Consider the following 72,089-nt stretch of genomic DNA (forward strand, 5'->3'; position numbering starts at 1 on the left):
GTCCTGGACAAAATGAGTTGCACAGAGAGTGAAGTTTATCCTGCTCAATCTTGATGAAGTGCCGTATTACACTTTGTGTATCTTTTATTTGGTTAAAGATAATTGACTCGTATTCACAGGATGTATACATGGTGGGATTGGTAATGGCCACAGAAAAAATCAATGCTGTGCGTTTTATATTAAAAAAAGATCTCATCATCTCTAGCCGCTTTATCCTTCTACAGGGTCGCAGGCGAGCTGGATCCTATCCCAGCTGACTACGGGCGAAAGGCGGGGTTCACCCTGGACAAGTCGCCAGGTCATCACAGGGCTGACACATAGACTCAGACAACCATTCACACTCACATTCACACCTACGCTCAATTTAGAGTCACCAGTTAACCTAACCTGCATGTCTTTGGACTGTGGGGGAAACCGGAGCACCCGGAGGAAACCCACGCGGACACGGGGAGAACATGCAAACTCCGCACAGAAAGGCCCTCGCCGGCCCCGGGGCTCGAACCCGGACCTTCTTGCTGTGAGGCGACAGCGCTAACCACTACACCACCGTGCCGCCCGGATCAGAAACTGAAGGGGAAAAAAATCACAGTGAAGGGGCGCGCTATGAAGACATGTAAGGAATATGGGTAAAGTTGAGAAAATAAAAGGAGATAATGAAAGGAAAAGAAAGTCAGGAGATACTTTTCTTGGGGCAAATTTGAGTGGATATGATGGTTTAACACAAGCCAAATACATGTTATGTGAGTGGTAAGATGGCAGCCAGATGGCTTCACTCATCTGTACAGTGGGGAACAGGCACTGAGCTCAATATAAAATCTGGAGAGCTCATAGCCCATTCCCCGCTGTAGAGACAAGTGAAGCCATCTGGCTGCCATCTTACCACTCACATCACGTGTATTTGGCTTGTGTTAAACCATCGTATCCGATCAAACACATACACACACACACACACACACAGTTATTGCCTGGGATTCCCCACTGAGGCTGAGTGCAGTGTGTTAGCACGAGCATGTAGCCTATGGGAAATGAATAGTGTGTTGGATTAGCACTAATCCCATGTTTTGGAAAATTGTAAATGTTGTCTTGGGCTCCTCTGGGGTGTCACCAATCCATGTGCAAAGTCTGGAGTATGTGCATCCAGCTGTGTTGAGTTGAACAGGTTTTAAATTGTCCCTAAGGGACAAATAAAGTGTTTTGATTTGAATTTGTTGGAAATTCCATACAGTTGCTTTAGTAGTGTGTATATAGAGATATATGAGTGACAGAGAGAGACTCCTCCCCCCAGTTCTGTATCGCTACGGAGACACTAATTGGTGTATATATTTGAACAAAGATCTAATTCTCTCTCATTAGTAGGATTTTCACTGCAACTGCAGGTGGTCTATCGGTTCCTTGGAGTGATTTTATTCGGATAAGTCTCAGTTTTCTTCTTCTTTCACCACAACTCTCTTCCTGAACACTCTTTCTCAGCTAGGTAGGGTCTCCATTGGCTCATGTCATGTGAAAAATGTTTTTTTTTTCAGTTTTGTGAACTAGTGCTCTATCAAATAGTCTGAAAAACCACCTCATCTGAGTGTAAAAACTTGAGTTTTTTTTTAAATTCATGTTTCTGTTACTCGTATTTTTAGTTTGCAATTTCAAATTTAATGGAAACACGGCTACTGATTAATAATACTGCCATGTTCTCTCTCTTTCTCCTCAGTTTGTGTGTATAGCGCAACAGGCCTACTGCTGCATCCTTAACCAAGTCGAGAACAAGATGGAGAAGGACAAGGAGGAAAGAAAAGTCATCATGGTTAAAGAATATCGCCAGCTCGATCACACCGACAACAGAAAAGGATGCATTGTCACCAGGGTGAGCTCAACAACAGCAAAAAAAAATCTTGTTAATGGTTCAACATGTCAGTTGTTCTTACACCTTATTCAGACAGGATTTACGCTCACTGGGTGACATCTGGACATTGGGAGACATTTTCCAGGAGCCTTACTAATTAAATTAATGCAGAATGAGCTCGTTTATACAATACAGCTTTTCTTACAAACCAGAGTTTTTGTGTCATGTGCTTCCAAGTTTTACATTCAGTTGCAGTTAGTTCATTTCTAGAAGATGAAAAGTGACCTGATATTGAGGCACAGTGGCTTTAAGACACAAATACACTACCGTTCAAAAGTTTGGGGTCACTTTGAAATGCCCTTATTTTTGAAAGAAAAGCACTGTTCTTTTCAATGAAGATCACTTTAAACTAATCAGAAATCCACTCTATACATTGCTAATGTGCTAAATGACTATTCTAGCTGCAAATGTGTGGTTTTTGGTGCAATATCTCCATAGGTGTATAGAGGCCCATTTCCAGCAACTCTCACTCCAGTGTTCTAATGGTACAATGTGTTTGCTCATTGCCTCAGAAGGCTAATGGATGATTAGAAAACCCTTGTACAATCATGTTAGCACAGCTGAAAACAGTTGAGCTCTTTAGAGAAGCTATAAAACTGACCTTCCTTTGAGCAGATTGAGTTTCTGGAGCATCACATTTGTGGGGTCGATTAAATGCTCAAAATGGCCAGAAAAATGTTTTGACTATATTTTCTATTCATTTTACAACTTATGGTGGGAAATAAAAGTGTGACTTTTCATGGAAAACACAAAATTGTCTGGGTGACCCCTTGAACGGTAGTGTATACTTTTCACCATGCGCACTTGTGCTTGTGTAACTGCTACAAAAGCAGTTGAGATGCTGCCATGTTTTACTGTAAGTTGTCCCTAGGGGACAAATAAAGTGTTTTGATTTGAATTAAATTGGTTGGAAATTCCAGAAACTCTCAGGTGGTCATGTGATTTGCTGCTAGCACTTTGATTTCTATGTTGCCCAACTTCAAAAGGAAAGCGTCGAAGCACAATTGCCCAGCAACATTTCCCAAAAAGTTGCCCTGTGTATCGTCACCTTAAGAGGTTAATTCTCAACAATCTAGAAGAATACAAAAGTGTGTGATTTGAGACACGTCAATCCAGATTCGACTAAAATTACCCCCCCCCCCCCACACACACACACACACACATACAGTGGGGCAAAAAAGTATTTAGTCAGTCACCAATTGTGCAAGTTCTCCCACTTAAAAAGATGAGAGAGGCCTGTAATTTTCATCATAGGTACACTTCAACTATGAGAGACAGAATGAGAGAAAAAAAGTCCAGAAAATCACATTGTCTGATTTTTAAAGAATTTATTTGCAAATTATGGTGGAAAATAAGTATTTGGTCAATAACAAAAGTTCATCTCAATACTTTGTTATATACCCTTTGTTGGCAATGACAGAGGTCAAACGTTTTCTGTAAGTCTTCACAAGGTTTTCACACACTGTTGCTGGTATTTTGGCCCATTCCTCCATGCAGATCTCCTCTAGAGCAGTGATGTTTTGGGGCTGTCGCTGGGCAACACGGACTTTCAACTCCCTCCAAAGATTTTCTATGGGGTTGAGATCTGGAGACTGGCTAGGCCACTCCAGGACCTTGAAATGCTTCTTACGAAGCCACTCCATTGCCCGGGCGGTGTGTTTGGGATCACTGTCATGCTGAAAGACCCAGCCACGTTTCATCTTCAATGCCCTTGCTGATGGAAGGAGGTTTTCACTCAAAATCTCATGATACATGGCCCCATTCATTCTTTCCTTTACACAGATCAGTCGTCCTGGTCCCTTTGCAGAAAAACAGCCCCAAAGCATGATGTTTCCACCCCCATGCTTCACAGTAGGTATGGTGTTCTTTGGATGCAACTCAGCATTCTTTCTCCTCCAAACACAACAAGTTGAGTTTTTACCAAAAAGTTTTATTTTGGTTTCATCTGACCATATGACATTCTCCCAATCCTCTTCTGGATCATCCAAATGCTCTCTAGCAAACTTCAGACGGGCCTGGACATGTACTGGCTTAAGCAGGGGGACACGTCTGGCACTGCAGGATTTGAGTCCCTGGCGGCGTAGTGTGTTACGATGGTAGCCTTTGTTACTTTGGTCCCAGCTCTCTGCAGGTCATTCACTAGGTCCCCCCGTGTGGTTCTGGGATTTTTGCTCACCGTTCTTGTGATCATTTTGACCCCACGGGGTGAGATCTTGCGTGGAGCCCCAGATCGAGGGAGATTATCAGTGGTCTTGTATGTCTTCCATTTTCTAATAATTGCTCCCACAGTTGATTTCTTCACACCAAGCTGCTTACCTATTGCAGATTCAGTCTTCCCAGCCTGGTGCAGGTCTACAATTTTGTTTCTGGTGTCCTTTGACAGCTCTTTGGTCTTGGCCATAGTGGAGTTTGGAGTGTGACTGTTTGAGGTTGTGGACAGGTGTCTTTTATACTGATAAAGAGTTCAAACAGGTGCCATTAATACAGGTAACGAGTGGAGGACAGAGGAGCCTCTTAAAGAAGTTGTTACAGGTCTGTGAGAGCCAGAAATCTTGCTTGTTTGTAGGTGACCAAATACTTATTTTACCGAGGAATTTACCAATTAATTCATTAAAAATCCTACAATGTGATTTCCTGGATTCTTTCCCCCCATTTTGTCTCTCATAGTTGAAGTGTACCTATGATGAAAATTACAGGCCTCTCTCATCTTTTTAAGTGGGAGAACTTGCACAATTGGTGGCTGGCTAAATAGTTTTTTGCCCCACTGTATATATAATTTGGTCTCCAATTTCCTCAGAGGAAACAAAGTGAACCAAAAATAAGATGGAATTTCCTCAGGAGCCGTTCGAACCCTGTGTGAACAGAGCCTTTGACTTTTTATCAACTTTGCTTTAAATGATACTGGGAGTGTTATTCGTCTTCACGTGGCAGATTTGTTAAGCTGAAGGATTCAGTGCTGAATCATACGATCGACAGTTTAGACTGAATTCCATAGATGTGTATCGAGCACATGCTGCAGTTGATTCTAGAGCATTAAAAATAATTTAAAAAATAATAATCGGCTGAACAGAGCACAGTGATGTCCGAGTCAGTCTGCAAACCAAACGCGTGAAGCCACTTGGCTGACTGCAGGAACAAGGAAAGGTCACTGAAACTAGCCACTTAAAATATCTTGACTCAGTAACAAAGCCAGATCTAATGGTTGTTCCATCCCACAGGGCACAACCGAGCGTCTCATCATGTACCTGGTGGAAAAGCACTCGGCGGTGGACCCCACCTATATTGAGGACTTCCTGCTCACCTACCGCACCTTCCTGCCCAGCCCCATGGTGGTGGGCAGGAAACTGTTGAAGTGGTTTCATGACCCCAGCCTCAGAGACAAGGTAAATATCAAGATGTCTTGTAGGCTCTTTGCAGCAAGAGGTCTTGTGCTTGGATACCACATAGCAACGCCATACTGGAGAGCAAGCTTTCTTTCAGGTAAATAAAACCCTCGAAAAGGTCAGGAACAAAAGTTTCAGCAGTTTATAGCACTTCATATCTTCCCCTTTCTTGAAGGATCGGCAAAATAATTTTCCAAGTTTAATTTAGGCTCATTTTTACAGGAAACATTTATTTTTATCATGAAGACATTGACTTTCAACGGACGGTGTTTGGATCTTTGTGGCTAAACGACATGGCCACTTCGCAAGGTATATATGCACCAAAAAACACCTTGTAAAAGCACTTCTTTGAATTCTAACAGCTCAAATTGCTCCATAATAAAAGTTTTCTAGGTATATAGTTGTTTGTGTGAGGTTTGGCGACATCCTGAAGACATAAATGAACAATTTCCAGCGATGCTAACACGAAGCTCGGCTTCCCTCCTCCTCTCAGCTCTTTTTGTGTTTGTGTGACAGATAAAGGCTCTAATTTGAAAAAAATCTCATCAGAAATTTTCTGTAACCATGTGATTTTTACTGGCAACAAAATCCCCCAATCAACAGACTTCACTTTTATGAAGTTTAAATCTCACTTGGCTAGCTAGACGAGGATACTAGTAAACAATCCCGTTGCCATAGCAATGCGATTCCTGCCGTTGAAAAAGACCGCTTTTTCTCAGTGAATAAAAACAAACAAAACAAAAGCGTGCCACATAAAATGATCACTGAGCCACTGATGCGCTGTAATAAATACGCGTTTTCATCACACCAAATTGTTGGTTTCAAGATGTCACCAAACCTTACAAAAACAACTATATACCTAGAAAACTTATTATGGAGCTGCGCTGAGCAGCTTGAATTAAAATAAGTGCTTTTACAAGGTTTTATATATATATATCAGGGCTCGAAATTCTTTTTTTTTCACCAGCCAGCCGGACTCGTTCCCTTCCAAAGTAACTCGCCAAACAGAAAATCAACTCGCCAAAATTTGTTCATGTATGAATTTTACTTCTGTCAAAAATAATGCAAAAGAGAGTCGTTCCCATTGTTCATGACTAATGTGCATTTATTTCAAGACCCGAGTATTTTGATACTGTTGTTAAATACATAAATGAGAAAAACACAGAGCACCATAATATAATATCAACAAATAATAATATATTGGAAAACTTGGCAACTTGGTGTGTGAGTATTGAAAACAAATATACTGACTATCATGACTATAGCACCCAAAATATGTCCAACATGCTTTCTGTATTTAACCATTTATGAGGGAGAAAGCATGAGGAGCTTCATATTGACTAGGAATCAACTTGAAAAAAATTAATCATTCCATAAAAATCATATCACAGCCGAGGCCGACCCTGCTCTCACGTTTGCTTATAAGTCCTTTGGCGTTTCTCCTCTTCAGACCGAGGTCGCTTTGTCCCCGTCTCTGGCGGTTTCTGTACACCTTTCAGAAAATTCCACATCGCAACGTAGCTTTGGCAGATGTAGATGTAAACAACAACAAAAACATGTGCTTAAATGGGCGATAATGTGGCCACATCTATTATAATGTGATGTGGCAGCGGGGGCGTGGCCAAGCGTCGGTCTGTGAATGGAGGGCGGAGTCAGGGAAGGTAAGTGGTGGAATCGTTGCACCTGATGGGGATTAACCTGTGTTTGTGTGTCTTCCCCAGTGACCGCGCCCTTTAAAAGGAGAGGAGAGCAGAGAAAGGGAGCTCTCTCTCCCCAACCAGAACACGTGTGTGTGTGTGTGTGTGTGTGTGTGTGTGTGTGTGTGTGTGTGTGTGTGTGTGCGCGCGCAGCTGGGAAGCGATAAAAGGCTGAAAAGCTAGTAATAAATAGTTGATTGAGAACTCAGTTCTGGCCTGCCGTGCTTCTGTGCTCCACCCACCTGGTCCAATGCTACACGTGATTACCGCGATATTCAGCGAGATGTGTTATACGCATGCGCAGTAGTGAAAAAACCGACAGCCTGACTCGTACACGATATGATTCGGAATTCTTCGGTAGTTTCCGTCCTGCCGATAAACACATTGATTAACACAGACACGGCACACACTTAATATGTGGCGGCTTTAGTTGACGGTGTGTCTGAATCTTCGCTTCATATATATTTTTTATTTTCAACTAGCCAGCCGGGCTGCCTAGTGACAGGAACTACCCGCCAAATGAAAAATTAAGTTGCCTTGGGTGACCGGACCACCGCGAATTTCGAGCCCTGTATATATATATATATATATATATACATACACCTTGCGAAGTCAGCATGTTGTTCAGCCATTAAGATCCAAACACCGTCCGTTAAAAGTCCATGTCTTTGTGATAAAATTATTTTTTTTCCTGTAAAAATGAGGCCAAATTTAACTTGGGAAACTACTTTGACAATTCTTCTCAAAGAGGAGAGAGATTAAGCGCTATAAACTGCTGAAATGTTTGTACTTGACCTTGTCAAGGGTTTTGTTTACCTGAACGCTTGCTCTGCAGTATGGCATAGCGATGTGGTATTCAAGCACGTGACCTCTAGCTGCGACGAGCCGATTGAATTTTATTCCAAAAACAGTTTCCATTTGAATAATAACAACGATAGTCAGGGTTCCCCCGGGTTCTGAAAAATATTCTCCACTTTTTTATTGAAAAATCAAGTCAAAGAAGTATTCTTCACTTTTTCTTATTTTTTTCTTCGCTTAGTCTGTAATTTTTCTTAGTTACTGACTTATCAAAGTGGACTTAATACAGGTTTATACCAATCAAACTGACACAATTCAAATATTTGTACAGATACAGCTCGGCCTCTCCATTACATATCAAATCTGGGCTTCACTCCAGCCTCTAATAAGAAAGAGTTGATTTTGGGCGCGCTGTGCACCATCAAGCTCGAATAAACCTCTTTAGTTTGAGCTTATTGAAGATTATTTTAAAGGGAATTATTCAAAAGAGGTATTAGGACTCCCCTTAGCCTTTAACTTCAACACAAAACTTGATTTACAGTTGAACAGAGTCGAGAAGGATCTTGGAACAACCAACAGTGAAGGAATCCAATTTTCCCGTTGATTTATAAACTGAACACAGAATGACACCACGTTTTTCATCATACGTTTGCCAGGGGGACTCAACATGCCATGGCCCTGAAACACAGCTCCCTTCAGTTGCTTGCTGTCGGACAGCACCTTCACTTTTTTTTTTTTTTTTAACCATCTCCTGTATTATTAACACTGTCCCATGTGCTTGGGGACGGTCGGGGCTCTGAGTGAGCCTCCGCTGTGGCTGTTTCAGCCCTTAAATCATCTTCATTGTTTGAATAAGACCGTCCGAAAAACTTCATCAGCTTAGACTGCGCCATTGTTTGGTTCACACAGAGACAATTACGCCACCGCACCAGGCTGATTAAGATGCGCTGCGATTGGTCAAAGCTTGGTGCTCATTTCCATTAAGTGTAGTTGATTTTTATTGGTCACAAGGTCATTTTTATACTCTGGCTTTTCTAGAGAAGATGACTTATGATAATGATAAATACCTTTGTCACTGTGATGACTGCTAGTAAATTTCTCTTCATTACGGATGGAGGATGTTCGTCAATGACGAGTGTGACGAGCACCAGTGGGAACCCTGGATAGTGGACTTTTAAATTCCACTATATATTCTAACTTTGGGATGAATGCTCGTGTTCACAGGTTACACAGGTAGTCTTGCTGTGGGTCAACAAACACTTCAGTGACTTTGAGGGTGATCCTGAGATGATGCACTTTCTCACAGAATTTAAGAACAATCTAGAGAGACAGGTGAGTGCTGTTTATTTATTTATTTTTTTTTTTAATGTACCTGTCAGTACAAATGATTTTTTTTAAACAATGCTGTCCCTAACCCACTATAATCTCTTTGCTCTTGTGTGATGAAACAGAAAATGCTTGGCCACTTAACACTGTTAAACAGAGCTTGTGCTGCCAAAGCCAAGCTGCGCGTGGTGACTCTGACGAAGCCGTCACGCGAGACTCCTCTGGCCTTCAGTCTGCTCGGTGGCTCAGGGAAAGGCTGTCGCATCTTCATTGAGAATGTGGAGTCGGGTAGCAAAGCTGCAGAAGCAGGCCTCAGACGTGGAGATCAGGTACTTCTGATGATATCTTGCTTTGGCATGGTTAGGTGGAGCTATAAAGGTGGAACTGGTTCAAGGCAAGACGTCCATGGATCTGATCACCTTTACACATTTTGCATAGGAGTATGCTGTTATGAGTTATTATTCAGAAATATGCCAAAATAATCTCCTCCCCATAAAAAAAATAATAATCAGCATTGGTAGCTTAGTGGTGAAGACTGTTGACTCTTTGGAAAACATGATGATCCATATCTCTGTACGTTTTCTCTGTGTTCCTCTTAGATCCTGGAGGTGAATGGGCAGAACTTTAAGAACGTACAGCTGTCCAAAGCAAATGAGATCCTGCGCAACAATACGCACCTCTCGATTACTGTGACAACAAATCTCTTGGGTAAGTTACACATCAAGCAAGCGCATCTACTGAGAAAGAAATTAGAAGATTGGAAAAAACCCAAAGGTTAAAACAGTCAGATTTATGGCTGACGGATCTCAGCCTGAGAATTAGTCCAAGATATGCGACTTCTAATTCAGGATTCTTTTATAGCCATCCAACAGTGTTGATGGGAATCTGCTTCATCTTTTTCTGGGATTCAACTTGACTAAAGCCAAAATTCAACATTAATAATCCATAATCAGTAAACTTTCATGCTTCATTAGGTTGTCATTCGGGCGAAAACTGCTCCGAGATCAGCACTCTAAGTATGAGTAATAATGAACGTATCTTGTATGATCAAACATAATTATTATGTAATTTTCTCTCAGTGTTTAAGGAGCTTCTGGCTCAATCTGACCATGAGGAAGAGCTGGACAGGAGGAATGGGGCTCCACACATTCTCAAGAAGGCAAGCCATTGCTCTTTCCCAGATCCAGCTGTGGAGCAGGTGATGGATCTGGATCTGGACAAAGTGAGCAAGAAAGCCATGGCCAACACAGTGGGCGGGAGGAACAAGCTCAAGAAGATCTTTGGCAAGACAGTGACCAGTATTCTACCGCCCAAGCTGTACAAGTCAGTGTGGATATATATTCACGATATAATTAACAGTTATTCCACGAAATCGAGTTGACTATAAGCTATGTACAAGACTGAGTGGAATAACTGTTTTCTTCGATCCACATTCACTGGATTTTGAGAAAGAGAGCATTTTTATTTTTTGCGAAGTGGATAAATAAAACTTTTATCTGAAACGTCCGACAAAATCATTTCCGCTTAGAATGTAAACATACCGGCGAAATGACAGTAGCAATTTGTGAAAAATGCTAATAATAATCATTCTTGAAAAAAAAAAGATTTGTTCTTACCATGAAATGCTTTTATTCCATATTTTCTTGCTTTTTTGCGTTTTGGGGGTTTTGTTTTTGAGTAGTTTTTATTTTGTCCTCGGTTGGTTCAGCAACACGCACCGCCATTTTGTTTTTCTCTACTCACAGTATATGAGTTGATATCCTAGTAGTAGAGTAGCCAATCAGAGCACACGATTGCTCATATCCAGTGAATGTGGATAAAATAAAAGTGCACTCGTAACATAATGCACCATCACCGAGCTAAATGTCTAACCACGGTCTGTGCTGTGTTCTGCAGTGATGATGGTGTAGGTCAATCCCAGGACAACAGCATTGTCGAAATGACACGGTCAAAACAGGGAGGGGAGGTCGTGACTCAGGCCGTCCAGGAGTTTGCTTTGACCGCCGCACCTGAAGCTTATTCACCATGTGAGGTGTCTGTCACATCTGGGGGTGTAATCAAACAGCAGCAGCAGCTTCCTGAACAGCTCTCCAAACCGGCAGACAGACTCCAGCTCAGTGGCAGGTATGAGCTCAGATTAAACACACTCGCATGCAAAATGCTCAGCAGTTATGCATTTAATCTCTGTGTAACTAATATGTCCAATTTTGAACTATTTTATACCGCTGCACTGTTGAATCCTCAACTGATTTGTCAGAAGATGTCGATTAATTTTCTAACAGCAGACAACAGATTGAATATATTTATTATTACTTATTATTTTCCTATAACGGATCATCCCAAAGCAGAATGCACTATAAATAATGACATGAGGTGATATACTGACCTGGCAATCATAGACCTCTACCTTACGGCTGTATCTACCTCCAAATTTGCAGGTACTACCTGAAGAGCAACATGGAGACGGAGACATTGTGCTCAGACAAGGACACCCAGGAGCTTGAGAGAGTGAGTCAGATCAGCTTGCTGCAACTCAGCACTGTGGAAGTGGCCACACAGCTCTCCATGCGTGCCTTCGAGTTATTCTCTGCCATCGAGCCCACTGAGTACATCGATGACCTCTTCAAGTTGCGGTCACACCTCCCCGTACCTTCCAGCCTCAAGCTCTTCGAAGAGTCCATAAACCGAGAGACCTTCTGGGTGGCCACTGAGGTGCTGAGGGAGCCCGACCAGATGACGCGCATGAAGATCATTAAACACTTCATTAAGATCGCTCTGCACTGCCGCGAGTGCAAGAACTTCAACTCCATGTTTGCCATCATCAGGTGAGGAAAGAAGGATGAAAGCTTGCTATGCTCAATTCCCACATACCCCAGCATTTAAGATCCAAAGATTACCAATTGTTGTAAAGGCTATGTTTACAGATGTTAGTACAGGTTGGAGATCTGAGATGACCCATCAGTAGACTTTACACACCAGCTTCATCCATCCATTCGTGTTTTTCAGTGGTCTAAATCTGGCACCCGTGTCTAGACTGCGAGGAACTTGGGGGAAACTTCCTACTAAGTACGATAAGCTGTTTAATGACCTGCTGGATCTGTTCGACCCATCCAGAAACATGGCCAAGTACAGAAACGCTCTCAACAGCCAGAACCTGCAGCCGCCAATCATCCCGCTCTTCCCAGTTATCAAAAAAGACCTCACCTTCCTCCATGAGGGTAAGACAGAATGGATTCATTAGCAGATGTACTTCTACTATATTCTTCTGCTGTGAAATATTATGGACCGATCTGCAAAACCAAAACCGCAATTTAGATTTTTCTCAATTTATTCATTTAAAATATTATGAGGATGCAGTCCAGGTACAAGATGCAGAAAAGGATGGGATCTGATTCTAAGTTTCTTCAGAGTAAACTGATATCAATCCCAATATTTATGTAAAAATGCGCCATAATACAACTTCCTGTTTCACACTGCTTGATGGTAAGAAGTATCGCTTGAGCTTGAAACCTTCTAACCTCTCTTTAGGTAACAGTTCAAAAGTGGACGGCCTGGTGAACTTTGAGAAGCTGCGTATGATCGCTAAAGAGATCAGACACGTGGGTCAGATGGCCGCCGTCAACACGGACCCAGCGCTGATGTTCCGCACCAGGTGAGTGAGTTTGTTTAAACCTGAGTCAGGATAAAGTGTCTGGTTCTGTCCTCACTTTAGGCTGCACTTCACTGGAGAGTTTCTAGTGCACTTAGAGCACACTCGTATGTATGCCGGATGCAGAGAGTCATGCATTCACACACTAAAGGTTTCTGATTGGCTGCTGATGTTTTGTTGTATCATGCCCGAATAAATGTTCTTGTGTCTCTGTGGGCCTCTGGTGCTGCTCACCTTGGTACTCTTTCTCGTCATCTAAGCATATCTCCATCTCTTTGTCCCCCCAGTCTATTCATTTCTCTCTTCTCCTCTGTCTCCCATATCACTATTCACAGCTGTCCCTTACAGGAAGAAGAAGTGGAGGAGTTTGGGATAAATCTGGTGAGCTCTTGGTGACCCTTGGCCCCATGCCTACTCGCTCTCATGCACTCCTCCCTTCTCATCTTTAATTTCAGCTGCTTCCTCACCGTTTCTGCTTGTTCATATCTTATATAAATATTTATTTTCTTTTTTTTTTTTTTGGGGGGGGGACTCTATTTGAATGTGTCTCCTGCTCTGACGAGGTCGTCCTGGAGTGTGATGCAGTCACTTTTGCTAATCCGGGTCACTGATACAAACTCGCACATTCTTTAAGCATGAACTAATTCTGCACCAGCATGACTACATCATTCTGCATGATTAGATCAGATTATTTTTCAATCATCTGTTACAGAATAATAATCTGCCAGTGAGTTCATGATTCATCTCAGCAAAAGCGACAGGTTCGAACACGTTTAACCTCCAGCTGCACTACTCACCGGAGCCGCATGTTTTACCAGGTTTTATTTTCAGTGCTGTGTGAGTTTGCCGGTTTGTTTTAAGTTCACATTTTTGCGTGACTTGGACAAACTGTGTCTTGAAGGTGAAACCCACAGTAATTTATAAAACTGTAGGATGGATTATAAGTTTTAATGTGTATCATAGTATAAGTTGCAGGACCATTTTGAAGTGAAATGTACAGTCCTGTGCATCTCTCTTCCCGACATCAATGAACAGATACAGTAAATCAGGAGTTTCAATACGATAAGTTTCGGAGCCGTCTTGTTTATTATGGAATTAAATTTTAGTCGGTCTTGTGCGCTTTGAATAGAATGGGTGGCGCATACAGCTTTCTATGGCCCAGAAGCCATGCCTCCTTCTGTCGGACTGACGAGCACACAGGCCGTGCCTCCTTTAATAAGACTGGCAAAGAGGACAAGCCCGTTTTATTGGGACTGACAAGCGAAATGGCGACGCCTCCTTTTACATGAAAGACAAGTACAGAGGCCACGCCTCATTCACTGTGACTGACTGAGACAGGTGCAGATGCTACACCTGCTTCAGTAAGTCTGATGGACAGAAGCCACACCTCCTTCACTGAGTCCAATAAACATGGGCCACGCCTCTTTCACCTTAGTCTGATAGTCAGAGGCCACACCTCTGAAGGTGGTGACTGAAGACACAAGAAAGTGTATGGAGGGCAAAAAAAGGGACCCTATGTCAGGATTGATGCCCTATTCCCTATTTGCTACAAATGGCAATGCATTATGGGATTGCATGAGCACCTGTTCACCACTGCAAAAATGCAAAACGTCCACAATAGTGCAGTGTTGGTGTGGTGAAGAGGGTGCTGTTTTAGACACAAGTGTTAAAGCAAATTGATTTCATAAATGTCCTAAATATTAAAGCAGTAGTAATAGCAAGAAGAGATTTCTTGATTTTGTTGTTACTGAATTCCAAAAATTAGCTTGAAAAAGGCAGGTCTTTAGAATGATTCCTCTAACGGGGGGGGGGACCCTTTGCTCTTCTCTCCCCCGCGAGTGGCTGAGATGCAAAATTATATGTTAAAGATGCAAGGAATTTGACTTTCTGCATGTCTGTGTCGATAGCAGTGTGGACTAAATGCCCCAACACAGTGATCCTCACGCCTGTGTATGTGTTTAGGTTAATGAGCCAGGGCAGTGCCAATGCAGCTGTACAGACGGACGGGCATAAGAAGCATGCAAAGAGGTATTCCTTCTGCAATGCCAAGGTATACAAGGATGCCCAGATGGAACACAAGGTCAAAACCTACCTGTCTCATCTCACACTGGAGCCCGATGAATTGAGCCTGCAGATACTGTCTGTCCAACACGAACCCCCCAGAAGTGCAGGTATGCCTCTGTTTGTATATTAAACCCATGACAGCTTGACCACCACACCGTGTTGATGCACTATACAGTCACATGAACATCTGCATCAGCTTGTAGGGCCAGTCTAGCTAACCTCGTGTTCCTCTAACAATGCCCAAAAGCTCAGGGGACAGGAAGAGGCCGGACACATCACCTATAGTGGCGTGAGCCGCGAAGCACCCACGCCAGTAATATAGTAATATTGCCGCTAGTGTGTGATCACTGGATTGAAAGAAAGTGTATTAAATAATAATTAATTAATTAATTAATAATAGCAACATAATCCACTGTCAAGAGCATAGACATTGCTTTGCTGAAGAAAATAATGATAAATGGCATTAGGCTTAAATATGTATGGTGGCACATACAGCGATGCTAATTTAGCCATAACATGCAAACAAGCTATTCTCAAATGTGGCTAATGAGTTGTTTATTGAATATGTTTTCTTTTATCTTTTCACTAGCAGATGAAGAGTGCAAGCCACTGAGGGACACGTGCAGAAAACTGAGGAGGAAGTTCTTCCCTTTCCTGCGAGTTCGAAATATGTTTGAGGGTTGGAGAAGACCAAGATCAGAGAGAACCAGCCAGCCTGAGAACAAGCCAGCCTGAGAGTCAATTTACTGTTTAGTCAATTTACTGTTTGTTTATTGTTTATTATACATCCCTTATTATACAAATATTGTACATAGTTTTCCATGGAATAAAAACATGCATTCTATTCCCTTCTAGCAGATTTCATTCATTTGGTTCGTTAGCATGCAATATTGTTAGCATATCGCTTATGTATTTCGTCACTCTACCCAATCGAGAATAAGCGTTGAATATGGTTTACGATACTGCATGGTTGTCAAGACAACATGACGTCACACATCGGAGCTGATGGGAATAATCCATGAGAAACTTTTATGCTGCGAATGCACAAAAGCATTTCTTTGTTTGCTGGGAAAGAGAGAGACACGTTGAACACATGAAAGCCCACCAAAACTTCATTAAATATTCTTCACACATATTTACAAGAGAAAAACGTACCAACAAACATCGAAAACCTGGAAAAGAGAGTGTGTGTATGTCAGTGGTGAACCGTTACTATTAGAGCTGGGACTTCAGCTCAGCCAAAACTTAGCCAAACACCAAAAAAGCAACAGGACAAAGGATTTTGTAAGGGATTAGCGGCAGGCTACCAGGTCGCTCTGTTGTGTGTAGTTGTAAATGTTGATTTTAAAAGTAACTAAGTAAATTACAGGGGCGGCACGGAGGTGTCGTGGTTAGTACGGTCGCCTCACAGCAAGAAGGTTCTGGGTTTGACCCCAGCGGCCGGCGAGTGGCCTTTCTGTGCGGAGTTTGCATGTTCTCCCCGTGTCCGCGTGGGTTTCCTCCGGGTGCTCCGGTTTCCCCCACAGTCCAAAGACATGCAGGTTAGGTTAACTGGTGACTCTAAATTGAGCGTAGGTGTGAATGTGAGTGTGAATGGTTGTCTGTGTCTATGTGTCAGCCCTGTGATGACCTGGCGACTTGTCCAGGGTGTACCCCGCCTTTCACCCGTAGTCAGCTGGGATAGGATCCAGCTCGCCTGCGACCCTGTAGAACAGGATAAAGCGGCTACAGATAATGGATGGATGGATGAAGTAAATTATAGGGGGAAATGAATCCTTGAATACAGTATGAGTGATAAATACTGTAGCAAACATGTGTGGAAGAAGAGTCTGGAGACAGAAATCTTAGTTTCTCGGTCGTTAATCTGTGCTACTTGCTCTAGATAGCACTGGCTTGACCATTTTATTAGCATTAGTTAACACTACTGATGAACGCTACACCGGCTGGAAGATGACACCACTGCCGTGCTGATGGCGTTGACTCGTGGTTAAGCTTGTGTTGGCCTTTGAGAATGCCAAGGGTGATACATTTTTGATCCCTCCCACTATAAATCAAAATCTGATTGGTTAATTCATCTGTCACTTCCTACATAACCATACACTGCCATGGCCTTCTGTCCCGGCAATGAAGTCCTAACCAGTGAGTGAGCAGCTCTAAACTCTTCTCAGCCTAGAGACAACAAACAAAACAATCTCACTGGAGAACTCTGTTTTAATGTTTTCAGAACAGTAACCCTTTCATTTCTGAAGCAAATTTAATAGACAATGAGGCCAAATTAAAATTAAAAGAGAATAATTATCATGAAATTATTAAAGAAATTAAAGAATGAAAGAGAACATTTGAAATGCTGATATGTTTGGGCCTTCTCTGAAGGCCTAGAAGGCCCTGACAGTTCTCCTCTGCTGGGCCCTGTACTACGAACGGAGGTTAACCTACCCAGAAGCAACCCAGGGTTCCCCCGCTAAACCGGGGTTGACAAAACCTGGTTATCTTGTTTGGGGTTAAACGGAACTACGACGCCAGTTATGAAGTTGATTTGTTGAACCTGTGTTAACCTAATCAGGGTTAATGCGCGTTCACGTTAAAGGGGAGGTTATCAGCGCAAATCCCCACTGTTCACAATGGCACGGTCGCCGTACTTCACGGAGGAAGAATGCGCTGTCATAATGCAAAGCTACGAGGAGTTCAAAACAACATTAAGAGCAAAATCTAACACAGCGGCTGCCAATAAGGAGCGGCAAGCATGTTGGCAACAAATTGCCGATCGGGTAAATGCGTAAGTCCATTCTCCCCTCTACATGTTCCAGAACAGAAGTATAGGATGAGAGAAGCTTCATGATCAATCACAAGTCACAGAAAATGGTCCTTCGACGTGGCCCCAGTCATATATAGCTTGTTTAATGCCCGAAAAATCCTGAATAAAATTTGGTATGGTAAATTCATGGAGTCGCTACTTAAGCTGATCTGTGCACAGAGTCACATGAATTAGGATGACTGACTGTTCAGCCCCTTTGACTAAGTTGGTGTCGGTCCTGTGAACATTTCAGAGGCAGCAGCAGCCAAACGCACCTGGCAACAGGTGAAAATGAAATATAAAAACATCATTCATAATGGGGTGTGTGTGTGTGTGTGTGTGTGTGTGCGCACGCGTGCAAGCATTCATTTGCCTTTTATTTATTCAAGTTTTATCTGTTTGCCTAATAGTTCAAATTGTTTTGTATATAGTTTATAATGTAGTTGTGTGATATTAATGATAATATTGTGGGAAAACTACTTTGCACGGACGTTCATTTAATTTATTCTATCGTCATTTTGTTTGTTCTATTTTTGTGTATTTTATTTATTTATCTGTTTGTCTAGTTGTATCTATTTTTCTAATAATATATTTTTTGCATTAATAGTTTGTTTTTTCCTATTAAAATAATCTTGTGTTCTTGTTATAACTTTATCTATTTATCTGACTGTTTAGTTGTATCTATTTTTGTTACAATTTCAATATTTTTAATATAGAAAGTTTGTTTTTTTCTATTAAAATGTTCTTGTGTGATAACTAGTTCTTGTGTTATATTTATTGTAGTTGTATCTATTTTGTATCTCAGACTTAAATATTTTTGTAAAACAAGTGTTTTTTATAAAATATTCTTGCGTTCTTGATAACTATGTTCTTGAGTGGGTTCATTTTTTTTTTTTTTTTACAGAAAAGCCGTTCTGCATGGACATTCATTGAAGCCCTCGTTGTTTTTTAATGGTTATTTATGAGCGTTTAGGGGTTACAATAATGTAAGTCTAGGTTGCTTTATATAAAAGGTATGTCCAGAAATATTGATGTCACTGTCTAAGCAGAGGGATCTGGCTTCTTTAGACGCTGTATTCTTTAAACTGAATAAATATTTAAAAAGAGCCGAATGAGCCAGTCTTTTGAACGGCTCTTTTCAAAGAACGGATCACAAAGATGCGGATCCCATCAAAGAGCCATAAATCCCATCTCTAATCTGCGCTCCGATATCGCACGGGTCATCCAGGTACGCTGGCATTGTCTCTAGAGGAAATGTCGGTGGAGAGGTGGTGTTTAAAAAGGGTGTGGTTAATCGGAAACCTCGGGTTAACCAAGAACATAACCTGAGACGAGCAGGTTTGAGATGCAGCATAAGTTGCCATGGCAGCATACCTCGGTTTGAACATAGCCAACTTTCGTAGTATGGGTTAATCGGGAAGTTACGCTGCACGTGATCAAGTTACTCTCGAAGTTACCCTGGTAAGCCAGAAAACCCGCTTCGTAGTACAGGGCCCAGGTGTAATAATAATAATAATAATAATAGCTTTTTGTAGAACATCAGATATCTTCCATTCAGCTACTCGTCTTCGACTCGTTCAATATCATGCTAGCTGAAGGGAATATATCTGATATACCACTCAACGCGGGGCGGCACGGTGGTGTAGTGGTTAGCGCTGTCGCCTCACAGCAAGAAGGTCCGGGTTTGAGCCCCGTGGCCGGCGAGGGCCTTTCTGTGTGGAGTTTGCATGTTCTCCCCGTGTCCGCGTGGGTTTCCTCCGGGTGCTCCGGTTTCCCCCACAGTCCAAAGACATGCAGGTTAGGGTAACTGGTGACTCTAAATTGAGCGTAGGTGTGAATGTGAGTGTGAATGGTTGTCTGTGTCTATGTGTCAGCCCTGTGATGACCTGGCGACTTGTCCAGGGTGAACCCCGCCTTTCACCCGTAGTCAGCTGGGATAGGCTCCAGCTCGCCTGCGACCCTGTAGAAGGATAAAGCGGCTAGAGATGATGAGATGAGTCTTAAAAAGAGTGCCTCTTCCTTAAGTACTTTTCCCCCAAGCACTACCAAAACATCTTCTGAACCAAAAGTTGATCAACTTATTTTATTAATTTTTACTAATTGTTACTACTTTTAATCCACAGTTGCTTCACCTCTTCTCTACTCTGGTTATTACTTCGAAATATATTCAACTATGATCTCACAACTTATTTCTTAAGTTTTTTATTACTTCTGAATATGCTCAAGTATGATCTCAGGACTTATTTCCTATTCCTTGGCAATGTTTAAGTACATGTAGTTATGCCAGGAAAGCTGACACAGAGAGAGAGAAAGAGAGAGAGAGGGTGTGGACAGACACTCATTGAACACAGAGGTGGATAAAGTACCCAACTTCATGACTTAAGTCGAAGTACAGATACCGCTGGTCAAATGTTACTCCGATACAAGTCATACAGTCAAATATTTACTCAAGTTAAAGTACTGGAGTTTACCCTTCCACATTTCTCTCTGTGGCAGCGGGGGCGTGGTCAAGCGCCGGTCTGTGACAGGAGGGCGGAGTCAGGGAAGGTAAGTGGCAGAATCACTACACCTGACTGCAATTAACCTGTTTGTGTGTGTCTTCCCAGTGACCGCGCCCTATTTAGGGAGGGAGAGCAGAGAGCAGGGGCCTCATGTACAAAGCTTGCGCACGCACAAAAAAGCGACGTACGTCACTTTCTGCGCAAACATTCGTATGTACAAAGATTGACTTGGCGTGGAAAAGTGCGGTACTCTACGCAAACCTCATGGCTGGCGTACGCACATTTCTGGTGCATCTTGGTACTTGGTGACACTTAGAGGCAGAGCAACGCAACTACATTTAGGCCTACTCGGTCAAGAGTCATGACATGGCGATAAGAGGCATCCAAAAATGCATCGGAACATCAGGATGCGTGAATTGAAATGTATGTCAGTCATACGACATTGTCGAGACACATAATATGAGACTGTTGGGTAAATGCCAACCGATCCATCAACCATCCCTTCCATATTGTAATTACGGGAAATGAGAAACCCCAGCAATATCATTTCGATATTATTCCCATTGACTATTGGTTAATTAATTAAATTAAAGAATGCACATGCAGGACCATGCATTTCAGCTAGCTTAATAGATCTTCCTCGCGCATTTGCCGCGAGGTGTCAGACTGAAATATTATGAGTTGATGTTGCGTGGGGTAGCCTTATCACATAATTACCAAGATCAATATATGAAACGATTTCCAAGTGCGTACAAATCAGACACAACCGCGGTGTGTGGCGTGTTACACAATGTGGCGCAGCGGCACGGCGTGCCAATAATGGAGCGAGACCTGGCGGAGGACCCAGACCCTGGGCCTCACAACGAGGTGCCACAGCGACATGGCATACAAACCCAGCAGCGCTTAATAGCCACAATGTGAAAAGGTAAGGACAGACGGGACACCATTCATTTTTTAAGATATTCTTTTAATGTGTTATTCAGTTCCTTCAATTCCTTGCGGATTCCCTTGAGGTTGTCGTTAATCGCCTCTATCCCCTTTAAAATTTCCCCCTGTGACTCAGGGACCGCGCGCGTCAGCACCCGGCCTGTGGACCCGGCGACAGGGGCAGGCGGTGGAGAAGGGGGGCAGGTGACAGTGACGCTGGATCCGCTCGGCTGAATTGGCTAGGAATATTGGGCCTACTAAGAGAGGAAGACATTTCCACAAATACAGGGTGTCCCCGAAAAAATGTACACATTAGAGCACTAAAGGTGTTTTTTTTGTTTTCAAAACCCATGTAACTCAAATAGACACTCATTGTGGCGCAGGCACTGCGGACGATGCGAATCATACCGTTATCTTGGTATAGGCTACATTCACATTCAGTGGCATACAATCAGTGACCGCTGCATGTCTCATAGCATACACTTTGAACATCACTTTAATTGGAGGTGACAGAACAATTAAGTGATGTATGTGAATTCTATTACACTGTGCTAAAGGCAGGGATTAACGCAAATAAATGTTAATGTTAAATGTTAATAATAAATGTTAAATGTTAATTTGATTAACGCGAGATGTCTAACATTTAATTAACATTAACGCGTTAGTAAAAGTTGCCATGTCTTTTACCTAACGCGGGCCTTACTGCAGGTCTATTTATACTAATTAACATATTCAGTGTGGAATAATTGAGGGAGGAGACGGGGCGGGGAACGGGGCTCGTGCATGTGCGCCGAATTCCACGTTGATTGGGATGTACAACAGGAGAGTGCGTGGAAACCTTCGTACGCACTGATTGATACATCCGGATTTTTTTGGTCGTACGCAAATTTCCCGATTTTGACGTGCGCACATATTTAGTGGGAAATCCACGCAGGTCTTTGTACATGAGGCCCCAGGAGAGCTCTTCCTGAACCAGACGCTGAGTGTGTGTGTGTCTGAAAAGTGCATACCTAATTGTTATGCTGAAAAGTGTGGCAATAAAACGTTCTGTCAAACCTGATCTCTGTCCTGCCGTCCTCTGTGCTCCACCCACGAACACTGAACTGTTACACTCTCTCTTACACCATATCTGCCCATCACGTTCTCATCTCCTCTGTTTCCCTCGCCAACATGTCCGTTGAAATGTGCTCCTATCAGCACGCCCTCCTCCCTCGGTATACTTTCTACCACTTCATCCATCTTTTCCCAGAAAAACTCTTTCTCTTCATTCTCACATCCAACCTGTGGGGCACACACAACATTGATTACCACTCCTTGAAAATCCAACTTCATGCCTATCACTCTATCTGACTCCCTCTTCACATCGATCACACTCAGTGGTGTAGTCTACTTTTTTGCTGTGGGTATACTCAGTGCTTGCCATGCAACGCCCCCCGGAAAAAAATTTATACTCACACACACACACACACACACACACACACACTGGGTGCGATTTGCTGGGGGGGATGGGGGGGATCATCCCCTCCTCTGGTTTTTATCTCTGCTGAAAAAAAATCCTCGGGGACAACCCCGTCAATAAAACAAACAAACCAAAAAAAAAGTTGACATGACAGGCATGTTGTGACACAGTTTTCTATGGTCTACATTGCACTCACTTTCAAAATGACCCGAAGTGGCAGCTTTGATGTTCACGAACGTCCCCAGCAAATAGATACATTGTAGATAATAACAATATCTTTGCGTTCTCATAGAACGCATCAATGTATCAATGTATCTGCAGGGATGCAAACAGCGCGCCTTTTGGCGGATGCCGCCTTTTTCACGGCCGATTTTTTTTTTTTTTTTTTTTTAGGGGAGCGTTGGAGTGTCTGATTATAATTTCAAAGTAAATTCTGTATTAAAATTACTAAATAAGCAAATCCGTTACAGTCCATGAAACAGGAAGTATAAGGATGAGAAAAAAACAGTTTAAATCGGAAAGCTGCGCACAATGTGAACTGCGCCATCAGAGCAAACTGTTCATTTAGTATTCTTTTAGTGATTATCGAGTCACTGTCCGTTTAATCCGGAGGGAGAGAAACATCACAGCAACACGACAAGCAATGCAAACTTTGTTGTGTTAGTGTTCGTGTATTTAGTCAGAGAGATAGGAAGATGAATTTACTGTACTATCTCTGGTTTAGTGTTCGTTTTCAGTTAGTGTTATTCATTTGATATCATCGGATGTTATTGAGCTGTTAGCCTATTGTTACCTTAATTTTGTGACCTTTCATGATTTAAAAAAAAAAACATCCCCCCTTCTGGTTTTTTGACAAATCGCACCCTGCATATACATGTATATATATATATATATATATATATATATATATATATACACACACACACACACACACACACACGTGTGTGTTGTGGCTGTTGTACTCATCCATCTTGTAACTGTCCGATAACCTGAAAGCAGCACCTCATGAGCACCATCACTGCCTAATGCTAGTAATATGCATCTTGAAACTGGTTTTGTGTACAGATCTACTGTATGCAAAACAAATGTGCTTTAAATGTACAAAATTTATAAAATTTTGATTCACCGTTCAACTTAAGATAAGTGGGCTTTTCCATCATTGTTTTTTTTATTTTTCATGTATCAAGAAAATTGGACATATTGACAAGTAAATTAAACACATATCACACAATAATATATTTTAACATATTAAATGCATTTCTTATTTCTTATCTATTCAGCACATCAGCTTAAATGAACAAGAAAACATCCTAGATGTGCTAAAACAGATGTTTGCTTCAAAGAAGAAAAAATTAATTTAATTAACAAATACGCAATGCCCTTCAGTGTGTTAGTCCACAAGCCCTGCAAAAGAGGTCTACAGGACTTTCCCGGTGTTTTATATTCTGGCATTTGAGGTCTGCATTGCCTCCTTGGTTGTGCTGCAGAGTGATGGCTGAGGACACTTCTGAAAACACTGAAATAGTGTCGTTTGTTTTCGTTTCATGATTTCGCAAGCTTGATTGAATGCTAGATAATGCCGCGCTGGCTTGACTGACATAGCAACAGTTGCTATGGGGGGCGGAGCTCCCGGAAGGGTCAATTCTCTGCTCTTGGATCAACTCGCTCTGTCAGCGTCTAATAAATGAAGCCCATAGGATTGGAATTGAATCGGCGCTTGTAGCGCTAAAGCGCGTTTGGTGGACACAGGCATCTAGGAATGGAACTGTGGAACATTCATCTGACAATGTTGACGTTGGTTTGGCCAGTTCAAATAACGAATATATCTTTCGGTAGGCATATGCGCATGCGCAAATCACTGAGCTCTTCAGTGAGTATACGGAAATCGCTGAGCTTTTCCAGTGGGCATGCGCATCACATAGACTACACCACTGATTATAATATAATACTTTTATTCATTTTCATCTATTCTAAAAACACCATCAATATGAGAGTTCGTCAGTAATGATTTAGACAACAAAAAATAAGCTAAAGTGAATTACACCCATCAATTTAAAAAAAAAAACATTTTCATTGGAATTATCACTGAATGCGCATGCGCTGCGAGAATGCGTGACGTCACACAGCATCATCATACGTTTAATGTTAACGTTAATGGACTTCAGCTCGAGAAATTGGCGCCACTGTTTTCTATCAGTCCGTCATACTTTATATTTTATGAGGATTTGTGTCGTACGAAGTTGTAACTATCTGCTAAACACGATGCCTTAGCAAAGTAGACAGAGGAAAGTCATGGTTCTTTTGTTTATTTTGTCTTTAGCTGAGAAACTTTCTCAGGTAAAATATACTCGTGCAGCAGATGACATCAGTAGCGTTAGCTAACACTGACGGACAGGATGCTAGTCGAAAAATTCACGCCTCCATTTGCTGAAGTTCAGATTTTTTTGTCTGTAGTTCTGTCATATTTTATCTTCATTTACTAAGTTGTAGCTGTTTTCTGTGTTTTTAGCTTTTAGGTAAATATCAGAAAATTGAGTTAGCTAATTTAATGGATGCCTTAAATGGTCGACCTGAACTGCTGGCGACACGGATTTCTCTTGGCTGCATCGTTCTGAGGCCCACTTTACACGGGGACGGTATAAAACAAAAACGCAAAAGTCCGTTTTCGTTCTCACTTTTTTCCGCGTCTACACGACCGTTTTCAAGGAGGAAATCTGCGTCTATACGGTGACGCATAAATGTCTCCGCTATGTCTGCACGCATGCGCAACGTCTTCTGTCTTGTCTGATCTGCACATCTGCGCTGCTGTTCTGTCAAGTTATCCTACCAAGCCTACTACGCATGTGTGAAATCCAGGAGGGTAGGAAAATTCAACAGTAGTTTTGTCCCACCGATCAGCTGGGCTGATAGAAAATCGGTGAGAATTTCACGCATTTGCCGATTTTTATGTTTTGTGCGTATTGGTCGAGTCTTTGGCCGAGTCAAATAATTTGTAATGACTTGTTTTGAATAATAAAACGGTCTGTATGAGAACTTGCTAGGATAACTTTACAGAACACCAGTCCGGCTGAGGTACTGTAGTGCTCGAGGGAGGAGCAGGAGCAAACCGAAACTCTTTTAATCTGCCTTTATTAAGTAACACTCACTCTTGTTTCGGTGAAGAGAAAAGGCAGTGTCCATCTCAGCAAAATAAACCCGTTCGGCTGCTAGTTTTGTTTTCAGTCTCGGGTTTATGGTTTCACGAGCGGCTTGAATAGGCGGCGCGCGTGTGCACGTGTGTGTGTGTGTGTAACTTGGCGACACCAAACTGAGGAGCTCCAGCCGGGCGGGTGAGCAGGAAAACACATCTACTGCATTAAAACACAGGGCAGCTTGAAGGTCCGTTGGATCGATGTAATCAGACATGCTCTTACTTTATTACTTACTTTCTTACTTCCCGGGCTGGCATGTGCAGTATATGACATATGTATGACGTAAACGCGTACCTGACGTGAGCAGATCCGAGCAGAGTTTCGCGTATTGGGTAGTTTAGACGGATATGCAACGGGGGCCGTTTTTAACTTATCCACTCTGGAAGGCGTTTTCAATTTTATCCGTTTTTCAGCCTCGGAAACGCCGTCCTCGTGTAAACGAAAGGCACTTCACAGCGTCCTCGTGTAAACGGGCCCTGAAAGTGCTTGTTTCATGAAAGATGCATCAGAAAATACCTGGTTTTCTGTGTGTGCTGTGCTCAAATACACTGTAACGTTGGCAGATAAATAAAAAAAATGCTTCTTTGCATCTGAATAATGTTCCAAAAATTACTAAAAGCTTGTCCGCCATTATTAGATCGCAGCGACTGATGGGTAGGCGGATTTCACTCGGCTGCATCGTTCTTAAAGTGCTAGTCTAATGAAAGTTACGTCAGAAAACCCCCAGTTTTCTGTGTGTGCTGTGCTCAATTACACTGTAAATTTGGCGAATAAATAAAAAATTGGTTTGGAAAATGCTTTTTTGCATCTGAATCCTGTTCCAAAAATCACTAAAAACTTGCCCGCCATTATTAGATCGCAGCGATTTACAGCTTGGCGGCGCTGCACGCTTGACGTTATTTGCACCAGGACCTTCTTTTGTTTCCACACGGACTCTATAATATTCTCCTCAGTGGCGTGAATTCTTGATACCGATTCTTTTGAAGACGACACAAAAGCTCTTCAGATTCGTCCTCAATCTTTGTCTTTTTGTTTGAGGATGATTTGGAGCCGATAGCCAAGCAAGCAGACTCAAAAGAGAACCCATCCTCATCTGGGTCACACCAGATAGTGAGATTATAAAGAAGTTCCCGTCTATAACTTTGTGCCACATTGTCAAAATTTGCAACAGACCCCTTGCACTGACGCCACACTTACATTAACAACCGTTACTGCCATTATCCTGGGGGACACGCGAACTTTGTTTATATACTGAAGGCAAGCGATATTGAAGATGTCAGATGTCTGCAGTTCGAAGAAAGCTACCACTAGAAAAGCTGTCCTACCAGATTGCTTGGATAATCTAAGTCAGACAGAAGTTAGCTTATTTATGGTTATGATGTGTGCAAAATTGCTCGAAATTATTGGAGTGACGATGTCCATTTTTGGCCGAGGTTTACCAACATGGATGTTGGAATGTACCTTCTCACTGCATTTTCTCTGTTCTAATAATTTTTTTTAAAAAACTTATCGTTTACTGAAAGAGAAGAGCAGGGAGGATCGAGAATCCATCAGCTGTGGTTTGTTTCACCCGATACTAAAACTGGTAGCGTCCTTGCCAACAAAAATAAGATTCAGAGACAGTTTCACTAACTCTTTACAGGGATCGGGCTGAGAGGCTGCGCGAGAGCGGACTGAGAGGTAGCGCGGGAACAGGCCGCGTAACAACAACCAACGCAACGCCCCCGAAGAAAGCTCCTACGGTCGAGGAGATAGACGATATTAAAAAATCCCTCGACTTTCTGGGTGAAGAAATCTCTGCTGTCAGGATGCAGCAGAAGACCATCCTGGACCTGGTAGAAGAGGTCAAAGCTCTGAGGCTGCAGAACATGGAGAAGGCAAAGAGGATCGCCATTCTCGAGAACCGAGTGGAGGAGCTGGAGCAGTACACCCGGATAAATGACATCATTGTGACCGGACTGCAGATTCAGCCCCGCTCATATGCTGGAGCAGTGGCGAGAAGAGATGGAGAGGAACTGAACGAGGAGGATGCTAACTCTGTGGAGAAACAGGTGTTAGCATTCCTGCACTCCAAGGGGATTGAGGTAAAAAGCACTAACATTGAAGCATGTCACCCTCTCCCACGGAGAAGCAACACAGGCAAACCGGCTGTAATAATAAGATTTGCCAACAGAAAGCATAAGATGCAGCTGTTAAAACAAGGGAAGAAACTGAAAGGCTCAGATGTGTTTTTAAATGAGCACTTAACAAAAAAAAATGCAGACATTGCAAGAAAGGCGAGACTCCTGAGGAAACAGGAGAAAATCCAAAACACTTGGACACAAAACTGCAAGATTTTCATCAAGCTGAAGGGATCTCCAGAAGAGGCCAAGATCTTGGTCATCCGAGATATTGGGGAACTGGACAAATTCTGAGGGAGCCAATCAAAGCAATTTACAATCATGACACAAGGACTGGACACTGGACACAAGGACTGGACACTTTCCATTATACTGAGCACAAAACACAAGATATGGAAAATAATATTGATCCGGAAAATAATATTTTCAGCAAAATCAATATCAGCTGCCGGTATTACACTGAATATCAATACAATGCAAAGATCAGAGAAGGAAATAAGATATCAATTATTCATTTCAATACCAGAAGTCTGTATGCCAATTTCCATAAAATGAAGGAATATCTCAGTCAGTTCAATACTCCATTCAGTATAATAGCCATATCAGAAACTTGGATCAATGATGAGATGGGAGTAGATTTTGAGCTGAACGGGTATGAATTAAATTATATCAATAGAAAGAACAAAAGAGGAGGGGGAGTGGCAATATATGTTGATAATAGTTTGGAATATAAAATTAATAATAAAATGACGGTAGCTGTTGATGATTGGATGGAGTGTATTACAGTAGAAATATGTTGTGAAAAAATGAAAAATATAATGGTGAGCTGTATATACAGATCTCCTGGATCAAGCATAGAAGTTTTTATAGATTGGATGGAAAGTATGTTTATAAAATCAACTCAGAAGGTCATGTACATCTGTGGTGATTTTAACATCGACCTCTTACATCATAAGAAACATAAAATGACAGAAGAGTTCATTAACTCAGTGTTCAGTATGGGACTGTATCCAACTATTACCAGACCAAGCAGGATCACTTCTCACAGCACCACTTTAATAGATAATATATTTAACCCTGTTTAACATTTAAGGCCTGTTTCTTTACTCCCCCAATTCTCCAAAATACTCGAAAAACTTTTTTCAGATAGACTGGACAAATTCATTGAAAAACACAACCTCCTTACAGACAGTCAATATGGATTCAGAACGGACAGATCAACATCGATGGCACTAATGGAACTAATAGAGGAAATCACAAACTGTATAGACAATAAAAAAAATAGCAATAGGAGTATTTGTGGACCTAAAAAAAGCATTCGATACCATTGATGATAGTATATTATTAAGTAAACTAGAAAAGTGTGGTGTTAGGGGAGTTGGGTGGAGCTGGCTGTCGAGCTATCTAAGAAACAGGCAACAGTTTGTGCAGATAGGTGACCATAAATCTGATTTCATGAACATTACATGTGGGGTACCACAGGGGTCAATATTAGGTCCGAAATTATTCATATATCAATGACATATGTAGAATTTCACAAGTACTGAAATTTGTTTTGTTTGCAGATGACACCAATATTTTTTGTTCCGGTGAGAATTTGCAGCAGACTTTAGAGACAATCACAACTGAAATAAATAAACTAAAACTATGGTTTGACAAAAATAAATTATCATTAAATCTAAGCAAAACAAAGATTATGTTGTTTGGGAGACACAAAATAGATTGTAATGTAGAATTGATAATAGACAATACTAAGATAGAAATGGTACAGGAAATTAAATTTCTTGGTGTGATTTTGGATCCTAAAGTCCGCTGGAAACCTCATGTAGGATATGTACGAGCAAAACTGGCAAAGTGCTCGGCAATTCTGTGGAAAACAAAACATATTCTTGATTGTAAATCTTTGTATACTCTATATTACTCATTATTTTTGCCGTATCTGACTGACTGTGTCAAAGTCTGGGGAAACACCTACAAAACCACTCTGCAGCCGATATGTACAATACAGAAAAGAGCAATAAGGACAATAAACAAAACAGGATACAGAGATCACACAAACCCACTATTCATAAAATCACACATGTTGAAATTTATGGATCTGGTCAAATTCAGAACAGCACAAATAATGTACAAAGCGAGAAATAATCTATTGCCAAAAAATATACAAGGAAAGTTTAGTGAGAGAGAGGGGGGATATAATCTAAGGGGAGACCTAAATTTTAAAAAACCAAAGGTTCGAACAAATATGAAAAGCATGTGCGTATCGAGCTGTGGGGTGACTTTATGGAACAGACTGGAGACAGAAATAAAACAAAGTGCAAATATAAATCTGTTTAAAAAAAGGTACAAAAAATATTTTTAAATAAGTATATAGAAGAGGAAGTATGTTAATGGAGGATGATGAGGGATAAATAGAATAGGGTGGATTGTTATATTAGAACTAGCTTAGTATATGGTATATATTTATTTATGGGGATAGTTTATATCTTCATATTTACAGGGATAGGTATGTAGTAGATATTTATTTTGTAATTATATATTTATATAGATATTTATGAAGTGTATATATGGAATGAAGTATATATTTAATTTTGTAACTAAATATTTATATAGATATTTATGAAGAGTATGTGTATGTGTGTATGTGTATGTATGTATACATGTGTGTGTATATATATAATATGTGTGTATGTATATGTGTATATATATATATATATATATATGGATATGGTATGTAGTATATATTTATTTTTGTAACTATATATTTATATGGATATTCATGAAGTGTATATATGGTATATATTTTTATAGGTGTATTAATGTAGTTTGGATTTCGGGGTAGTTAAAAAGGGGTGGGAAATTAAAAAAAAGTATTGTACTTCTCTCACTCCTTTTTCGAACAATGTGCGGTGTTTTGTAAGGTCTTAGCTCTTTATGTTATTTTATTTATTCTTTTTTTGTCACTTTTTTCATTTTCTTTCTTTTGTATGTACAAATAGTTACATACATTTTTATACGTGTTCGAAAATAAATAAATTCATTCATTCAATTCATTCATTCATAAACAGAACATGTTCCCGGTCTCCCATTAAAATACAATTTAGACAGTAAATGAATCATGTCTAGTTTTATCAGCTATAATTCCCAGGGGTAATGGAATTTTCAGAAGACTGGCACTTTAACGGAAACAAAGGGTTTGGGACGTGACAGCTTGCTTGACCAAAAGGAGCATGCAGTTGAAACAGTCTGCGTTCAGAAGCCATAAACAAAGGCTTCAGAGGTTCCACTGAGATTTGAACTCAGATCACTGGAGTCAGAGTCCAGGGTGCTAACCATTACACCATAGAACCAAGACACAGCTAAAAGCATTGCTTTCACTCTCAAACCTTCGAATGATATAATGAAATTCCAGCAGCACATGAACACATGATTTGAGGTTTTAATTTAAATCATCAACCTGTTGGAAAAAAAAATTAAAGGAACCCTGGACTGCTGGCTACATGGTTAATCATTCGTTGTTATTTGTATTAATTTCTAGTGTTGTAGTTTATCAATCAATGCCAACAGGCAATTGACATTGTAACCACATGATAATCCAGGTCAAACGTCGCATGTTGTTCCACAAACTAAAACTTTATATTTTTACATCTAAAAATATAAAATACCTACTGATACTGTAATATGTGGCAGATGTTCACAACAAACTGAAAAAATAAATAAATAAAAATTTATCTGAATAGAATTTTAAAATCTGAATATTTCAAGCATGCAATTTATTACAGGCTAAGAATTTAATTCTGATCTAATTTTATTTATTGTAGTAGGACTCCAAATACTCTCGAGGCATTCTATGCCACACATTTTTCAAGCTTATTTTTGCAAAGGCATGCTTGCTGAAGCTTCCATTTTCACTCATGTGCTGGCAAAACTCCCAACAAGCATTCAACAAACACAGACCATGAGCATGGAACCCATGGCTCATTAATAACCCGCGATAACAAATATTAGAAGTGGGATTCAAACCCACACCTCAAGAAAAGACTGCAACCAAAGCACAGCACCTTAAACCACTCAAAATCTAAATTACACTTAATACTGGATCAGGTTTGTAAACTGTACTGGAGGTGCAGAAAGCTGGTATAGGGTAAGGTGGCCTGGGCCAATCTCTTCCACCTTTACAGCTTTATTAGTCATTGCACACAGGCAGAGAAATGCCTGACCAACGAGTGTTTTTGATAGAAAGAAAGAAGGGGGTGGGGTGTTGTGTGATCTGTCTAATGAGAAAGTAGGGGAAAGAATTACTGCAGACTAAAAGGCCTCTGCGTGCTCTTGCGACAAGGCTTTCGCAGATAGCTTTTCGCAGACAGTTGTAATTTATCGTTGAGCGGGGAGTAATAGGCGTGCGCGATGTTATTCACCGCCACAACGCAAGGGGGCGTGAAGTCGCGAAATCGCTAGGAGTAGTTGGTGGGTGTGGTTAGTGGAGTGTTTATCCTCGCTGTCCTTATAATGACTAGAAGTGGAGTCGTATAGATGTACGTACTTCCTCACTTCCTCGATCAACCGCTCTTCGTGCTGCTCCATCTTCGCTCGTGTTTTTAAAAATGGCGGTCGTGAAAACAAACCAAACCGGGAAAGTAGGGAAGCGGAAGTGCGTGTACAGCGGATGTAGAGTGGACCAATCAGAGCCCTCTTGTCTGCGAGGCTGTCTGCGAGGCTTCTGCGGTGGTCACAATTTTTGGGAGGTGCGCGCAGAGCGTCTGCGAAGAGGGGGGGCTTTGCAGACGCCATCTGCGACGCCATCTGCGAGGACTGGGTTGTCAGCATAAACAGTCCAGTAGCTTGTTGAACATGGAGAAAACCAGGAAATGGGGAAAAGAAAGGCCCAGCAAAGAAAGAAAGAACTTTTTTCTTTACTTAATTTTTTAACAAGACAATTCCTATATCTACTACAATGCCATGTAAACAGATAGAATACAAAAAGTGCTATTCCCACTCATTACTTTAGAAAACTCATTTATCATCTTTATTTAAAAAATACATCAAATAAGAAAGCTGTTTCTTTGTATTTAGAACAAGGCACTATTCCTGGAGATACTATAATACCAGGTTGATGGGTGGAGCAGAAATTGTAAACCCCAACTCCCTGGTCTAAAAATCTATTGAACATAATATTCTCATTTAAAGAACATATTAGATATTAAAGTGATTAAAAACAAACACGACACTTGATCTTAAACAAAAGGCCGAAAAACAATAACTTACTGCTGTCACTGGCTTTAAATAAACCACTTCCAAATATTAAAATCCAGAAAGGGAAACACAGCTAGACTCCGCCCCCAACAGCTGGATCCTTTTGAAGAGAGACATCACTTTGGGCGTGTGTGTGTGTGTGTGGTTTCCATGCAAAAAGCTCGATATTTCTAACATTTGACCATCAAAAATGTGCAGCTCTACCAGAGCAAAGCCTGCAAAAATAAGCTGAACTCATTAACATTCTGTAAAATCTGTAATATATAGATTGAGGCACTGACTAAAAGCCCATCTGTTTCTGGGTTGTAGAATTTTCTTATATCATAGCCAGACTCTTGTTTTATTTCTTTACCGTTAGAGTTACTATACTGTTTCCTTATGTTGTACAAAACAGACGCAGAAAGAGAATAGCTCTGGCCTGATGAGTAGAGTCAGGGCACTGATTTTATTTACAAATTCGCCATTGCTGAGACAAGAATACAAAAAAACAACATATTGGAAAAATAATATCATATTGAAAACTAAATATAATACAATGAATCCGCTGCCCTGTACGAAACCCCGGGATAAAACCCCAGTGGGATTCGAACCTCCCGGGAACGGACTCCTCGCCCGAATGCAGTGCATGGAGCTCCGGGGATTCGAGCTTTAACTTTGAAAAGATGATCGAGGTTTTGTTAAAAAAAAAAAGTGCAATTGAGGAAATATTTAAAACACTCAGCATCAGCATTATCAGCATACTAATATTAAGAAATTGTGTTATGAAACTAGAAAGACCATTAAAGAGTTTTCTAGAGTTATAGTTTGTTTGTAAAAGATGAAAATATTGTTTAGAAGTGTGCACGTCTTGCACGAACCAATGGAAACTCAGGCATGGTTCCAGAGAGCAACGAGCAGGCCAGGAAGGGCAGTTTGGGGCGGGGCTTGCCGTAGTTAGTTGGACAAACCCTAAGCTACAGTAAGGGACTTAGCTCAGGTGGTAGAGCACTTGCTTAGCATGTAAGAGGTAGTGGGCTCAATGCCCACATTCTCCAAAACAGCAGCTGCCACCTTGCTCGCATTTTAGAGAGGAAAACTTTGTCATCTTGCAAACCATCTGAATCATCTGCACTTTCAGCCAAGTCAAGATCAAATTTCTTTCGCCACATTCAAAGCAGCACATCTGTGAAAACAGCCAGTATTTGGATTAAACCCACAACCTTGGCTCTGTTTGCAACAACGACCAAATCAACTAACTGCACACTACTTTTCTGCTGATATGCTCCTCTGATGAGCTCCGAAGGTGAGCTATCACAGATTCCTTTCAGTTTGCTTGGCTTTATGTCTTGAATTGCTGACTGACCTCAGTATCTCCAACTCACATTTTTCAACAGGCTTGTCATATTCCCACCATCCACTATGAAATTCTAACTCTCGCTCAAGTGCAAAGTCAGCTGAGACAGCTTTTACAAACTGAAAATATGATGCTTACCTGCTTGTATTCTTAAAGCTGCTGGTGAAAAGCAAGCTGCTGTCCTGAAAAGGCACTTTTCACCACCTTCCACCCAACTGCGCTCATTGAACAATGAAGCAACAAGTGCTTCCTGAGGCATGCCCCAAAAGTGTGAGAAGCATGCCAGGGACTCCATGTGAGGAGATTGGGTTGTTTTAGTAGCAAAACCCTTGAAGCTCACCAACTGATATTCAAGCAAATGGGAGTCAGAATACACTCTCCCAGAATAACATCTGCTTCTGGCCAATCGCTCACTTGAAAATAAACAAACGACCAATGGAAACTCAGGCATGGTTCCAGAGAGCAACGAGCAGGCCAGGAAGGGCAGTTTGGAGGGCTTGTGGTAGTTACACAACAAAATCAAAAGTGTTAGATTTCCAGTGTTGGTGTTGTTCGTTAAAAATACAGTGTCAGTTCAACACTTGTTTAGTCTAATTCAACTACGTGAGAGTTAGTTGTTCAAAAGAGTTGGTGTTAATCCTGGGAGTTCAATCTAAGCAACTCTGTTAAGTGTTGATTTTAAAATAAACACTTAACAGAGTCGCTCCCAGCATTCCAACGTATCTGTGACGTGTTTGCCAAAAGAGCGGGACGACTCCGAGCGGGGACAGCGGACAACAGCTTTCTCTTCACTTCCTTCGATTGTACCGAGTGTTTTTGTGTAAGTAAATCAAAGGTATTATGTCTATTTAATAATACTTTCTATGCAGTAGTATTTTATATGTGCCGAAAATAAGTAGCAGGGAGTCCCGGCTGCTGCTGACATTGTGACTAGGCAAGTCCCGTGTTAAGGTTAGCATGACTGTTATATGCTGTTTTTTGATGGGTACATTAATGTTCCTTTTGCACAAGAGTGTCGATGAATATACGTAGTTTGCTTGATGTAAGTATACACGTTTGGATAACGCGGTATATATGTACAACTGCACATTTTTTGTGAGGGGTTTAAGCTAGCTAAAGTGATGTAGCACACGCACCAGGCATCGTGTTAGCGAACATTCTCTGTTGGAAAAATCAATTGGGAAAAAAAATAGCTATTGTCTAGTCTTGATGAACGACGTTGTTGGCTTTACATGGCAAAATGTCACGGCAGCTGAGTGTCAAGCTATGGAGTAGAGAGCCGGGGCTGGACCGGGGGGGTTGAGCTCCTGCTTGCCAAGGGGCAGCTACTGAGAGCCGGGTGGCATGTTGCTGCTGGAGGAATACACACGCACACTAGGCCGCCACACCAAGTCCTGCTCTAAATCCGGAGCTTTTTGCGGGCGGGAGTTTATTTTTAAAAAACTTTGTCGGGATTAAAAAAAACAACTTTTATCTTAACTTTAGGTTCTCAATCTAACATTAGCCGGAGCTAACACCGGAGTCACACCCCCCTTCAGCTGCTGCCATAATAATAAACGTCTGAAATACGAAATGAGTTTATTGAACTTAACAAGTTACACAGTGTGTAGCTATCTATGCATATAAACAATAACGTCGCTATCATGTTTATGCCTTTACTCGTGAGTAACGCTAAAAATCAAAACAAATACTCCGACGGTCGAACTCAGGCGATTAAAGCCAGGCAAAAATTCTCCTGTCTCTACACATCCATGGTGAACATACTGTAAATTATGGCACAGTGTGGATGTATTCTCTTCTTTTTTTCTTCATAGTTAATCATGTTGGTGAAGGTGAGATTTGGAGAAACGCAGAAGGATGTCAAAGTGGCTGAGACTGAAGATGGCTATGATGACTTCAACACATTTCTTCAGAAAGGTTGGCATCATTTTTCATGCAGCCCAGAATGTTTGTGTTAATTGACTACTTGCTATAATACCTGTTGAATTTATGTGATATTTACATGTCTTATACTGTGGAGTTGTGTTTATGATAGCTAATGGTAATGCCCTGGGAAGAAATCAAAAAATACTTTTAGAAGTTGACCTAAAATGTTGAAAAACAAGCTTAGCAAATTTCTGGTAATGCTCTTATTGTCATTTTTCATTGCTCTAAATCTCATATTTTTATCAGTCATTCAAAAGCTAGATCTTCCACTTGAGACTGAGCTGCACTTGACAGATGAATCAGGGACAGAAGTCGATGCAGATGTGTTTGAGGAGCTTTTGCAAGCGGGGAACCTTACTGTTAGGGTGACGACTGAAAAGTCAACAGGTGAGACTCAGCCTTGTTAGGGAGGGAGTGGATCATCAATAATGAATATTGTGGAGAACTACTTATTTTTTCATTTTGTGTATACATTTTTTTTAACTGTTTATGGTTGTGCTTCAACATGATCTATCGTATACTTCGTTGGAGTCAACCATGTCAGACAACTCATCTGTGTCAGTGTCAGGAGACTCCTTGCCAGTATCCTCTGATTCATCAGATGCAACAGTGATTGTTCAGACAAACGGAGGGAAGAGAAACCATGCTGAACGAGAATCGGCAAAAGAGGCATGCGGCTTTTGGAACAAATGATATTAGTTATCAAATATCAGACACAAAGATATTGTGCAGTTAAACTGTGGTTTTGTTGTTGGACGTAATGATGATGATGGATAATTGCTAACTTTCTGATTCTTTCAGATGGTGAGAGATGCTCTCCAGGCTAAACCGGGTGGACAGATTATTTTGGATGAAGATCTCATCTCATTATCTGTAGCCGCTTTATCCTGTTCTACAGGGTCACAGGCGAGCTGGATCCTATCCCAGCTGACTACGGGCGAAAGGCGGGGTTCACCCTGGACAAGTCGCCAGGTCATCACAGGGCTGACACATAGACACAGACAACCATTCACACTCACATTCACACCTACGCTCAATTTAGAGTCACCAGTTAACCTAACCTGCATGTCTTTGGACTGTGGGGGAAACTGGAGCACCCGGAGGAAACCCACGCGGACACGGGGAGAACATGCAAACTCCGCACAGAAAGGCCCTCGCCGGCCACGGGGCTCGAACCCGGACCTTCTTGCTGTGAGGCGACAGCGCTAACCACTACACCACCGTGCCGCCCTTGGATGAATATGATAAAATGAAAACATAACAATAGTAAAAATTTGTATCTTTTAAACTGAAGGAAATGGAGTAGTAATGTCATGTTTATTTTTCAGGAGGAGCCCACCTGTCTCTCTGCGAAGTAATGCTTTGGGCATCATCTCTCTATTTCCCGCCTCAGAGAGCCAGACTGAGACAATGGATATGTAAGTTTGTAAATGAAAAGCTTGCATGTCAATTTTTGTAGTAGTAATATGTTCTGAACTTACGCTACAATTTATTGTTTTTAATATTACAGGAACACTTCTATGACCCACAGAGTGGATCCGGCTATCAAAACCTCTCGCTCTCTCTCTCTCTGTGCACTTATAAGGGAGATCATTACCCCCTTGGCACTGTGGATAACAGTGGAATAATTAAGACTGCATGATTGGGGGTAACAGTGAAATGAGCGAGCACAGAGAACACATTTACCTCATTATTTAGCTTATTATTTGCTCATTCTTTCATGTGAACTTTTGTTCATTTAATTAAAAACACGCTTGGAATAAAACAAATTGCCAACAACGTAAAAGAGTTTCATTAATCAATTAGCACATTACATATGTAATACTTCCAGATGATACTATCTATTATTTTAATCACTTTATATTTCATTAGATTTTGGTTAAAAAGGAACACCATGTGACCTTACCGATTGGATTTAGCAACTACTAATGTTTATATCGGGGCCGCGACTGCTCAGATGGTGGCGTGCTCTTGCTGAAATAGCTCAGTAGGGAGAGTGTTAGACTGAAGATTTAAAGGTCCCTGGTTCGATCCTGGGTTTTGGCAATGAGGACTGTAGTGTGTGTTCATTTAAGCCTTTGACCAAGGGTCTGTTTTTTTTTTTTTGCCAGGTCACTGTCAGTATATGTCAGTAATTTGGTGGTGAAAACAATTTGCCCTTTGTTTCATGGTATAATGGTTAGCACTGTGGACTTTGACTCCAGTGATCTGAATTCAAATCTCTGCAGAGCTTTTGTTTGCAGATTTTCTCCACTACAGGGCCCTTTTGGTCAAGCACGCTGTCATGTCCCAAACCCTTTGTTTCCATTAAAATGCTTGTCTTACGAAAATTACATTACCCCTGGAAATTATACCTTATAAAACTAGACATGTTAAAGAGTTTACTGTCTAAATTGCATTTTAATACGAGACCAGGAACATGTTCTGTTTAGTTGGTAAAGTTTGGCTCTTTGAGTCCGCCATTACACGAACGCGTTCCTGGTAAGTTACTGTTCATTCAAAGAAGTGACGTCATATGCGAAACGCTTGAAAGTTCGTGTCTGTGAAGATTCTCAGTCATCCAGGTCATAGTAACTGTGGGTGGTAAAAGAGAGCAACTGGACTTGCTTGAAGATTCTTGAAGACGTTTCACCTCTCATCCGAAAGGCTTCTTCAGTTCTGTCTGACTGGTAGGGAGTATCAGGTATTTATCCTCTCATGGATGAAAAGCTCATCTAAGGTGCGTTGAGTCATCCTCTTGGTGTGGGTCACTGGGGGCTGAATGTGAACGGCCTCGAGAGTCGTTAGGGTGATCAATGGATTGCCCGTTAAGGTGATCAATGGAATGCTGATTCTCTCTGTCCTCTTGTGAGTCACTGAAAACAGCTGGGTTTTGATGTGCATTCAGTTGTCTGGGAAGTGTGCCAAGGACTGCATTGTAGGTGGCTGATAAATGATGTCTTAGACCCCCATCTCTGTTCAGTGATGGCCGTTCCAGGTTGACAAAAATGGCTTCTTTAACTCCTCGCTCATACCAACGATCCTCTCTGGCTAAAAAGCGTACGTTGCAATCCTGAAATGAGTGTCCTTTGTTGTTAAGATGAAGGTAGACAGCAGAGTCCTGGCCTGAGGAACTGGCTCTCCTGTGTTGAGCCATACGCCTGTGAAGCGGTTGTTTGTTTCACCAATATACGAGTCCGTGCATTGCTCACTGCACTGAATTGCATACACCACGTTGTCCTGTTTGTGTCTGGCTATTCTGTCCTTAGGGTGGACCAATTTCTGCTTCAGGGTGTTACTGGGTCTGAAATGTACCAGAATGTTGTGTTTGTAGAAGATCCTCCTGAGTTTCTCAGATAGACCAGAAATGTAGGGAATGACAATGTTCTTGCGTTTGTTCCTGTTATCCTCCTTGTCCATTATGTTCCTTTTCCTGCTCTTGAAGAAAGACCAGTTGGGATACCCACAGTTCTGAAGTGCTTTCCTGATGTGATTCTGCTCCTTCTCTTTTCCCTCTACCGTTGTAGGGATGTTCTGAGCCCTGTGTTGCAAGGTCCTAATGACCCCCAATTTGTGTTCCAGTGGGTGCTGAGAGTCGAAGAGTAGGTACTGGTCCGTGTGTGTGGGTTTCCGGTAGACCTTGATGCTAAGGCTTCTGTCTTGTCTAATGTGTACATCACAATCCAAGAAGGCTAGATTATTCCCACTTACGTCCTCCCGGGTGAAATTGATGTTGATATCCACTGCATTGATGTGCTTAGAGAAGGCTTCCACTTCATGGGCTTTGATTTTAACCCAGGTGTCATCCACATATCTGAACCAGTGGCTGGGAGCAACTCCTGAAAAAGTGGTCAAAGCTTTATGTTCCACTTCCTCCATGTAAAGATTGGCCACAATAGGGGACACCGGTGAGCCCATGGCACATCCATGCTTCTGTCTGTAGAAACTTTCATTAAACTGGAAATAAGTGGTAGTCAGTCCGGTTGTGTAGCCTGGTCAGATTTCTTCCTCCAAGTCAGCACTTCTGTCTTCCTGGAGGAGGTGGTTTTAGACAGCAGTGCTGACTTGGAGCAAGAAATCTGACCAGGCTACACAACCGGACATAGAAGAGAAATGGGTGAAGAACTTATCTGACAGGGTACTCACCCAACCAGAGAAAGATGTTTTATCCAAGGGCCTTAACTTTGCAGTTTCACCAGAGTGGATACCAGCGGTAGATCTCATCACAGCCACAGAGTCAGCCATCAGAAACAACAATCTGACCAACACAGAGGCAGAACAACTTAGACTGAAGGTATCAGCTGCTCTGTCCGGTGCAAAAGCACCCCCTTCCAACCTCACCAGCCAAGAAAGGAGGGCTCTTACATTGCTTCAAAGAGACCGGGACATCACCATCCTTCCTGCTGACAAAGGGAGATCCACAGTGGTGCTAAACACAGTGGACTACCACTCAAAGATGACCAGTCTCCTCAGCGACACAACCACCTATGAAACCTTAAGGCGGGACCCCACCAGTTGTTACAAAAAGAAAGTTGTTAGCTGCCTGCAACAACTAGAAAAGGACCAAGCCATCAACCGATCTCTGTACTACAGATTGTACCCTGGGGAAGCCGTTCCTCTCATATATGGACTCCCCAAGATTCACAAGGAAGGAGCTCCACTCAGACCTATCATCAGCAGTATAAACTCTGTCACCTATAACATTGCCAAACACCTAGCCACCATCCTGGCTCCTCTTGTTGGGAATACGCTACATCACGTCAAAAACTCCCAAGATTTTGCTACTAAAGTTGCAGACCTCAAACGAGACTTAGATGAAACTATGGTTTCTTACGATGTCACTTCTCTTTTCACCTGCATTCCCACCACAGAAGCAGTTGAATCTGTTAGAAAACGACTCCTTCAAGACAACACCTTACTGGATATTTTTAGATGTAAAAATATAAAGTTTTAGTTTGTGGAACGACATGCGACGTTTGACCTGGATTATCATGTGGTTACAATGTCAATTGCCTGTTGGCATTGATTGATGAACTACAACACTAGAAATTAATACAAATAACAACGAATGATTAACCATGTAGCCAGCAGTCCAGGGTTCCTTTAATTTTTTTTTTCCAACAGATTGACGATTTAAATTAAAACCTCAAATCATGTGTTCATGTGCTGCTGGAATTTCATTATATCATTCGAAGGTTTGAGAGTGAAAGCAATGCTTTTAGCTGCGTCTTGGTTCTATGGTGTAATGGTTAGCACCCTGGACTCTGACTCCAGTGATCTGAGTTCAAATCTCAGCGGAACCTCTCAAGCCTTTGTTTATGGCTTCTGAACACAGACTGTTTCAACTGCATGCTCCTTTTGGTCAAGCAAGCTGTCACGTCCCAAACCCTTTGTTTCCGTTAAAGTGCCAGTCTTCTGAAAATTCCATTACCCCTGGGAATTATAGCTGATAAAACTAGACATGATTCATTTACTGTCTAAATTGTATTTTAATGGGAGACCGGGAACATGTTCTGTTTAGTTGGTAAAGTTTGGCTCTTTGAGTCCACCATTACACCAACACGTTCCTGTTAAGTTACTGTTCATTCAAAGAAGTGACATCATATGCAAAATGCTTAAAAGTTCGTTGGCTTTTCTGGCTTCATCTGTTTTGCAAATTGTAGCACGTTTTTAACGATTTTTTAAAATTTATTCCACAACAAAACTAAAACCAAAGCATGCCTCCTAAGGGGTGTGTCCTTCAAGTCTGTTCAAGTGTAGCCATTAAAAAAAAAAAGCAGAATTTTGATCCACTGTAGCCCAAAAGTCGCCAGGACACTTGCAGAATGAATGGGTTTGATTTGTACCAACAAAGAGAGGTAACCTCAAGCCGACAGGACGGTTTGGTGTCTGCTCCATACATTTTGAAAAAGATACATTTGTGAGGCAGATTCACATAGAAGGATTTGAGCGATGTCTGGTACATGGAGCAGTTCCTACGATCTGGAAACAAAAGTCAGACGTGCCATCCCAAAGAGCTCACCGCACAGTAAGTGTCAAGCTTGCGTTTAGCCTGTTGCTCTTGGTGAGGATAAGCAGGGTGGCGGTCTTCTTTTGGTCACTGCACATAGGTATTTGAACAGTGACCCAAGTGCATTGCCAACTCATGTGGTCAACATAAGACCTGCGTATGGTCAACAATGCATCTCGCTTTGGTGCCTGGCTGTCGGTCTGGCCGAGCGGACTAAGGAGCAGTGTTCGGCTTGTGATATCCAGTGGAGATGCGTTCTTCAATGTTGATCCTGATGTTTGTTGAGTCCTGCTTACTGATGTTTGGGATGGTGTGCTGATACCATGCTGAACTCCAGTTTTGCATCTTAAGCTACTGAAACAGATGCCTTGATGTTCCCCTACGTAATTTAGAATGCTTACGAGTAAGTTTGAGATTCTCTTTGCCATACGATGGGTGAAAACTGGTCATTGCAGTCCATTCTAGGGTTCATTTTACAACACTGGCTTTATTTAGCAGCACTGCCCACAGACGGTTGGCAGGTCGAGTCAAAGCACTGTCATAAAATGTTTGCAGAGGTTGCTTGTAAAAGCACTGCTAATGCAGAGTATTGCAATAGTTAGCCAAGCGCATGGCCCACGCATGAGGTCAACACACCGTGCCACCCCAAAATGTAGCTCCTTCCAGTCTCTTGCTGCAGCTGACAGCAATTTTACTTTGGCATTTTTTTAACTGACTCCTCTATTACTGACACTGTCTGATGTGCTAGGGGAGAGTAGGCGCTCTGAGTGTGCCTCCCTCATGGCTGTTTTAGTCCTTAAATCATCTTCAGTGCCTAATGAAGCCCACCCAAAAAACTTTATCAGCTTAGACTACGCCATTGTTTGGTTCACGCAGAGATAATTCCACCAAAACACCAGACCGATTAAGACACACTGCGATTGGTCAAAAGCTTGGAGCTTATTTGTGCATTATGTGTTGTCAGTTTTTATTGGTCACAAGCATGTGCTCATTGTTTACACTCTGGCTTCCTGCCGTCTCTTCACTGGGGTTGGATTTTGGCAAACGGAGGGATTTGTGGAGGGAGTTCTAGAAAAGATGAATTATGATAATGATGACAAATACATTCGTCATGGTGATGACTGCTAGTAATTTTCTCTTCGTCATTGGTGGATTATGTTGTTCAGTGACAAGCGTGACGAGAGCCAGTGGGAACCCTGGTTACACTACATTTAAATCCACTTGGCCAACACTGAGGGAATATTGCTCCAGCAGGTACAACAGTCTTTCAATCATCATTAAATCTACCTTGCTAACAGGGAGCGAAAGTGCCGACAAAGTGGATTTCAAGGCGGGAAAACATTGTCAGCACTGCTGTCCCAATGAATTTAGGAGGCAAAATATCTATTTACAACACATATGAAAGTGCAAAATATAAAATAGTAAATCTGAAACATGATACATTTGAACACTGCTACATGCTCCATGTGAAAATACAGTGCCATTCTCACAATTTGAGGCTGATCAAACCAAGCATCACCAAGTAATGTCTGCTTCCTCTTTTGGATTGGCATCTCATGGAAATCAATTTCCCATGACTGTGTCTTTGTTCGAGGTATCCACTATTCCTTTGCAATTTATCATTACATATGTGTGAAGTTTATTCCAAGCAAGTTTCAAAGAAATCCGATTAACTCTGGAGAAGGAGGTCAAAAAAAGATTGTAAAAAATATGTGAAAAATACACAAAATCCAAAATGGGTGACATCACTCAACCCAATATCAAAAATTTCCAGAATGACGACAGACATGCTCGTACCAAATTTTATGGATATCAAAGTAACCGTGTCCTGACCATGAAGACCCGTGCATCTGATTTCATGTCGCATCTCAAGCAAATTGATGGTCTGTCATTATGTCCTCATTTGAGATACGGCCCATTTAAAAACAAAAACAAAAAAAGGCTCATTTTTGCAAAAAACACAGTGTATCCCCTACCATTATATTGGGCAGTATACCAATACTACAAACAAACAAACAAACAAACAAAACAAAAAAAAAACATGAATGCAGTTCTATTGTAAAAATTGTTCTAATTATTGTTCTGAAATAAATGAGAAGACTTAAAGATGATTCCTTTACCTGTTTGTTCAGGTCCAAATGCTCTGTAACAGGAGCCATGTTCATCTATTGCAGATGAAGTTAGCAGGTCTCCAGAAATTCCTTACGTCAAAGAAAATCTGTTGCAAATTTGGTGTTGCTACCTTGAAAGTGTCACAAATGTCAGGACTGTTACGCATTTGCTGTGACAAAACTTTTAAAGGGGAACAGAGGGCAATATATCGAGTAAATATAACAATAAAACACACATCAACGAATCTTATTCAAGACTTACAAAAGTTTTTTGTTCTAAGGTTGGAAAGTTATAGTGTTTTGAAAGTAGCTCGAGCAAACTATTTCCGCAGTTTGAACAGCCCCCCATGATATTAATTTTATCCAATCAGAATGCACGTTGATTTTCTCTGCGTAACACTCATGACGTATGTATGTGCCCAGTTGTGTTGGCTCATTGAGGTTGAGAATAGCACGTGTGAAATACCTGTTTCTGCCTCTTGCGCTGATTTTGCAAGTCCACGGGTGGCGCCAATCTCACTGCAGCAAATAAATTCTGCTGGACTCGTGAGCAACTCCACGTTACATTTTCCGCACGAGCATCACACCGTGTCACCTGCACGCAGACGCTCTGCCCCACGCTCGCCACGCCCATGGTCAGCATCAGTCTCATCCTCGCCGTCATCCGAGCTTTCTTCTCTTATTTCATCACCGGAGTCGAGAGTACCTCTCCTAGCTATTTTAAGTTCGTTTCTTAAGACAAGGATTTTTTAAGATGTTACCTTATTGACAGTTTCGGCGAGAATCTTCCGCCTTCTTCAAAACAGTCACCAGATGTGTCCTGGGGGAGCGGTGGTGTAGTGGTTAGCGCTGTTGCCTCACAGCAAGAAGGTCCGAGTTCGAGCCCCGGGGCCGGCGAGGGCCTTTCTGTGTGGAGTTTGCATGTTCTCCCCGTGTCCGCGTGGGTTTCCTCCGGGTGCTCCGGTTTCCCCCACAGTCCAAAGACATGCAGGTTAGGTTAACTGGTGACTCTAAATTGAGCGTAGGTGTGAATGTGAGTGTGAATGGTTGTCTGTGTCTATGTGTCAGCCCTGTGATGACCTGGCGACTTGTCCAGGGTGAACCCCGCCTTTCGCCCGTAGTCAGCTGGGATAGGCTCCAGCTCGCCTGCGACCCTGTAGAACAGGATAAAGCAGCTACAGATAATGAGATGAGATGAAATTGGATGAGCCGGTTTAATATGTGCCTGTTCTTGCTCACCTCATTGTTGTGGCGGCGAACTGCTAGCCTGTAGCCCTCATCCAGCTGTGTAGCGATGTTCACTCTCCCAAAAGCCGAAAATTTCAGGCAGCTGCCCATGTGAATCTTTGATGACTCATGTTTTTTTTTATTTTCTCTGACAAATGATGCATGTCTGAAACTCCAGTGACCGTCCAAGCAGTGTTGTCCGTGGAGCCCCTCCAGGGTGGAAAAGTAAGCAGGGGGAGCAGAAAAATTATTTAAGGACCGCACTGAATTGCTTTCCGCATCCATCTCACCTCAGAAACTGAGCGGATCGAACGCAACTTTGCCGCGCTGCGCAGTGACGTAAGCACATTAAGGCACGCCCCCCCGGAACCCATAGAGATTGTATTGAAGAGTCAGTCAGGAGTAAAAATATATATTAACATGGGACTCTATCAGTGAACTCTTGGGCGATTTTCAACGTGACTGAAATCGCCCCAAAAGGGGCGGTACTCTAGAAGCAAGACCACCCTGATTGGACAATGATACCCAGAGACAGATTAAAACTGCCTAGAGCAGCACTGGTGAAAGTTTGTTTAAAAACAAACAGAAAAAAAAAAACTTTTTTCGTTTTGGCAGTGCGTCGCCCAACCGCCCTCGCTCAAAGTGTCATCATTTTTTTCAAAATATGCACAATGTCAGTAAGTGTAGTATAAAGTCAAGAAGTGTAACAAAGTCAGGAAGTGTAACATGGACATACAAGTGAAAAAACACTAAACAATCTATCAGACACCCAGGTGCAGACAATAGAACAGTGTGCATGTGTGTAAGAGAGAGGGAGAGGGAGGGAGAAAGAAAGAGAGACAGAAAGTTGTTGCTGAAAATTGCACTTGTGACAAAATGCAGTGTCTATTTCCTAGCCAGTTTTTTTTTAGAGTCTCGAGGCGTCTCTTCCAGAACTCCTTTCGTGCCTTTGCAGCAAACTGACTACTAACGCGCGTGCGTCTTACATTACTTGACTCGGGTCACATAAAGGTTACTCTCACGTTATGCATAATGGGCTTTTTTAATTATTATTATTGGTACCACTTAACCTAGGGTAGGTTATTATGCGCATGCGTGGTTCATTGGAGTTGCCTATGGATAATGTGGTAATGATGGGGGAAGAGGAGGTCTTACATTATCCAGCTGGAACGTACATGGTCTTAATGGCCCAATCAATAGAGGGAGAGTTTTTGCTCATCTCAAATCGTTAACACCAGACATATTTTTACAGGAGACACATTTGAAAAATGACTCTCATGCCAGGCTGCGGTCTAAATAGAACATATTTCATTTATCATTCAATGCTAGAGCTAGGGGTACAGCAATTATGATACGGAAGAATACTCCCTTTATTCATGCAACCACAATATCTGATAAGGAAGGACGCTTTTTGATCGTAACTGGTGAAATATACTCTACGCCCCTCACTTTACTGAGCATATACAGTGGGGCAAAAAAGTATTTAGTCAGCCACCAATTGTGCAAGTTCTCCCACTTAAAAAGATGAGAGAGGCCTGTAATTTTCATCATAGGTACACTTCAACTATGAGAGACAGAATGGGGGGAAAGAATCCAGGAAATCACATTGTAGGATTTTTAATGAATTAATTGGTAAATTCCTCGGTAAAATAAGTATTTGGTCACCTACAAACAAGCAAGATTTCTGGCTCTCACAGACCTGTAACTTCTTCTTTAAGAGGCTCCTCTGTCCTCCACTCGTTACCTGTATTAATGGCACCTGTTTGAACTCGTTATCAGTATAAAAGACACCTGTCCACAACCTCAAACAGTCACACTCCAAACTCCACTATGGCCAAGACCAAAGAGCTGTCAAAGGACACCAGAAACAAAATTGTAGACCTGCACCAGGCTGGGAAGACTGAATCTGCAATAGGTAAGCAGCTTGGTGTGAAGAAATCAACTGTGGGAGCAATTATTAGAAAATGGAAGACATACAAGACCACTGATAATCTCCCTCGATCTGGGGCTCCACGCAAGATCTCACCCCGTGGGGTCAAAATGATCACAAGAACGGTGAGCAAAAACCCCAGAACCACAGAGGGGGACCTAGTGAATGACCTGCAGAGAGCTGGGACCAAAGTAACAAAGGCTACCATCAGTAACACACTACGCCGCCAGGGACCCAAATCCTGCAGTGCCAGACGTGTCCCCCTGCTTAAGCCAGTACATGTCCAGGCCCGTCTGAAGTTTGCTAGAGAGCATTTGGATGATCCAGAAGAGGATTGGGAGAATGTCATATGGTCAGATGAAACCAAAATAGAACTTTTTAGTAAAAACTCAACTTGTGTTTGGAGGAGAAAGAATGCTGAGTTGCATCCAAAGAACACCATACCTACTGTGAAGCATGGGGGTGGAAACATCATGCTTTGGGGCTGTTTTTCTGCAAAGGGACCAGGACGACTGATCCGTGTAAAGGAAAGAATGAATGGGGCCACGTATCGTGAGATTTTGAGTGAAAACCTCCTTCCATCAGCAAGGGCATTGAAGATGAAACGTGGCTGGGTCTTTCAGCATGACAATGATCCCAAACACACCGCCCGGGCAACGAAGGAGTGGCTTCATAAGAAGCATTTCAAGGTCCTGGAGTGGCCTAGCCAGTCTCCAGATCTCAACCCCATAGAAAATCTTTGGAGGGAGTTGAAAGTCCGTGTTGCCCAGCGACAGCCCCAAAACATCACTGCTCTAGAGGAGATCTGCATGGAGGAATGGGCCAAAATACCAGCAACAGTGTGTGACAACCTTGTGAAGACTTACAGAAAACGTTTGACCTCTGTCATTGCCAACAAAGGGTATATAACAAAGTATTGAGATGAACTTTTGTTATTGACCAAATACTTATTTTCCACCATAATTTGCAAATAAATTCTTTAAAAATCAGACAATGTGATTTTCTGGATTTTTTTTTCTCATTGTCTCTCATAGTTGAAGTGTACCTATGATGAAAATTACAGGCCTCTCATCTTTTAAAGTGGGAGAACTTGCACACTTGGTGACTGACTAAATACTTTTTTGCCCCACTGTATATACATTGCTCAAATAAAAACACATTTGAAACTTAATGCACCAAAGGCTTTAGTGGCAGCTTGAATTCCGCAGTCTACCTCCAAGTCTAATGAGGTTGTGTTGGTAACTGCACTGCACAAGTAGATGAAACTCAGAACTCCCAGGTGTCCCATTGACCAAAACACTGACCCTGCCTGTGGCTCAGGTGAGGGTTGGTACAGGAGTTCTGTTTTCATGGTATTGATTTTCAATCCAAAGAGGGTTACAGCTGTGACAAAGCGATCAACAATTTCCTTTATGTTGTCCACATCTGTTGCACCAAATGCAGTGTCATCTGCACACAAATGCCAAGTTTTGTTTGAGGACTTGAGTCTGGCAAGATTGAAGAGTTTGCCTTCCGATGGAGTCCTGATATAAACTCCTTTATCTAGGTTAGTGCCCATCTTCTCTAGAACCACTGCAAGGTAGAGTACAAACAACGTCAGGGCAAGAACACATCCCTGTTTGACAAGAAAACCTTCACTAATGTCTCCTCCAATCAAAACCTTCCCAAACATGTTCTCATGGAACAGCTTAATGAGCCATATTGGTCTTTCCAGGCATCCATACACTTCTAGTACCTTCCAGAGCATCTCTTGGTCACCGGTGTCAAAGGCCGTTGAGAAGTCCAGAAAAACCACATACAGAGGTTGACATTGCTCGATAGCTCTCTTGGAGTTGTCTCAGGGTAAAGATCATATCTGAGGTAGATCTGCCAGCCCTGCAATCACACTGGCTTTTTAGAAGTACACCTGAGTTTAAAAAAAAATAATTCAGTTTAGAGCTATTTCAGCCAGAATCTTGCCTGCAATGGAAAGCAGAGATGCCACTATCAATATAGTTCATTTTGGTATTTTTTTCACTTTCTCCCTTCTGCCACATTCATTTTCCCCAAGGACACACTTCTCTAAAGACAAGCAGAGGTCAACAGACCTACCTAAAACATGAACAAATTTGACTAAAGGTACATTTACCATACATCAGGGCAAAAGTTCAGCTTGAACATGCAAAGAAGCCTTATTTGAAATTGCATCATGTTCAATAATGGAGTTTAAAAGAAATCCACTGTTATATAGTGAGTGAAATATCCAAAAGTTGCATCATAATATATGACACTACAGCATAGTAATTCTGAAAGTCAGTCACTGCCCTCCTGGAGGGGTTGTCTAATTCTTCTATATGCAGCCATCATCTGACCAAGTTAACACTGCATGTTCACAACACAAGCCACTTTTGGGAATTGGCTCCAACCAGTGTTGGTTATTGCTCAGTGCACTACATTTTTAAACCCTCTTCAGCGTGGAATACGGCTATAGACCCCTTCCCAGTAAACGTCATTCATACGCAAGAGGAAATTGCACGCGCAGCCTGGACCCAAAAAAGACTCAGCGACGGTAGAGACAAGAAGAAATATTTGGAAGAAATGCCTAGTTGTCAGAATCGTAGCAGTGATGGGGTTAAAATGTACAGAATTCTAGCAGGATCTCACCCATTTCCAAACAAACAAAAAAAAAAAAGCTGACGTCTATGGCTACAAGCCATCAAACGTGTAGACTGGGATGAAAGCACTAACAAAGGCCAAGTTTACATTAGACCGTATCTGTCTCGTTTTCTTCGCGGATGCACTGTCCGTTTACATTAAACCGCCTGGAAACGCCAGGAAATGGGAATCCGCCAGCGTCCACATATTCAATCTAGATCGTGTCTGGTCCAGTGCTGTGTAAACATTGAGATACACGGATACGCTGTGCTGAGCTCTAGCTGGCGTCGTCATTGGACAACGTCACTGTGACATCCACTTTCCTGATTCGCTGGCGTTGGTCATGTGACACGACTGCTGAAAAACGGCACGGACTCCCGCCTTGTATCACCTTTCATTAAAGAGTATAAAAGTATGAAAATACTGCAAATACTGATGCAAATACTGCCCATTGTGTAGTTAAGATTGTCTTTAGGCTTGCCATCCTTCCACTTGCAAGTAGTAAGTGATATGCGCTGGGATCACACACACAGCGGCTCAGTCCCGAATCACTGCTCGTGCGCTCCACTCGCGCGCTCTGTGAGCTGCGCAGGGCCGGAGTGCGCACCCTCCAGAGGGCACTCGCTGTTCAGGGCGGAGTGATTTGGAGCGCAGGATGCCTGCGGAGCCGAGCGTATCCGTGTATTGGTGTTGCTGTGTGCACGCGAATCGTGTATTGGCGTTGCTGTGTGCACACTAATCGTTTTAAAACCGTTAATCTGATGATCCGCTGATATGGTCTAATGTAAACTTGGCCAAAAATGCATGGGTTTGCAGCGCCCTCTTCATCACAGGTAAGATCAGGCTATTTATTAAATCTCTTATTCTTTCTAGTCTCCGTTTATTGATGTAGCAAAATACTTTGGTAACATTTGTCTGATTAGCTGGGTCATAGTTACACAATGTAATGAATATTGTTAGCATGTTAACTTAGCTTTGCATGCAATTTTGTTTGTAGGAGAGGTCTCGCTTGACTCATGCAGTCCAGATTTTGTGCCATCATTGTGTATGCTGAAAAACACAATTTTAAAGCAAGGATGGAAAGGTAAAATTGTGTGCCCTCACTCTAAATGCCAACTTGCGTTGACTGCTCTAACCTAGCTCCCGCCCTGTTCAGTTTCATTTCTGCTCTCTGCCTCTCGCTTCTTACACAGCTCTGATTTCTCTTAGCTGCACTCTTTACACCATCATTGTGGATATATTGGATGATGTAGGCACGAAGTTTTTCATGGGTGTACACTGAAGTCTTGTCAATAAGGTACGAGTACGGTATATATCTGACCATTGTATACCAAGGAACTTACTAACATCGTCCGTCCACTCTAAATACGGATCCAGTAGGCGATGTCCACTTGTTAGAGTTTATTTATGTAGCATTCTCGATCTTGTAACAATTGTTTTGCATAATCTGACCGCTCATAATCCCGGTCTATGAGCAGCACTATTGTTTCTGAGTCCAGGCTGCATGTGCATCCTAGCAATGGTTGGTTTACAAACATGCAAAGGGGTCTATTAAAACCCCAACCATGGAAAGAAAAGTTACAATTGTGCAGTGACAGCTTACCTGCAGGTATTTTTCCCTTTACACATTTATTCTTCGATGTAGGCCAGTAACTGATTTACACCAATTTAAAAAAAAAAAAAAAAAAAAAAAGAGACTACCTACCCAACACTGTCAGACAATTTAACCTCAGCTGGGGGGAACTAGATCAGTAGGAATTAAGAAAAGAGAATTAAACAGGTCTGAGGTCAAAAGTTTAATATAAAATAGAATTACATTGATCTTGCTCCTGAATTTACCCATGATATGCCCTTTAAAACCCCAACCATGGAAAGAAAAAGTTAGAATTATGCAGTTACAGCTTACCTGCAGGTATTTTTCCTTTGCATTTATTCCAAGAGAGGCATAGGCCAGTAATCTGATTATTTACAACACCAACAAATAAAAAGGACTTCCATACCTCCACAACACTGTCAGACAATTTAACCCCAACCTGTGTGTGTGTGTGTGGGGGGGGGGGGGGGGGGTAAGTAATAGCTCAGTAGGATTTAAGAAAAGAGAATTAAACAGGTCTGTGCCCATCTCAGTGTTTATTCATTTAAATGGTCAGTGTTTAATCCTCCACATGAGAATGAGAGATTACAGACAGGAAGTTACTCTCGTTTCAACTCCTAGGGTTAATGATGGAGGGTCTGCTGATCAGTGCAGAGGCAGTTTTAACTCCTTCCTCCCAGGGTGTGTTTATCAAACAGGTACTCAGCCATACGGTTGTTGGCGGCATCCATCTTTGTGAGGTTGGTGATGTGGTCACCCAGTTTTTTTATGGTCTCCACCTGCTCATTCAGGTAGTGAGACTCCAGGAAGTCACAGAGCTGATGGACAATGAAGAAAACGGATGCAATAAGTAGAGCAGTCTCACCCTCAACAGCCAACAGGAATCATGATCAGTTTAACATTCTCTCAGCACTCACATGAGGATCTCCATTATCAGTGGAGAGCTTGTGCAGGTCCAGCAGAGCCTGGTTCACAGTCTTCTCCAGCTGCAGAGCACACTGCATGGCCTCCAGTCCACTGCCCCACTCATCACGCTCTGGTTTCTGAAAGGGCACACACCTGATTATAGCACACATTACAAACACCTCTTCAGGTCTGATTTAGGATCAGAGCTCAGGTCATTTTAAACCCTCACAGCAGGAACCAGTAATTTTTAAAAGCCATCTTCATTTGAGGACCACTGTTCTGTAGCTTAGATCACTATAGAAGCTTAAACAAGCAGCCACACTTTAAACAATTAAAAGATCACCTACATATTCTCAAAGAGTTTTAGTGATGCTAAGAACGGGGATCCCTGGGTGTGGCCACTTGCACTGAAACCACAGCCCTCCCATTCAGACACTGTTTACCTCTGACAGAACCATAAAATTAAAGGCTCATCATTTCAACCCTCTCAGGTCATCAGCTTCTCTACCTGAGAAAGCTAAAACCTTAAGGGTCAATTTAAAATAAAATCCCTCATGAGGGAGGAACAGTGTGCTGACTAAGCAGTTTCTTCTCCCATCAGCCAATCTATATTAATCTCACCGCATTAAAGCTCTCTCACACATCCACGCTAAAGACCATGAGATTTTTCTCTAAAACCTGAGCTCAAGTTGTTTTCCTCCTCCAGTAAACTTCACAGCTTCATATCCGACACCGGGGGCATTTAATCATGGAGTCACCACTTCAGTGTCGCGCTGTTTGGGGCAGTGAATGTGCTGAACATTCCCACGCTCTAATGGGGCTACAAGTCAGATTCACAAAATGCACAACACAAACATGTGACCTTTTAACCATGGGTGTAGCAGATGTGGGGTACACGTTCCCCACACTTCCCGTATTTGTGCCCTCTGTCCTCTGCACTTTGTACAGCCATTACAACCACTCCATTCATCAACATGTGGAAATGCGTTTTTTCCGAGCCGCCTCTAAACGCATCATGAGCAGACTGAGCTAAGGTGGCAAACAAACACCACTGTCATGTGTGATCAGAGACACTTTAGAAAATATTGTACGAGTATCTTTGGTGTGATTCAGATCTGGGCAGTGCTTCTGTATGTTCAGCAAACCAGCCAAGAGGCTAAAGACTTGAGGTTTTTTTTTTTCCAAACAAACTGTGCAAGTTGAGTAATGCTGTTGAATGTAGATAACGTTTAGCTAAAAAGATATAGATGTCAATTTAATTAGTTAAGCTAGCTAACTTGGAGGCGGTAGTAACTAGTTACATTTACTCCGTTACATTTACTTGAGTAATTTTGGATAAATTGTATTCTTGAGTCGTTTTGTTGCAAAGTACATTTTACTTGAGTAATATTATTCTAAAGTAACAATACTCTTGAGTAATGTTACTATTTTGGCTACTCTAAGATTACTCACTTCTGGGTAGGAAATAAGAATATAGATGCATTTGTGTTCCTTTGACTCATGTTTGTAAAGATTTAGTTTATTTTTGTGGTAGGACAAGTACATGAATTTGATTACTGTATTCCTAATTCTTTTGAAAATGTTGCTTTCCACATTTTTTTAAATCTTTGCTACAATAGAAAGAGCAGGGTGAGAGGAGACAGTGGACCAGAGGCTAACAGGGACAATTAAGCAGGGTCACAGGCGGTTTTAAACAGGGGCCAGTGCCCCTGTAAAATTGCTCCTGGCCCCTGTGCTGAACAGATAAGATTTATTAATGTCGACATACGCTGGCTCGAAGATCAGAACTGACATGATGGCGTGTTCTACACGGACTCCTTAAAGCGCTACACGCACACTTGCCTGCAGCAGAAAGACCAGCACCAGCACTAATTGTAAACTTTGGACGTGAGATAAGCTGCAGTCCTGCAAGGACTAGGCTACTGCAAAGAGGCGAAGGAAAATTATTCAATTTCGTAACGTGTTTGCACATATCCGTGTTTGTTGTTCACTACAATAATAAATCCATTTTATTGCGCTCTTAAAAGTGCGTTGCACAGCAATAAGTAGCCTAACAATATTTTTGGGAAATGGGTAAAATAACCAACAGCGTTTAACCTTCTTGTAAAACTCGAATGGCCTTGTGATATGTAGAGGCTACATTCCTCTCCGTTTACTTTAGTATAGGCCTACTATAGGCCATCATGAAAAGGAGCAAGGACATTATGTCCTTTTTTGCCCCTGTTGGCAAAAAACAGTAAGGAAGATGAAGATTATGCAAGAGGAGAGAGAGAGGTGGAGAGAGCACAAGAGGTGGTGGTTGGAGAGGTGGAAAGTGAGGCATCTGAAAGGCAATCTGAGAGTGAGGATGAAAACATTCAGGATCAGATTGAGGGACAACCAGATTCACCACGCATATCAAGTACAGCACCATCAGGTTTGTGATGTTGAACAAATGTGTGCGAGTAGCCTGGGAAATCCCATGCTGCTTTGCACAATCGTTCCGATCTGAAAAGACAGCATGGAAACTATGGTCTAAAGGCTCGCCTGAGTTAGGGAGCCAATCAGAGAGTGGGGAGGGGTGGAAAGACAGTGACGCGTACTACTCGACAAACGGAAGCTTGTAGTTTATTTGGGACTGTTTACAGATCACATTTAACATGGCGGCGAGCGATACGAACCAAACTTGATCAAGCTTTAGACACTGTTCTGAATAGTTTAGAGCGAAAGTTTTTTTTTTTTTTTTTTAAAAGCAAAGTGTTTGGCTTTACAGTCTCTTCGCCGCTCTAACTACGTCACCAGGTACAACAGCCATGATTGGCCATGGGCTACGTATACGCCAAATGACAGACATTCGCAACGTCCAATAAACAGCCGTTGACAATCGTACACCACACCTCCCCTACGAGAAATTCAATAGGCGGATTCCAGACCATATTTCACTTGTGATATGGTCTGGTGTTAACCAGACTAGTGTGCGAGCAGTGTCGGCCTACAATTCATATAGCCTACCCTGAAAGTGTGAAGTCTGAATAATTAATAAATATAAATAGATAAATTAATAAGTGAATAATGTTCTCAGTCACACTCATTTACTGCATTCATCTTTCTCCAGATATCAGCAAGTGCTTGGACGACACTCCAGTGCAGCCACGTCTGAAAAGGTTCATTGTATGCAAAAACAGAAATGTTATTTTACAAAAAAGAGAAACATGGTTAAGATTTATTGAGCACAATTTGTTTTATGTTTAGGCTATTGAGACAATGTCTATTGCATTGTATTTATGCTCAACGTACTTTGTTTTGGTTTTAAATAAACTAAACAAAACATTTTGAACGCTTAAACATTGCCATGTTTTGTCCTTATATATGCCCCCCTGAAAAAACACTGGCCACACCTCGGCCCCCCCTAGTAATTTTGGTCTAGAACCGCCACTGGTCACAGGTGAGAAGAGAATATAACTAGCTATATCACTACTACTATTAATTCTACTTACAAGTTTTACTTTATAGATTTTGACTTTAGAGGTTGATAGTACATCATTTTAAAGAATGAAAGTCGGTTCCCTGGTGCTGTGCTGTTTGTGGTGCTCAGTAGACCTCTGAACAATATCACCCTCACTTCTAAAATGACTACACCCCTGCCTTTAACCCGAAACGCACCCGAAAGTCCCGCACTGCTGCTGGCGGAGCGCCTCCTCCTGAGAGTCAGATACAGGGATGAGAAATAAAGCGCTGCGCTCTCACCTTGACGTCCTGGAGGAAAACGCGGCCGCCTCTCTTGTTCTGGAAGGACACAAACTTCTCCGCGTGCTCGCGCTCCTCGTGCGCGTTCTCTCTGAAGAAACGCGCGAAACCCTCGAGCGCGACGTCATCGCGAGTAAAGTAGCAGGCCTGAGGTAAAATAATAATGTAAACAACCGAGCCGTAAAGCACAGAAACACATCCCACACCCTCTCCGCCAGCTCTCCACCTCCAACCCCACCGCACTCACACACACTCTGAGCTCCTCACCATGGAGGTGTAGGTGTAGGAGGAGTAAAGCTCCAGGTTCACCATCTTGTTAACGGCGGCCTCGCAGTCGCGGTGGTAGTTCTGACGGATCTGAGAAGTCTCCATTTCGGCTGGTTTTAAAACGCAAAAAAAAAAATAACAAACCTTCTGTTAAACGCCGAATAATAAACAGAATGCGAGCAGGAAGCCGTTCCGTTCAATCACTGTTAAAGCAAGAACCTCCTTCCAGATCTGTGCGGGGAACCGACCGCCTTCTCATTTATTCTCACTGTGGCAACGTGACGCAGAGACAATCAGCCAATCACATAGGAGAATTTAACCACGCAGTAGGCGGGGTAAAGCCAGATTGGCTAATACAGACTGTTACTGACAAAGCCGTCAGTTTATTTGTTTCGCACTTTGACCAACAGAAATTGTCGCAAAGCAGCTTCACGAAAAAATATTGATTGATCGATCGATTGATTGTTAAAATTGTATAAACATGATATAATAACATAATAAATTATAATACAATAAAGTGCGGGGCGGCACAGTGGTGTAGTGGTTAGCGCTGTTGCCTCACAGCAAGAAGGTCCGGGTTCGAGCCCTGGGGCCGGCGAGGGCCTTTCTATGCGGAGTTTGCATGTTCTCCCCGTGTCCGCGTGGGTTTCCTCCAGGTGCTCCGGTTTCCCCCACAGTCCAAAGACATGCAGGTTAGGTTAACTGGTGACTCTAAATTGAGCGTAGGTGTGAATGTGAGTGTGAATGGTTGTCTGTGTCTATGTGTCAGCCCTGTGATGACCTGGCGACTTGTCCAGGGTGTACCCCGCCTTTCGCCCGTAGTCAGCTGGGATAGGATCCAGCTCGCCTGCAACCCTGTAGAAGGATAAAGCGGCTAGAGATAATGAGATGAGATGAGACAATAAAGTGCAAGCACTTATTTACATGGTGGTCCAAAAGGAGTTACATGATCAACATGGGAGCAAAAGTTAAAGTTTAAAAGACTTAACTTTAATTTTATCCCTAATAAATTGATTTATCCCTTATGAGCAGGTCTGAGGCGACGGTGGCGAGGAGAAATTCCCTCAGCCGACAGTAAATTTTTTTTTTTAAGATTTTATTTTTTTTTTTTATTTATTTTTTTTTTTTTTTGGGGGGGGGGGGGGCTTTTTTCACCTTTATTGGATAGGATGCAGCAGTTCTGTTCCTGTGCTGTGTGAAACCCACAACGAGGACTATCAAGCTCTGGTTTGAGGGTGCTGATTCCACTCTCCAGCATCAATAGTATTCAGTCGCGTACAGTGGATATAAAATTGTACAGATTAGATTAGATTAGATAGAACTTTATTGATCCCTTTGGGGTGCCTGGGGACTGGTGAAACACGACTGAGAAGTGATCACAGCTCACTGTAACTGCACGGCCAGGGAAGCAGTTTCGTGCTTGTGAGCTCTGTCTTTGTGTTTCAGTGGATGATCTCGATTATCTTATCTCTCTAATTAAACGTAGGAGCCCAATCTACATCATTGTCCCTGTAAATATTTTGTTTTATCAGGACGTCCTAGCAAAATGAAAGCATGCACATTAGTTTACAAGATGACAAATCACGATCAAACAGTAAACCAGGCATGCCACTGGGAATATCTAAAAAAAAAAATGTCAAGCCAGGGGGTGTGGGGGCAGGCTACGCCCCCACTGGGGTGCAGGGGTAACGCCCCGCTGGGGGGTCAAGGGTGCCGAAGCCAAGACCTTTCCACAGAATTCATAGCACATATTTAAAAATTTGAGAAAACCTTTAGAATAAAATGCATGCAAACTTTCAAATTACAAGAACATCATTTTTCACACTTTCAAGAAATCTCATGACCACTGAGGGGTATTTCATCTGACTGGCTCCACTCCTCTGACTAGTGGAGGGCTACTAAAACTTATCAAACATCATGACCATGTTTGATAAGTTTATTTTCAGTAAATATTACTGAAACAGGATAGCATTTTTGAAAATTACTTAAAACAAAAACACAACGTACATTATTTCATAGCTCATAACTATTATATTGCTGAAAAATTACACAAGTTGGCAGCATGCTTTTTCTTTGGTGGTTCACTGTCTGAATGGTTGTGATCTAATCATAAATAATATTAAATTTATTTATAATATAAAATAATTAATAATTTATAATATTAAACAGATATATAAAATAGGAAAGGAAAAAGAAGAAGAAGAAAAGAAGACAAAACTTCAGTGATACTGAGAGTATGCGCACTCCGAGTTGTGTTTTAGTGGCTGTTATCTATTATACTCTAAAGGCATTCGCTTACTGCTCGCGTCTTCACATGATTGGCTCGAGATTTTCTATGAAGCTTTGTTAAAGCGTACACCTGGCATGCTCTGGGATGTGCAGGAACTCAGACACCCTGCTTATCACCAGCCAAGGCCACAGAAAGGCGATTACAGCATGTAGAAAAACAACTCTTCTCAGTACACTAGGCCACTTGAGCTCAACACACAGAAACACAGAGAACAGGAATGTTCATTCACTAAATTTCCTTCACATTTCCCCCCTTTTTATCCTACAGGATAATAATTGCTAAAGGAAAGAAATGTACACTCGAATCTCGGAGAGATTCGGCTTAACACGTCATTGAGTGTACAGGGATAATGCTAAGGCTGTTTTGTAAGACATAGACGTCTTAAGTTAATGCTAGCAAGCTATATACATAGATCAGGAAACAATAGAACAGAAAAGCAACCACAAATGAGAGTGTTTTAAGCTAGGGCTAATTTCATGTCAGCTGTGCTGATGTCGTCAAACGGTGGGTTATAGTCTTTGTGTGGGTTTGGAAGCCAGTCAGGCAAGTCGTCTGGGTCTATTTTCACCATCTGGTAACCAATATTTGTCAGCTGCCTCTGAAACACAGACATACAACATTGACAGAAAACAGGGAGCAAACATAGCATCACAATCACTAAGCCCAGGACCGGTGTGGTGGATGGAATCAGAGTCTTCCATCCACGAAACCAACGCCACCAGCTGTCTTTGACTCCTCCATGTTCATCTGCTCGTAATTGTTCAGCAACCTTGCGCATCTCATTCAGTGCCTCAGTGATGTTACCGAGTTAACCCTTGTCCTTCTTGACATTTGTTGGTGCTCAGAGGGCGGGCACACCCTATCAGCCCTCGTCCCACCTCACCAGGACTTGGAGGAAACTTGAAACCCTAAGACTTATCTATCGGCTAGACACTGAAATGCTCTTCCCTATTGAGGGTGCGTGCGTGATTGATGTGATACTCGGACTGTTCCATGCAGTGATGCCTTTCTTCCTCACATGCTTTACCAGTGTCCGGGTCACTTAGGCCTTCCTTTTCCTCCTGCTCAGCTGGTTCAGGAACCCTCCTGCAGTGGCTAGTGTGGATCCACATCACTCTGCCTGTAACCTTCACTGCCATTGGGGTCGTGAGCAGGACCTGGAATGGGCCATTCCACCGTGGCTTGTTCCACTTGGTTCGTCAGAAGTCCTTCACCACTATATAATCCCCTGGTTGAACATCCCTCAGCGGGCTTGGGAAGTGCTTCTTTTACCTGTTTGTGGATAGATTTCAAAGCAGAGGACAACGTTGCACAGTAATTCAACATTGCATCATCACACAGTGTGGTGTCCAGCAGTGTTCCTTGGTCTGGCCCTATCCCCATGTTGGGTACTCGTCCAAACAGAATTTCAAATGGGCTTAACCCATATTTAGGCCTAGTTTGCATCCTCATTTGTGTGAGTACTACAGGGAGGACCTTTGTCCATCCTAGCCCTGTTTCTGCACAAGCTTTGCTTAGTTTATTTTTAAGGGACCCATTTTCCCTCACTAAGTGTCAGTTCAATTAAGTCCATTTGGAGATGTTCAAACAGTTTGTCTGGTATTAGGTGTGCTGCTTGAGTTAGTTTGATACCTTGACCTGCATTATGTTGTGCACATATCAAGCATTGCCTGCAAAATTTCACAGTGTAATTTGAAAACCCCTTTATGAACCATCTCTTTGTTACTTCTGCTACCATCCCCCCTTTTGACACATGGGTCAGCCCATGGGCCAATTTTGCATAGAAAGGGAACATGTGTTTTGGTAGACAGGGACGGCATGAGAGACAAACCCAGAACGAGTTTGCAAAGATGCAGCCGGCCCATTTCCAGACTTGTCTCTCGTCCTGGGTGGCAGTGCTCTGAAGGTCCGCTAGCTGTAAACAGGGGGTAGAAACCTGAGGAAAAGCAAGGTTAGAGGGTGAACTGGAAGCTGAGGCTGCACACTTAACTGCCGCGTCCGCCCTGGCATTTCCTTGAGACACAAGATCAGTATTGTTAGTGTGGGCACCACACTTGCACACAGCAATGGCTCTAGGGAGTAGAATAGCATCCAACAACTCAGAGACCAGTTTATGATGTGCAATGGGAGATCCTGTGCTAGTGAGTATTTGTGTTTCCAAATGGTGCCAAAATTGTGCACAATGCCAAATGCGTACCTGCTGTCCGTAAAAATATTGACAGATTGCCCTGCAGCCAATTTGCATGCCTCGATAAGGGCACAGAGCTCTGCAGCCTGCGCCGACAGGTTTGAGAGCAGACACGACGCCTTGAGGACCTCATGATCTGAGACTACGGCAAAACCTACTTTGTTCTTTGTCATCTCTGGGTCTCTGGAGGCTGAACCATCCACATAGAGGACCATGTCTGGATTTCTCAAAGGATCGCTCTTTAAGTCTGCCCTGGGGGAACAAAAATCATTAGTGAGAGCAACAGTCATGTGGCTCTCCATCGTCCTCTGTCGGGAGAAGAGAGGCAGGATTCAGAACAGAACAATGTTTCACAATGATGTTAGGTATATCAAGTATGACAGTGTTATACTTTAACCATCTTTCTGCTGACAAATGTGACGTCTTTTTCTCCAACAGAAGCAGGGAGACAGCATGTGGGACCAAAAGAGTGAGGTTAGAATACCCCACAATATTTCTGGAAGCAGTTACCACCTTTTCAGCTGCAGCAACTGCATGCAGGCAAACAGGAAGTCCAGCCGCCACTGGATCCAGCTTGCTGGAGAAGTAGGCTACAGGTCTTACTCTATCCCTGTGCTTCTGCAAAAGAACAGAGGTCATGCAACCCTTCTTTTCATTTACAGTTTGAACAAATGGTTTACTGGGGTCAGGCAATCCCAGCGTGGGTGTGGTCTGCAGAGCGCTCTTTAGGGACGTCATGTGTGCATGGAATAACCACAGCATTGACTGCTTGCAGATCTTGGACAAACCTCCACTCATCGGGCTGGGACGGTTTTCTTGCCTTCTTAACTGGGAAAATAGGAGTGCGCACTGGAGAGTCCTGGCAAGGGACAATTACACCTGCCTTCAGCAATGAATCAAAGACTGGTCTCATACCTGCGATTGCTTCTGGTTTGAGTGGGTACTGGGTCTGTCTAGGCCTGAAATCTGATTTGGGGGTGATCACCACTGGTTCAGCATTCTTTATTAGGCCTAAATCATGTTTACCCTTCGTCCAAACGGAATTTGGAACTCCTGCCAATTCGGGGTGCACCTCTGCTGGAGTTATGCCTGTGGAAACAGAGACAAACAGGCCACTATGGCCGGGGTCCCCAGGACCCTGGTCAACAGTGGCTAATACTGTATTACGCTGCGCTTAACATGCACACACATAGCATGACTTTGTTTGTAGACCCCAAGCTTTTGGCAAAACAACACACTAGGTTCCTCTGTTTGGGACCATTCATTGCCATTGGCTGCGCACTTCTTGACCCATTTCCCCACATCTTTCCAATGGCCGGCTCGTGGCTTTGCTAATGAGACATGGGGTATGGAATTAACAATGTCAAAGAAATCATGCTGGCAGCAGCCGACCTCAGAGTCCTCTGACACGAGGCCGTGCATTACATGTTTGAGAACACTGCAATGAACATTGATGCAGCTGTTCGGACAATGAGTAAAATGGACCTGCACAGCGCAATAATGTTTAGACCAATATGTAGTTTTGAGGATCAATCTTTCACGTGCATGGGGGTCTGCAAACCAAGTCTTTTCAAACTCTACATCTTGCCCTTGGTGAACATGTGCTGTGCAATGCAAATCTTCCTCTTTCAGATAATCTGTGTCAACTGATGAGCTGTTCAAGTGTGCGAGCTGTACAAGGTGTTTGGGAGATTGTGCGAGTTGATCTGAGCAGAGCCACCAGACATACACATACAGGGGGCTTCCAAGACCATACCGTAAACCTCACATTTCACTTACTTCAATGGTTAGTCCATCTGGAGTGGACGTGAGATTTACTCCTAATTTGCACATTAAATCGTGTGCTAACAAATTTACTGGACATGTATGTGAGATGAGGAACGAGTGGGACGTAACTATTCCTCCCTCGCTTTAAGACGGGAGGTTGACTGAGAAAGTTTCAGTTACAGGTCATCCTGAGATGCCCATCGTCTGAATAGAATTTGTGCTGAGTGGTGGGTCTACTGGAAGTACCCCATGTTGTATGACTGAGTGTCCCGCTCCAGAATCTACTAAAAAAAAAAAATCAACACATGCCCACATACAGTGAGGGGCATACAAGGGAGTTTAGAGAAGGGAGTAGTTGTGTATTTTAACAAACTTAATGCAACTTCAGGTGTATCTATTTGGACTGGTGTATCGGGCGTTTCTGTGTAGTCTTGCTGTTGCATGCAGGTTCTGCTACTAATGTGTTTAACATTATGTGACTGTTCCTGTCTATGTGTATGTATATCATCAGGGGTGTGTGTGTGTTACCTCCCCTGTTCTCTGTGCGGGGCCTGTTCCCGGAGTCCGCCCATCAGTCTGCTTTTCTGTACTCCTCACAGGGCCTCTGGCTGCTACTGTGGAGACAATCTCAAGCAATGTGTCCCTTCTGATTGCAGTTGTAGCAGGTTGTGCCTTTTATCCAGGACAGGTCACCCCAGGTCATTCTGCCTCGGCCCCTACCTCGACCTCTTCCTCTTTGTCCAGGCTGAGCAGTCTGGAGAAAAGTGAGAGTGGCGGAGTGTAGGTCTTGGTCTCTTTGTGTTGACTTTGTCTTCTTCTCTTTCAGCAGCCTTTCTGCATTCACAGCGTACTGCTCAATCTTGGTGAGGCTGGCAGTTTCCCACAGGAGACAGAGAGCTGCTTTACTGACTTGGCCACTGCTGGATTCATACTGTTCAGGAAACTGTTCTGCAGGTGCACTTCCCAGACCTCAGGAGTGCCTTCCACTCCAGCCAGGGTCACGGGTCTGGTCAGGCCACTGTGTTTCTCGTGCACGGCGGTGAGACGAGCGAGAAACGCTGACACCACTTCACCATCTTCTTGCTTACACATACTGATCTTAGTCATGTCTATGTTCAAGGGAAAAGCTTCGATCAGACGAACACAAAGCAGTGAGGGTATTTCTATACTCACTATTGCCATCCGCTGGTCGGCTTCTGGCCACTCTCTGGAAACCTTGCTCCAATCTATACTCATCTTGGTCTTGAGTAGGCGGCGAAGTTCATGGGTCGTTGGTCGGAATTCTCTGCAAAACATCAACAGTTTGTTACCAAATCTCTTTCCTCCTACCTCTCTCACATTGGGAAGAGAAGCCATGCTTTCCTTGATATCTGCTGTCATCCAGGGTCTGTGGACTAGAAGCACGCTGTCAGCTCCAGCCACTTCCACCATTGGAAAATGAAGGACTTCAGACTTTAGGTTACAGCCTTGTGGACCCACTGGTGAGCATGTGGTCAGGTCCAGGAGGGTGTCTCTTCCGTCGCCATATGCAAGACCGGATCTCGTGTGCGATGGAGAAGCAAGGAGAGGCGCTTGACTGGAGGCGGCTGGTAGAGATTCCAGAGGCTCGTTTTTTTTTTTTTTTGCTTTGTCTCGACTTCTTTCTGTGGGTGAGGTGCTTGTGGGAGTGATGCTCCGCCTTGCTGAGGAGGCAGTGTGTGTCAGGGTGGTGGGTCAGACTCCAGGTCAGGGTCCATCTGAAATTTCAAACACTGAGAAGAGGGTGAGAGCCCTGCCTGTCATTTCTCTCCTTTGTACTCTATCAAGTGTTTCTTCTTTCCATGCAGAAAATGCCCTCCAGTCCCCTAAGAACTTAACATTATGTGCAGACTCTTCTTTTTCCTTCCGTTTCAACTTTTCTTCTAACTGTTCTATCTGCCTGGGACTAAAACTGCCCTTCTCAGGGAATCCTAAGTCCTTTACCCATATGTCAAACTGTGCCAAACAATCCTCGCCATACGAGGTTTTCATAAACTGGATGTTTGGGCTGTCATAGGAACACCCGATTCTTATTATAGCACATGTAGCCTCAGGCTTACTTGCTTCTTCTTTTCTTTCCCTAACTGTACACTGTTATATCAATAGGTTATGACAACACTGGCTGAGTTATTTTTACTAGGATCACAAGAAGAACAGGTTGGATTATGTCCAAAAATGCGACACAATAATCCTTTAGGTGTGCAAGATACATCCTCTGGATGCACTGGGACGCATCATCAGTGATGTAACCTGGGGTCACTGGGTGTTTCGGGTCTTTCAACATCAGACACCCTCGCCCAGGCGACCCAGCTGAGTTTGATCAAACCCCAGCTTGCGTCCCAGCAGCAACCGCCCATGGATCAGCCCTCTTTATCCACAGCCACCTTGTGGCCTTCTCTGCGGCTTCACATATGGATCGGATGGCCCTCTTCTTAGTCACTCCTGTTAGGCCCAATTGGCTGAGGACTTTGCAGAGTGAGTGCCCTGCAAATCCTCTACAGCCCACCTCTATTGGCTCGTAATGAGTCTTCCAGCCCCCTTTCCGGCACTTCTCCACCAGCTCCTGGTACTTTGCGTGTTTCCTTTCATTTGCCTCTTCCATCCGCTCTTCCCAGGACACTGTGAGTTCGAGCACAATCAGCTGTTTTGTTGCCTCGGAGATGATGATTATATCTGGCCGGAGTGGTGATGTAGCAACATGCTGAGGGAACTTCAGCTGCTTCCCCAGATCGGCTTGCAGCTGCCAATCAGAGGCTGTATAGAGGAGCCCTGACCTTGTTCTTCGCTGTCGGCAGGGTTCCTCTCCAGCTTTGACAAAGTTAATTTTGGTCTTTGGGGCAAGATGGTGTTTGCCAGGGGTGATGGCATTACATATGCTTTCTGCCACCACCTTCAGCACTTGGTCGTGGCGCCAGCGGTAGCGACCTTCTGCAAGGGCCTTTGGACAGCTACTCAGCAGATGTTGTAAGGATCCCCTTCCAGAGCATAGCTGGCATGCTGGTGTCTCACTCTTGCCACACACATGGAGGTTGGCTGGGCTTGGTAGGGCATCATATACAGCCTGGACGAGGAAATGAATGCTATGGAGGTCCGCCTGCATGATGTTTGTCCAGGTGACCTTGCACTGTAGGATAGCCTCCCACTTTATCCATGCCCCCTGCTGCCTGAGCCCCCCTGTTCTGCTCACTCGCTCTTCCTCCACACCTGCTCTGACCTCTTCCTGGATTAGCTGGTGTCTCTCCTTCCCTCGGGCCTTGCCCACTTGGGTCTTTGAGAAAAAGCCCAAACCAGCTCTCCCAATGGCCACCGTCCCCACCAGCTCCTTCTGCCTGAGGCGTGACTCTGCCACCTCCACTGCTCTCTCCGCTCTCCACTTCCTCCCTGTTCACACCTCAATGCTGGCTGTTGCCACCTTCTGGTCCCAGGAGTCCCTGTACTGAAGGGCTTCTCTTGTGCATACCACCATGAATTCTTCAGTGAGACCACTGAATGGGAGCTGTAAGATGTTGCTGGTTCCATAGAGGGCTGCACTACTGAGGCTGTGAGGGAGGCCCAGCCATTTTCAGAGAAAGCTGGTGATTTTCCTCTCCAGGGACTCCACTGTTGACACTGGGACTAAGTACACCAGCAGAGGCCATAGAACCCGCAGTAGGATGGAGTGCTGGTAGATCTAGGCCTTAAATCTGCCTGGCAGGTCTGACATGTCGACCTTGGTGAGCCAACTTTCCAGCTCTTTATTGGACCTCTGAATGGCAGCGGTGTCTTTCAGAGATGTGTCAAACAGCTTCCCCAGACTCTTCACTGGCTGCTCACTAATGGAGGGGACAGCAGCTCCAGCCAAGGAGAAGCGGAATTTATCAACCACTTTCCCCCTTTTTAGCACCATGGATCTTGACTTCGTAGTCTTGGAGCTCATCCTGGCCCAGGTGACAAGTTTATCAAGGCCTTGCAAGATCCACCTCCCTCCTGGGACTGATGTTGTTGTCACAGTGAGGCCATTCATAAATGCTCTTATGGGGGGCTGCTGTATGCCAGACCTGTTTAGAGGGCCTCTGCATTCCACCTCAGCTGACTTGGCCACCATGTTCATCGCCAGGGCAAAGAGGATAACTGAGATGGTACACCCAGTTATTATCCCTTTCTCCAGCCGATGCCAGTCTGATGTTACTTCCCCAGAAGTGACCCTCAACCTGAAGTTGTTGTAATAATCCAGGATCAGGTCCCTGATCGCACTGGGGACGTGGTGGCGATGTAGTGCAAGATCAACCAATTTATGTGGAATGGATCCATACGCGTTGGCCAAATCCAGCCACAGCACACATAAGTTGCCTCTGTTCTCATGGGCTTCTCTGATGAGCTGTGTGACTACCCCAGTGTGCTCTAAGCAACCAGGAACTCCGGGGATGCCCCCCTTTTGCACTGAGGAATCAATGTAGTTGTTCTTGAGAAGAAACTCTGTGAGTCTCCGGTGAAACAATGCTGAAGAACACCTTCCCTTCTATGCTCAACAGTGAGATGGACTGAAACTGGCTGATACACTTTGAGTTTTCCTCTTTGGGGATCCACACTCCCTCTGCGCACCTCCATTGGTCAGCAACTCTCCCCCTTCGCCATATCACCTTCAAGATGCAAGACCAGATCTCGTGTGTGACGGAGAAGCGAGGAGAGGTGCTGATGCTGGAGGTGGCTGGTAGAGATTCCAGAGGCTCAGTTTTTTTTTGCTTTGTCTCGACTTCTCCCCCTTTCTGTGGGTGAGGTGCTTGTGGGAGTGATGCTCTGCCTTGCTGAGGAGGCAGTGTGTGTTGGGGTGGTGGGGCAGACTCCAGGTCAGGGTCCATCTGAAATTTCAAACACCAAGAAGAGGGTGAGCACCCTGCCTGTCATTTCTCTCCTTTGTACTCTCTCAAGTGTTTCTTCTTTCCATGCAGAAAATGCCCTCCAGTCCCCTAAGAACTTAACATTATGTGCAGACTCTTCTTTTTCCTTCCGTTTCAACTTTTCTTCTAACTGTTCTATCTGCCTGGGACTAAAACTGTTCTTCTCAGGGAATCCTAAGTCCTTTACCCATATGTCAAACTGTGCCAAACAATCCTCGCCATACGAGGTTTTCATACCGTAAACTGGATGTTTGGGCTGTCATAGGAACACCCAATTCTTATTATAGCACATGTAGCCTCAGGCTTACTTGCTTTTTCTTTCCTTTCCCTAACTTGCCGTTTCTGTTCCCCATTGCACACTGTTATATCAATAAGTTATGACAACACTGGCTGAGTTTTTTTTTTTTACTAGGATCACAAGAAGAACAGGTTGGACTATGTCCAAAAATGCAACACAATAATCCTTTAGGTATGTTCTTATTAGTAAACAATTTATCTGACACCTACTTTAGCTTAAGGTAAATATCATTTAGCACAACAACCTCAAAGACAACTCACACATGTGTACAAGATCTATTTCTCTGTTTCAGAATTTGGAGGAGGACAGTACTCTGTTAATTCATCAATATTTTGTATGCACAGTGTGTCTTGGCGACTTCGTGATCGAACCTCTCTATCCCGTTCCTATGATGGGCCAGTTGTTCACGCAGAACAAAGGGAGCAAGATTCAATTCTTTCCCAATTATGAATCGCTGAACGTGAATCCGTCGAAACACGCACCCGTACTTCCCTCTCTCAAGGAGGTGAGCCGTTACACAGTCGTCACTTAGGCGGATTGTCTCTTACACAACCCAATAAACCACTTGTGGTTTATTGTCTCAAAATTGTGTTTTATCCATTTCTGCAAACATATTGATGGTACCACAGCTTAGCAGTCCTCCTGAGCTCGGACAAACTTCTGTCCGTCTCTTATATCAGTCTTCCTTGACTGGGACAACTTCTGTCCATCTCTTATATCAGTCTTTAAATACTGTTTCCACAAATTTCTTTACACAAGAATGCAAAGTTATCGCTTACGGGTTCGGTGAGCCCTGACGGTCTGGTTTCTTGTCCGAGTTCTCAGCTCTGCACCGTGGCCTTGGGAGTGTCCCGTCGTCCGAGGATCAGACACGTAGGGCCCACCCAGGGATGCCAAATTGTAATGGAAACTTCTAATAAACACTTCAGAATTCTTAGCAGTTGTTTTTTCAATTATTTATTATACAACCCCGATTCCAAAAAAGTTGGGACAAATTGTAAATAAAAACTGAATGCAATAATTTACAAATCTCAAAAACTGATATTGTATTCACAATAGAACACAGACAACATATCAAATGTCGAAAGTGAGACATTTTGAAATTTCATGCCAAATATTGGCTCATTTGAAATTTCATGACAGCAACACATCTCAAAAAAGTTGAGACACGGGGCAATAAAAGGCTGGAAAAGTTAAAGGTACAAAAAAGGAACAGCTGGAGGACCAAATTGCAACTCATTAGGTCAATTAGCAATAGGTCATTAACATGACTGGGTATAAAAAGAGCATCTTGGAGTGGCAGCGTCTCTCAGAAGTAAAGATGGGAAGAGGATCACCAATCCCCCTAATTCTGTGCCGACAAATAGTGGAGCAAAAAAAAAAAAACCCCCAGTGATCTTCAGGCCCTTAGACAGCACTGCATCACATACAGGCATGCTTCTGTATTGGAAATCACAAAATGGGCTCAGGAATATTTCCAGAGAACATTATCTGTGAACACAATTCACTGTGCCATCCGCCGTTGCCAGCTAAAACTCTATAGTTCAAAGAAGAAGCCGTATCTAAACATGATCCAGAAGCGCAGATGTCTTCTCTGGGCCAAGGCTCATTTAAAATGGACTGTGGCAAAGTGGAAAACTGTTCTGTGGTCAGACGAATCAAAATTTGAAGTTCTTTATGGAAATCAGGGACGCCGTGTCATTCGGACTAAAGAGGAGAAGGATGACCCAAGTTGTTATCAGCGCTCAGTTCAGAAACCTGCATCTCTGATGGTATGGGGTTGCATTAGTGCGTGTGGCATGGGCAGCTTACACATCTGGAAAGACACCATCAATGCTGAAAGGTATATCCAGGGTCTAGAGCAACATATGCTCCCATCCAGATGACGTCTCTTTCAGGGAAGACCTTGCATTTTCCAACATGACAATGCCAAACCACATACTGCATCAATTACAGCATCATGGCTGCGTAGAAGAAGGGTCCGGGTACTGAACTGGCCAGCCTGCAGTCCAGATCTTTCACCCATAGAAAACATTTGGCGCATCATAAAACGGAAGATACGACAAAAAAGACCTAAGACAGTTGAGCAACTAGAATCCTACATTAGACAAGAATGGGTTAACATTCCTATCCCTAAACTTGAGCAACTTGTCTCCTCAGTCCCCAGACGTTTACAGACTGTTGTAAAGAGAAAAGGGGATGTCTCACAGTGGGAAACATGGCCTTGTCCCAACTTTTTTGAGATGTGTTGTTGTCATGAAATTTAAAATCACCTAATTTTTCTCTTTAAATGATACATTTTCTCAGTTTAAACATTTGATATGTCATCTATGTTCTATTCTGAATAAAATATGGATTTTTGAAACTTCCACATCATTGCATTCCGTTTTTATTTACAATTTGTACTTTGTCCCAACTTTTTTGGAATCGGGGTTGTAGTAGATCATATAAAACAGAGATATAAAATAGGAAAGGAAAAAAGAAGAAGAAGAGAAGACGACAAAACTTCAGTGATGCCGAGAGTACACACACTCCGAGTTGTGTTTTAGTGTCTGTTATCTATTATACTCTAAAGGCATTCGCTTACTGCTCGCGTCTTCACATGATTGGCTCGAGATTTTCTATGAAGCTTTGTTAAAGCGTGCACCTGGCATGCTCTGGGATGTGCAGGAACTCAGACACCCTGCTTACCACCAGCCAAGGCCACAGAAAGGCGATTACAGCATGTGGAAAAACAACTCTTCTCAGTACACTAGGCCACTTGAGCTCAACACACAGAAACACAGAATAGGAAAGTTCATTCACTAAATTTTCTTCACAGAAGTTAAAAATCACAGTACATATCTGCTAATATCAACATGTACAATATTTAAATTCAAGAAGCATTAAACCACAGCATTAACAGTTTCATGCAAAAGCATATACGTAGGCCTACAGCCTATTAGATTCACTAACTGTTCTATTGTGTATTACGAAGACTCACACGTACACTAAACTACATTTGATTAGTTAAACTTAGCCTGCAGTCGATCTAAATATTTAATGTTTTATCTGCATAAAATTACTTTCGTGAGGTATTTTCATGATTTTGCAATTGTAACTCAAAACTAGATCAAAATGTCAAATCAGTAGCATTTCATTCTAAATTTGAAACTTTTCTCTATAATTACGATATATTCTTTGCATTGTTTGACTTTTTTTTTAAACCTTTATTCGTCACATGCACACTTCAAGCACAGTGAAATTCATCCTCTGCATTTAACCCATCTGAAGCAGTGAACTCACGCACACACCCAGAGCAGTGGGCAGCCACACCAGAGCGCCCGGGGAGCAGTCAGGTGTTCGGTACCTCGCTCAAGGGCACCTCAGCCCAAGGCCGCCCCACATCAACCTAACTGCATGTCTTTGGATTGTGGGGGAAACCGGAGCACCCGGAGGAAACCCACGCAGACACGGGGAGAACATGCAAACTCCACACAGAAAGGCCCTCGCCGGCCGCTGGGTTCGAACCCAGAACCTTGTTGCTGTGAGGCGACTGTGCTAATCACTACACCACCGTGCCGCCCATAGTTAAGAGGAAAGTGCCAAAAACTTCAGCAAAAAGTGGTTTCTTACCTCAATATGTGCTTTCCTGTCCACAAATGGCGTCAGATGCTTAGACTGTGTAGCTGCAGGCTTTTCCGAGGCCTGTAAGTAAACAGGGCTAATACCAGACGTCAAATCTTGTTTTTGTGCATCTTCCCGGCGATGAGTGAAAAAATTACTCGGCAGTTGATGATTTGACCTCTTTTCATACAGTTTCCGTGCATGTCCTTTTGTTTTGATATGGTTGACCAGGGCAAAGCAACCACGATCAGCACAGTTAGTCTCTGCATCACACAAGACGCACCTGCATTTACCAGCAATGTCAACTTTCTGGTAATATTCACCCACAGTGGTGTCCATTTCTTTA

General features: G+C 42.8%; 1 protein-coding gene, 4 non-coding genes and 1 pseudogene across 5 annotated transcripts; 3 read left to right on the plus strand and 3 right to left on the minus strand.

Moving 5' to 3' along the window:
• LOC132891408 (rap guanine nucleotide exchange factor 2-like) overlaps positions 1 to 15,104 on the plus strand; it is a 16,629-nt pseudogene extending 1,525 nt beyond the window's left edge.
• Positions 15,105 to 31,081: 15,977 nt separating this feature from the next.
• On the minus strand, positions 31,082 to 31,153 carry trnaq-cug (transfer RNA glutamine (anticodon CUG)). The gene has a single exon. It is a non-coding gene; the product is annotated as a tRNA-Gln (tRNA).
• Positions 31,154 to 32,875: 1,722 nt separating this feature from the next.
• On the minus strand, positions 32,876 to 33,061 carry LOC132892241 (U2 spliceosomal RNA). The gene has a single exon (XR_009655423.1). It is a non-coding gene; the product is annotated as a U2 spliceosomal RNA (small nuclear RNA).
• A 5,227-nt stretch (positions 33,062 to 38,288) lies between these two features.
• On the plus strand, positions 38,289 to 38,361 carry trnaf-gaa (transfer RNA phenylalanine (anticodon GAA)). Its single transcript has one exon. It is a non-coding gene; the product is annotated as a tRNA-Phe (tRNA).
• A 3,164-nt stretch (positions 38,362 to 41,525) lies between these two features.
• Positions 41,526 to 41,597, plus strand: trnaq-cug (transfer RNA glutamine (anticodon CUG)). The gene has a single exon. It is a non-coding gene; the product is annotated as a tRNA-Gln (tRNA).
• A 10,683-nt stretch (positions 41,598 to 52,280) lies between these two features.
• On the minus strand, positions 52,281 to 56,951 carry LOC132891109 (ferritin, middle subunit-like). Its single transcript, XM_060928571.1, has 4 exons — positions 56,700 to 56,951; positions 56,433 to 56,579; positions 52,718 to 52,843; positions 52,281 to 52,618 (listed from the first exon to the last, which is right to left on the minus strand). Exons 1-4 carry the CDS (start codon positions 56,802 to 56,804, stop codon positions 52,463 to 52,465), a joined length of 534 nt encoding a protein of 177 aa, XP_060784554.1. The 5' UTR covers positions 56,805 to 56,951; the 3' UTR covers positions 52,281 to 52,462.
• Positions 56,952 to 72,089: the final 15,138 nt, after the last annotated feature.

Source organism: Neoarius graeffei, chromosome 9 (genome assembly GCF_027579695.1).
Source record: "Neoarius graeffei isolate fNeoGra1 chromosome 9, fNeoGra1.pri, whole genome shotgun sequence".
Taxonomy (NCBI): Eukaryota; Metazoa; Chordata; class Actinopteri; order Siluriformes; family Ariidae; genus Neoarius; species Neoarius graeffei.

Coding starts and splice junctions, on each gene's coding strand:
- LOC132891109 (XM_060928571.1), bottom strand. CDS start 56,804: ATGGAGACTTCTCAGATCCGTCAGAACTACCACCGCGACTGCGAGGCC. Junction 52,844..56,432: donor TTTTCCTCCAGGACGTCAAG/GTGAGAGCGCAG, acceptor GTGCCCTTTCAG/AAACCAGAGCGTGATGAGTG. Junction 52,619..52,717: donor CTGATAATGGAGATCCTCAT/GTGAGTGCTGAG, acceptor ATTGTCCATCAG/CTCTGTGACTTCCTGGAGTC.